General features: G+C 46.2%; 1 protein-coding gene across 1 annotated transcript; it reads right to left on the bottom strand.

Annotated features, from left to right (window-relative positions):
* Nucleotides 1-39,244: 39,244 nt before the first annotated feature.
* On the bottom strand, nucleotides 39,245-39,886 carry LOC123169293 (uncharacterized). Its single transcript, XM_044587132.1, has one exon. The coding sequence runs from the start codon at nucleotides 39,832-39,834 to the stop codon at nucleotides 39,523-39,525; it is 312 nt and encodes a 103-aa protein (XP_044443067.1). The 5' UTR covers nucleotides 39,835-39,886; the 3' UTR covers nucleotides 39,245-39,522.
* Between the last annotated feature and the right edge of the window lie 32,203 nt (nucleotides 39,887-72,089).

Genomic DNA, 72,089 nt, shown 5'->3' with positions numbered 1-72,089 from the left:
CTCACAGAGTAAACAGTGGGTGTTCACATCTGAACCAATTCCGGTGGGTCTCCCCAATTAAAGAAAGAACCTGACGGTGCCTTTGTGCGCTGAACGCCCGTGCCTCTCCGTCTATATCGATATCGGAATCATTCGGAACTCAAACACACGGGAAAGTGACTCTATATTATACGGTAGCATGCCTTTTAGCGCTTCACGCCCGTGCCTGTGACCCTTAACACTGCCACGAACGTCCACGCCATCGTCAGTGCACAAGTCATCGTCCGCGGCTATATTCACTTCACGTCCGTGCTTCTAATAAAAGAGGCGCGACGTAACTCAGTACAGAACCGTGGCTTTTACAAACAAGTAACTTACGCTTTTAAACAACTCGACTCTCGAGTCTCACAAAGTAAACAGCTAGCGTTAACATCTAAACCCATTCTGCTTCCTTTCCATGATAAACGTACGGACGTGACTATGCGAAAGACGAAACCATTCCCCCATGGGATTCACCTGCGTACGTGCCTATTTTTCTCAACGAGTCAACGGAAACATTTCGAACACAAATACAGGCGAACGTGACTCTATGTAAAACCACAACATGAATCTGTGGGATGCAAGCCCGTGTCTGTGACCCGAAACACTTCAAGACAGAAAAGCCACGAACGTACGCGCCTTCATCAGTACACAAGTCATTACAATACTAGGTTCACAACCGTGGATGCAGAGACTTCACGTCCTGTGCATCATAAGTAATGGCGCCTAATTACAACGATACTCGAAACCAAAATACATTTTGTTAGCAAGGTAGCTGACAGCGAAATTTCACAAGACAAGGTAAGAAACTCCACTCCACTGCTTAACAACACCAGACGCACACAACAGCCAGGGACGCTGCTGTATACCTAGTCCCCACCGACCTTGTTGCTGGTTTACTCCCGGCACAGTTCACCAATCTCCTTCTTCAGCGCCTTCATATTCTCGTCATGTCGCTTCATAGCTGCGGCTGATTCCTGCAACGACCGGATATGCTCTCTAAGGAGATTTCTCGTCTCAGCCGTAATTTCTACGATCCTGGCATTCGCCTTCTCCAAATCTTCCTTTGTTTCCTCGCAAAGCTTCTTCCACGCGTAGGTGATCTCCAGCAGCTGCTCGTACGTTTTGTCAGCCTTTGGAATTGAAACCAAAGTATTCATCTCATCGACCAGGTTATTGAGAGTAACTAACAAGGACCTCACAGCACTTGCCGTCGCCGCCCCGCTCACCATTCCCTTCTCATTCGAGCCACAGCCGCTCCCCAATTCTACAGGGGGGGACTTCTGTTCAAGACCATGACGCAGACTAACCCTACCTCCAACTGACTGTAAATCAGTATCAGCAAGACACACCCGCATCAAATTAGGAGTCAGCTGACCACAATAATTCATGTTTCACAAACTAAATCAAAGCAGCCGAAAGAAAGAAAAAACGAATGAAGGAGAAGCAGAAATAGGGTGAACTTACAGACGAGGAACCCTCGCGAGCCGGGATCTCCTCCCGCGACAGGACACGGCGGTCCGGAGTAGTCTCCTTCTGCCCAGCCATGGCGGAGATAGTCAGTGAATAGTGATGAGCAACAGGAGTGGAAGGTCTGGCGGTGGACGAAGGGAGGAGTAGAATGTGGCTAGGGTTTCGAGACCCCGTCCTGCTTAAATAGCCGGAGCCTGGCCTTGGGCGACGAGCCAAAGCGGCGTCATCGGAGGAGACGCCCGTCGGATCATTAGGTTTCTGGAGCGGCGCCACGTGGCGTTCACTCCCGAATACGACGAGACGCCCATCGAACCGTTGCGTTTCCGCGATAAACACACGAATGTGACTCTTGGTAAAGCATAACCATGCCTCTTCGCGCTGCACGGACGTGCCTGCCGTTGTGAATGGTTCAACGGAATCATTTGGAACACGGAAACAACATAACGTGACTCTTCACAATACCACGCCGTCACTTCCTGGGACCCACCATCGTGCAAAGAATACACCACAGCAACTTCTCCCGAACAAGCCATTCCGTGCCTCACCGAGTAAACAGTGAGTGTTCACACCTGAACCCTTTCCGCTCGGTTTCCGCAATTAAAGAAACGAACGTGACTGTGAGTAAGACCAAACGGTGCCTTTCCGCTGGGTTTCCATCTGATCGAGTCAACGGAATTATTCGGAACGCAAACACAGACAAGCGTGACTCTATATAATACCACACCATGCCCGTACCTCTCCCATCTAATCGAGTCCACGCCTCTATCGAGTAATATACGAAACATCAAGAAAGAAGCGTGACTGTGCTTTTGAAAACAAGGAAACAAACTTTTAAAAACAGCATCTCTCACATAGGCCATTCGGTGCCTCACAGATTCAACAGTAAGTGTTGGCGTCTCAACCCATTCCGCTAGGTTAAAGAAACGAACGTGACTGTGCGTAATGCAAAGTTATGCCTCTGTGGGTTCACCGGCCATGCATCTCCTTCTGATCGAGTCGACGGAAGCACTCGGAACAGAAACACAGGGGAACGTGACTCTATATCATACGGCACCATGCCTCTTAGCGCTTCACGCCCGTGCCTGTGAGCCTTAACATTACCACGAACGTCCACGCCATTGTCAGTACACAACTCATGTCGCTGGCTGGTACAGAACCGCGGTTGTATTCACTTCACCCCCGTGCATCTACTAAAAGAAGCGCGATGCAACTCTGTACAGAACCGTGGCTTTTAAAAACAAGGAACTTACGCTTTTAAACAACTCGACTCTCGAATCGGCCACTCACAAAGTAAACAGCTAGCGTTAACATCTAAACCCATTCTGCTTTCTTTCCATGATAAACGTACGAACGTGACTATGCGAAAGACGAAACCATGCCCACATGGGATTCACCTGCGTACGTGCCTATTTTTCTGAACGAGTCAACGGAATCATTTCGAACACAAATACAGGCGAACGTGACTCTATATAAAACCACACCATGAATTTGTGGGGTGCAAGCCCGTGTCCGTGACCCGAAACACTGCAACACACAAAAGCCACGAACGTACACGCCTACATCAGTACGCAAGTCATTACAATACTAGGTTCACAACCGTGGCTGCAGAGACTTCACGTCCCGTGCATCATAAGTAACGGCGCCTAATTACAATGATACTCGAAACCAAAATACATTTTGTTAGCAAGGTAGCTGACACCGAAATTTCACAAGACAAGGTAACAAACTCCATTCCACTGCTTAACAACAACAGACGCACACAACAGCCAGGGACGTTGCTATATATCTAGTCCCCACCGACCTTCTTGCTGGTTTGCTCCCGGCGCAGTTCATCAATCTCCTCCTTCAGCGCCTTCGTAATCTTGTCATGTTGCTTCACAGCTGTGGCCGATTCCTGCAACGACCGGGTGTGCTCTTCAAGGAGATTGCTCCTCACAGCCGTAATTTCTACGATCGTGGCATTGGCCTTCTCCAAATCTTCTCTTGTTTCCTGGTAGAACTGCTGCCACTCGTAGGTGACCTCCAGCAACTCCTTGTACGTTCTGTCAACCTTTGCAAGTGAAACCAAGACATTCATCCCATTGACCAGGTTAATGAGAGTAGCTCCAACTGACTGTAAATCAGTATCAGCAAGACACACCCACATCAAATTAGGAGTCAGCTGACCATAATAATTCATGTTTCACAAACTAAATCAAAGCAGCCGAAAGAAACAAAAAAGGATGAAGGAGAAGCAGAAACAGGGTGAACTTACAGACGAGGAACCCTCACGAGCCGGGATCTCCTCCCGCGACAGGGCACGGCGGTCCGGAGTAGTCTCCTTCTGCCCAGCCATGGCGGAGATGGTCAGTGAATAGAGATGAGCAAGAGAATGGAAGGCCTGGCGGTGGACGAAGGGAGGAGTAGAATGTGGCTAGGGTTTTGAGACCCCGTCCATCCGCCTTAAATAGCCGGAGCCTGGCCTCGGGCGACGAGCCAGAGCGGCGTCGCCGAAGGAGACGCCCGTCGGACCATTAGGTTTCTGGAGCGGCGCCACGTGGCGTTCACTCCCGAGGTATGAAGAGACGCCCGTCGAACCGTTGGGTTTCCGCGATAAATGCACGGATGTGACTCTTGGTAAATCATAACCATGCCTCTTCGCGCTGCACGGATATGCCTGCCGTTGCGAACGGTTCAACGGAATCATTTGGAACACGAAAACAACATAACGTGACTCTTCACAATACCACGCCGTCACTTCCTAGGACCCACCACCGTGCAAAGAATACACCACAGCAGCTTCTCTCGAACAAGTCATTCCGTGCCTCATCGAGTAAACAGTGAGTGTTCACACTTGAACCCTTTCCGCTGGGTTTTGGCAATTAAAGAAATGAACGTGACTGTGAGTAAGACCAAACGATGCCTTTCCGCTGGGTTTCCATCTGATCGAGTCAACGGAATTATTCGGAATGCAAACACAGACGAGCGTGACTCTATATAACACCACACCATGCCCGTGCCTCTCCATCTAATCGAGTCCACGCCTTTATCGAGTAATATACGAAACATCAAGAAAGAATCGTGACTGTGCTTTTGAAAACAAGGAAACAAGCTTTTAACAACAGAGTCAATAGTAAGTGTTGGCGTCTCAACCCATTACGCTGGGTTAAAGAAACGAACGTGACTGTGCGTAATGAAAAGCTATGCCTCACCGGCCGTGCCTCTCCTTCTGATAGAGTCTGACGGAAGCACTCGGAACAAAAACACAGGGGAGCGTGACTCCATATTATACTGCAACATGCCTCTTAGGGCTTCATGCCCGTGCCTGTGACCCTTAACAGTACCACGAACGTCCACGCCATTGTCAGTACACAACTCATGTCGCTGCCTGGTACAGAACTGCGGCTGTATTCACTTCACGACCAACGCTAACAAGCGACATCCATGCCCAGAGCCTACTCATCTACATGTACCAACGAACGAAACAACACGACGACAATGCAACGCATAAATGCTTTACAGATTCATGTAAGTACAAAAGGCCACATGCCCCAACGCAACGAAAAACACACGCTTCAAGCTCTCTGCCTACACTCCAGCAACGTTCTTGATCGGCTGGTGGGCGAGCGCATCCTCAATCTGCTTCTTCGTCGCCTCATGACCTTCCTTCACAGCAGCATACGAATCCTCAACCAGGCTCTTGTACTTGACGAGGACCTCAGCCTTCTCATCCATAAGCTGCTCCACTTCGCCCGACAGCTTCTGCACCAACACATGGCTCTGCTCATACAGATTCTTCCAGCGGGCGGCCTCCTGATCCTTCTGGTGGAGCTCTTGGAGAAGCTTCTCATTCTCACACAGAGATCGAAATATGTGACTAGTGGACTTCTCCACAGAGGCATTGCTCTGCTGCACCAACTTCTCCAGGCGAGCAATGAACTGCTGCTTCTTAATTAGCTCATCGAGCACGTCGTCGCTGGCTAAGGAATTCGTTACTGCCATCTTGCCGAGATCGTCTCCATGGCGAATGCGCTTGTGGGAGGATTCGCCTCCATGCGAGAGATCGTTGGACACCTCAGCAACGGGGCAGGATATCCCTGCCTCCGCTACAGCGTAGCGGCGGCACCTCTCCCTTCTTTCCACGGCTTTGGTCCTTGCTGCGTGGTTGCTTGAACACCCAGAACCCCTCTTACCTGCCATGGCGCAAGCAAGGAGCTACCAGCTAGAAAGAGGTGCCTGTCTCTGGAGAATTGTGGACGTGGAGTGTTCCATGAGTAGGTACCTTTTTATAACACATGCACACCGGTCAGACTGTCAAATAGAGTAACCGACGCCTCGAATTCTCACAATCTCTCTTAAATACCTCGAACTCTGCACGCCTGGGAAACACAAGTACTATCATTTCGTCTCCCCGTGCATTCGTCCACACTACAACCACTCAACTTCTTTCAAATGGTCCGTATATATTCAATAAAAAACATCTCAAACATAGTTAACTTACTGTGTACGTCTGCCTGTATTCCAGAGAAATTACTGTCGAATTCATACTATTATCCATTGCCTTTTTTTTGAAATGACATTTATATCAAAATCTTACTATATCCGCAATTAACTTGCACGCTTCTTGAGGTGACACCTTAGTGAAAACGTCTGTAACACACGCAGGCACGAACGTGACGCTCTTTAATAACAAACAGTGCCTCCCTGGAACGCACCATCGCGACTCTCCACAAAAAAGGAACGAGTTGACAAGGAAAACATTTCCATACAAAGCGTCAGTAGTCTGCCTGTTGCATTAGCAACACAGTGCCAACTCAGCTTCACTTCCACGCACCTCACAGTGACTCGCCAGAGAAAATGCATGTAACACACGCGTGGACAAACGTGACTCTGGCTAATAACAATACTTTCCCCCGCCGTTTTCACGTCCATTCCTCTCCAAGAGAACGAGCGAGCGGAATCATTTGGAAATACCAAAAGCATACAACCGTGGTAACTTGACTCTGACCAATGCGTTAATATGCTTCCCATGAGTTCATGTCCATGCCTCTCCAAATGAACTGGCGAGCGGAATCATTTGGAACACAAAGAACCATGAACGTAACTCTGAGTAACGCCAAGCCATGCCCCTGTGGATCACACAAAAACACTAAAATCAAAAAAATGCTAACATCCCACCGACTAACAGTTAAGATGGCAAGCAAAAAACAAGCTCATGGAAGTATACAGAAACTTTCACCAATCTTGATGTCCAAACGGACAGTCGAAGATTCGAGACGCTTCGCCATTTCCATAGGAGCGTGAGCGCTGGTGGCCTCACTTCCATGCGCCTCATCATGGAACGTCATAGAAAACGTCTGTAACACGCGCAGGCACGAACGTGACTCTGGGTAACACCAAACCATGCCCACATGGATGTCACCACACTAAAATAAAAAAACGCTCCCGCAGTTGAGCAAGCAAGGAAAAAAACAAGCCCATCGAAGCCCACAGAAAGTTACACCAATCTTGATGTGAAACCGGACGGTCAAAGATTCGCGACGGTTGGACCATTTCCCTCTCTCTCTCCACTCCTTTCTTCCTTTTGCTTTCGCACCGAAAATCTCGAACACTTCACCAGTTCCCCTCTCTCGAACACCCTCCTCTCTCCTTCTGCCCGCATTGTCCAATCCAGCAGACCAACCAAATATCCAAATCGCGTTCGCCTCACCCACCAGCCGCCATCCACTTCGAGATACAGACAGTCAGTGGGTGCCCGCGAAAGCATCAAAAACCTCTCCCGGTGGCAGCGGCGACTGACGGCGACGACCCCTGCTTGCGGCGGAGCTACCAACAAAGAGCAAGGAGAAAAAGCAGCCGATGGATGCAACGAATCCCTCACAAGCAATCGAAGGTAAAAAATATATTAATCCATTACATTCCATTACCACAGTTCGATCAAAGCGATTTTCCCCCTTTTTGACGGACATGAACCCTAACCGCCACACAAAACCGCGTTTCCAAAAAGTCTGTTTAGACTTTTCTAGCAAAATTGAAATAAGGTAGACACGCGTGCAATAGGATGCTACCACTATCCGCCACAGAAATCTGCTCGCAAGATATGGCAAAGATGGATTTCTGCGAGGTAATCGTCGAAAGTATTAAGGAAGGGGCCAAGATATGGCAGAAGCACAGGTTGTTGCCTCAGGAAGAAAAGAACAAAAAGCATCTCAATGGTTTAGCAAAGGGACCAGTAATAATGTACCTCGACTCCCTGCTGCTGTCGACCGACACAATAGAAATGCGCAAGATTGCAAAGACAATGGACAAGACATCATTACCGCGAGCAAACCACCTAAAAGAGAGTGACCTAAAGAAAATAGCTAGAGCAGACATGAAAAGGGATGGAAAAGCACGACCAGATGACTATGAATTTGGCAAGATAAAGGTATAGCCCTATTGAATATATATGCATTATCCCTTATAAAAACGGTTTCCAGTCTAACCAATTCCATTCTGCCGAAACAATGCAGACATGGAAAGGAACAACAGAGAGGATCTTCTATGCCAGCACAGCAACACCTTCGTATTCAATACAGATGATACCAGCACAACAATAGGAGCACCAGCAGACGACCAAGCTACTACCACCTCCAACCAAGCGCCAGGGCGAAGCACATGTCTGCATGAGTGGAAGCAAGGAACCATTCACAGGCACCAGCACAGGATCATATGAAATATTCGGAAGATTAGAACAAACGTTGAAACAAGTACTCGACGAAACAAAACAGATACCGGGAATAAAGACCAGGGCTGGACCCCAATACAGCGAACAAGAGAAGGAATTAGATGAAAACATGAAGAACTCAGTGGTACAACAAACAACGGCCCTGATTGATTCTCTCGAACAACTTAGAAAATTTTAGGACATTGTTTGCAGAGTGAGCTTACCAGAAGAGACGACGCTGAAGTTGCAGGATGGAGCAGACGCATGAGCCACAGCTGCACTTGGACATGGCAACCACACGAAAGAAGTCGCAGCCACAACAGAACCAGGAGCGAGGAGAAAAAGGAAGAAGGAAGAACAAGACCAACAAAACAAATACATCATCCATGTGACTCGAAAGCGATCCTTTCAAACTTGAACTTAAAAAATCTGTCTTCGATTCTGTTAGGGACACAGCAAGAGAACACCACCGAAACATAAAGGCCAACAGCAGCATGTCGTCAAGAACACTGAGCAAGAGGATGGAAGCAATAGAACAAGCAACCCAACAAAGGATGATGCTCCCTCAAGAGCGTCAACAGGAGCAGTACAAGAGACGATCAGGATTGGAGGCAGCAAAGACGTGAGTATAAAAAATCAGTCTCTTCTTTCTAAAAAGTCTCTTCTCTCTAAACTAGAAACGGTCTTGAGTTAACTGACAAATCTGCAACAAAATATACACTCAGCCGGACAAGTATCATATCAACGCTCCCGCAAACGAGGCATGGGCTGATCTAGCATCGACCGTTAACAGCACGGCACAAAAACAAGAAGAAAACAACAAAGAAGAGGTAAAACTTCCAAACCCACTTTGCCCAAATACCGTCAACTCATGTTGTTTCATCTATCAGGTATTACAAGCACAGCAAAGAGAAGAGGATGCCCATGCAAAACAGAAAGTTGATATAGAAGAGCTCTTCAGCACAAGAGCATTTCAGATGACCGATACAGGGGAGAAAGCCTCAGACACTGCACCTGGTGACACACACAAGGCTGGTATACAAAGCAAGGAAAAAGTGAACGCACAAACGGATATCCCAACCACCGGCGCAAAGGTAAAATTCAACAAGAACCATTTTTCCAAAATTTATAAGAAATGTACTGCCCAGCACAACCTGTCACAGTAATACAAGAATTACAAGCAATGAATCATGCTTTTCCTTTTTCATGAAACGCAGGAAACAAATGAGGACTGTCATGCCGAAGAACATCAAGGAGTACAAACAGAACAAACCAAAAAACAAGGGCAAATGGCGACTAAAATGGTACCCAGTACGCCGACCAAAGAGCAGTCTTCACGCGACAAACACAATCGAGAAGACATGCCACTAGCATCGAAGACCAACGAGGTAAAGCTACACGCACCTGCTCCTACAACGTTAAAAGAAAAAAGTTATGCATGCACAGATGAAGTCCAAACTTTATTTACATTTTTTGATTGAACAGAAGAAAGAAACAAATGAAGCAGAAGATGTGCCTCGAGAAGCGATAGAAAGTGCTGCTACCGCTTGACAATGTACAAATACTCCAGAAGACAGAGAAGAAGTGACAGGAACGGCAAAAGAGAGATTGAATTAGAGGTCAAGCTACAAAACCTCTTTCTATAGCATATAAAAAAATGCACCCACCAGAAAGAAACACAGACACATTTTAATTACTTTTTGCGTTCCGACAGATGCAAGAAACAGAGGAGAGCACCAATATTCAAGACCAACAAACACAACAACATAAGGGAATGGAACAAGCAGAAGATGTTATTCCAACAACGGACAGCGTAACCGCCATAGACCAAGCCAGAAAACCTTCGTTTCCCGAGCAAGAAATAACAGGGATGCCAATGTCGACGCAAAAGACTGAAAAGGTGAAGTGAGATAACCTGCTTTTAAGGAAATTAGATATTTGAGTGAACAAAGACACAAATGCAATCTCATTTACCTACCTCTATGTCTCAACAGCCACAAGAAAAAAACGACGACACCACGGATGAACAAAACGAAAAAGATCCAGAGGAGCTCCAAAAACCTCCACTCAAAGAAGAAAAGCTCGAAGAGGCAGCACCGGCAGAATCGACTGAAAAGGTGAAGCTACAAAAAAAGTTCAAAGACACACTAAACATTTGAGTATTTTTCTTAGGGCACGCACACTAAACTACAATGAAAATAACGAGCATATTTAATTATTTTTTAACCATGCTTTTGCACGATAACGCAGAAACCTCAACAAGACACGCACACAGACACAAGCAAAGAAGCAAAGGGCCACGGTGCATTGGAAGACCATGCAGCAAACATTCCAGAGAGAAAGTCAGACAACAACAAGAAAAAGGCCGCACCATCAGACAAGAAACATTGTGCTGTAAAAGATGTTGCCGCCACAAACACGACGGTAAGCCAGGACGGCACTCAAACAGAACGTGAACCATTGATCATACAAAACCTGGCCGTCGAACAAGGCACAAAAGATGAATGGATCGAACGCCTGTACAACAACGTCATGATAGCGAATAAGGACAAAGGGTAAGTTCATGTTACCACCAACGAATTATATTCTTCCAATGATTTTCTCCCTTAAACATTTTACATGTATACCTGTAAATATATAAATATATATATATATATATGTTGCAGACACGAGATTTTTATAAATACAGAGACGTCAACAGTAACGGTGAGCCTCATGGCAGAAAACTTCAAGTCTGGAAAGGCAGTGCGCATCGAAACCATGGCAGTCATGCTACAGATGTTGAAAAAGCAATTCAGGGGCACAAAGAGAAAGATTCTATCAACATACAACACCGTAAGTAAACCTCAACTTTCAACAATGAATATCACTCTATCGATCAATCAACCTTTCTGTACAATTGAACTTACAAATCTCTTTTACGCACATGTGACAAAAAAAGCAGGCATCAATACGCATGGCCAACCACGAAGATCCATTGGAATTCAAAAATAAAGACGAAGCACACGTTAGAGACAAGACAATGCCTAAAAGGCTTAAAAGATTCCTTGATCTGGAAGAAGGAGAGCAACTACAAGATTTCGACATAGTAAGCACATCTCATGTTACGGATAAGAAATACAATCTTGGCACTACAATTCCGTCTAACGATCAACAAATCATGACTAAATCCAAGAAGGATCCCTTATTTATTTATTTTGCATTTTGCAGTTCTTTCTACCAGTTTGCATAGGCGGGCCTGTTCGAGAAGGAGTTGTGGGCCACTACTTCGTTGTTACAATAAACATGAAAAAAGAGTGCTTTGAACTCCTTGACTCTTTACCATATGAATATCAAGGCACAATGGATTACTTCAACACAGTAACAAGCAGAGTAAAGAGGATATGGAATCAAGTAAGCAAATTGCTCCAGCTGTCTCCAAGTAGTATTGACCATTTCGAAAAGGTCAAAATGCAGGTGCCACTTCAGGGAGGAACGTAAGCACTACAAACCTTTCTCCTTTTCCTTACTCACTATAACAATTAAATTATTAATGCAATCCATAAAAAACATAGGACGTTAGGACAACTTCACCTAAACTGCCCAACCATCTTTGGACAACGACAATAACCAATCATCCTTCTACCTGCAGACTCGACTGTGCGTTCTATATGTTCATGAATGCAAAGCACTACACCGACGGTGGAGAAACAGTGTACCTAACAGAAGAACAAGTCCCGGAGTTGAGGAAGAAAATTCTCTATCAAATAATCAGCCAATACAGAGATACGGCCGCACTGTCATTAATCAACTACACCAAAGGTTTCTCTTTCTAAAGACAACAAAGTAAAATTCTACTTATATAATTTTCAGAGACACACCAATAATTTTTTATTTTTTATTTTAACAGATATGCTGAACTCTGAGGTCGATATCAAAGACAGTGAAATGTAACGAATACATTGTGACATAATTCAAGAAGAGATTCCTCCAACTCCCGAGCACATTGGGACGAGCGCTCAAGAGATACAAGTTATTGACATTAATGACACAAGCAGCGATGAGGAGAAAGAACATTATCATGTGAGCAGCAAGGATACCACCAAAGCGTCTGAAGAAGCACTCATGGAAGAACAAGCCCAGACAGATGCTGGTTTACAGAGGGAACAACACGCGCAGCCAGACACTGATTTACAAAAAGAAGACGAACGGAAAGATCCACCGATAGAACCAGACAGACCACCCCCCCATAAAAAGACAGAAGACATAACAGGCTCTACTTTAGAAGGTGATAACAGGACAAAGAGCATACCAACTAGCCAACAAGAGCTTTCCAAACAGAACAAGAACCCTGTTGACGAAGATCGCAAACCAGGAACATCACCCGAGGTGAAACATTCACAAGAAGAAAAGAAGCAGAAAGAGAAGGATTTAACAGAAAAGATACTTGAACAGAGGAAACGCGATGCTGCAATCTCAGTAGAACCGAGCATCAAAAACAACAGCACACAAAAGGAATCACCAACACCTAGGCAGCCTAACGAGCAGGCGCAGTTAGGTCACGACAAGAAAAAGGCAAGGCATCTTGCAAGAGTACACACAAGATCCCCAAAACCCTCAACGATTCAATCATCAGAGATCTGCTCAACAAACATAATCTCAATTAAGAGGCCATTCAAACGACCAAGCAAGGAACCTGGGAAAGTCAAGGTTGCATCCCTTGTTCCAGGCGATTTCATTTACAGAGAAAAGGCCATACAACTCTATAGATATCTGATGAGCCGACAAGGACAGAGAGAATGCGCAGGGTAAGCAGATTCTCCTAGTTCCATGGAAACAATTACAGAGAGCTACAGATTCTCTAACATCCAACTAACAATTCACTCACCTACTTCCAAACCCTCCTTGCAGACAAGTGCTATATAAATATAAAAGCTAAAACCGAGAAGACTGTGTTTCAGCAAAATCCCTCATGGAACAAGCAGGAAAAGAAGAAACACGGATGGAGGGCTCCATGCTAAACGCATTACTGGAGGAATGGAAAGAATAAGAACAATTCAACCCAGATGACACAACTGTACTCCCTGCAGGTTTCGCAAATGTATGCATACCTCACCCACAAAAACACCACCGCCATTACTACGATAGAATATTTAACTAAAACCACACACTCTCTTTCTTGAAGGTGCTGCTCGGTCTCAATTATGATAACAGAGAGCTATCAGAATTCAACGAGGACGAAGCACTAAAAGGATTTGAACTCCTCGTGGGAGGTAAAGACATCCTCCATTCGAAGATGGTAAGTTCAGTATTATTACTTAGCACATGACCTATTCTCTTTGAGCTTCAACGATAAAATGAAATTCAATTTTTACATCAACAATGATCTCCTCTCCTAACGTAGATCATGATACCTCATCAAACAAACAACCACTACACGCTCTATGTACTGAACAAGTACAGAGATAGCATCGACATCCTTGACTCACTGAACTACGTAAACTACGCTGATTTGTCTTGGAGTCAACACCACGTGCATCGAGAAGAACTGGTACGTACTTTTTGTACATTGATTTCCTCTTTTCCTCATGATAGTATGATACTCTTACTTTCCTCAATGCCGCACCCAAACAACAAAACCATAATGCAATAACAGATGAGAAGGATGTCCGTGCTGATGAACAAGCACCACGGACTAAAACACAAGAACGAACCAGACTGGGAAAGGATAGCAGAAAGGCCTCACAGGGTCTGCACACCAAAGCAAGAAGGAACACAATGCGGTCACTTCACGGCCCAATTTGCGAAATACTATAATGGGAAAGAACTGGTCAAGGACAGAGAGGATTTTCATGTAAGTTACCACTACATACACGTCAAATAACTTGATTTCTTTATTACCGTAATTAGTTTATTAACAATTGTGAACAACACGTAACTATAAACCATACATTTTCACATGCCTGCAGCCCAGCAAGGTCGATGCCGAATGGAAACCGGAGTACGTATACACACTCATATTCGGTAAAACCAACCAAATAAAGGACCATCAACTTCCTGGAAAACTCAAAGATTACAAACCAGAGACTACAAACCTTTTTTCACCCATGAAAGGTAATATAACTATTTTCATTTTTACCATCAGTCAACATTACTAGAGCTTCAAATATTTCTTTTAGAAACAACAGCCATAATTTTTTATCTGCTTTGACAGAGCGAGACGAAAAAAACCAGCATCAATCAGAGAGCAGCAAGAAATACCCGCAACACCGGCATTCGTTTCTACACGTGGATAAGGCAAACGAGCTCTACAACATAGTCATGAGTGACACATGGCAGGATGAATTCAAAAGGTAACTTGGTTCCTTTTACACCTCAAATTAGTTAAAGTTAGGCAGCAATCACACAAATCAGAAAGGAAACTGGAAAGAACCTTAAATTCCTGTTTATCAGCTTACTTAGTTAATGACTTTCTCAACAAAAATTCTTCTACTGCCCTGTATGTAAGCAGAAAAGTAGTATTCTCGAGAGATCAACCACAGAGCAAAAGCACAACTCTTACTGGATCAAAGCTAAAGGAAATATTTGGGCCTGCAAACAAGAAAAAACGTCAAGGAATGGAAAAGAAGGTGCTCGATGAGTTAGCAGAAGCATGGGAAAGCAGCAACCAAACTATACACAAAAGACATAGACTATTATTAGGCCCAAGCTTTGCAGAGGTAAATTTTGAAAAAAAAATCACAGTGATCATATAAACTCATCTTTTTCGAACTATTGTTTAATCTCTTGGTAACGATCTATTTTTTCTAACTCGTTTTTATCATTTTTTATTTGTTGCCTGCAGCACATTCTGGGTTTAAAGGATAAAAGAAAATCTATGAAGGACTTCAGAGATGATTTCACACGAGAAAAGGATGTCCTGGTTCCTTTGTTCCTTCAGAAATGTCAATCAGAGAAGCTCAAAACAGCAAAAATGGTAATAGTGTTTTCCATACAACAAAATAAAAATAAGCATTTCAAACAGAATACTATATTCTAAACTCTCCTCTAACAATAAAACTTTTGTGCCACAGGTATTCATGCCATTTGAAAAGGAAGACCGATACACACTACTGGTGCTCGACAGATATAGAAGGAAGCTTCAAATCATCGAACCTGAAGAAACCTCTCTTGAAGATTGAAGAAGCAAGAATACCTGGAAAATCAACGTGATCGACACGTGCATGATGGCAAACTAATTAAGCAGATTGCTAACATGGAAAACAACGAAGCCATCAAAGAAAAGGAGCATAACAAATACCACAACCATAAAGACAAACTGGTAAGAATTGTAAATAACGCCATCTTTCAGTTTTACAAATTACACTACATGTCTCTCTAAAACAAAAACAAAATGCAATTCCCAGGTTCCCGGGTTTAAAGAAGTATACGAAATATTACTGGGTGAAAAATTCGAAAAGGAAAAGACTAGATGGGATGTTGAATTTTTACAGGGCGTTCCAAAGGTGAACAAAGGTGAAACCCCGTTTGTTGTTCTAAGGTTCGCGCATCTCTTTGATGGCAACCACTTCGTCGAAGAGATAGATAATTTTGACGTAAGTTTTCGCTTAAAACTCGCAATAAATCTGCTAGATATCATACACCTGCATGACCTAATACTGATGTGGTTTTTCTCCTTTTTTTCACTGAACTTTTTATAAGATGGCACGGAACAATGGAAAGCACAACAACTATGCAAGCTACTATTTAGCTATCAGAATACAATCGAACCCAGCAAAAAGGCGATGAGATTAGAAAGATCTACGACGACATCACGGAATAAAAAGTTGTTGATAAGCAAACGAGCCTACACTACTACAAAAACAGCTATAGCCAATATGGACACTAATGGCGCATTGTGCATGTGGTGCGTCATTACTAAATAGTAATGGCGCACCATGTGTTGGTGCGCCGTTAGTGTGCAAATACTAATGGCGCACCACATCCACGGTGCGCATTAGTAAAAAAATATTTTTTTCAAAACTAGTTAAACTAGAATAGTGCGCCATTACTAGTTAAACTAGTAATGGCGCACCACTCCCACGGTGCGCCATTAGTAATTATGTTTCAAAAAAATTCAAATTTTTTTTTATTTTTTTTAAACTACTAATGGCGCATCGTGGGAGTAGTGCGCCATTACTAGTTGAACTAGTAATGGCGCACCACTCCCACGGTGCGCCATTAGTAATTTGGCCCAAACATTCCCCCGAATGCACCCCCCCCCCCCCCCGTGGACCGCCTTTTCAGTTTCAAAAAAATAAAAGAAAATAAGATTCCCATGTGATATGTGGTCTAGTTGTTAGCAACATTTACAAACATGAATTTTCGACTTTTTTGCAAAATCTCTCGAGAATTTGTAAAATGGGCATAACTTTTGCATACGAACTCGGATGAAAAAGTTTTTTATATGAAAAATCATCTACTCGAAAAGTTACATCCGAATTTAACTGGGGGAACCCGTTAAACATTTTCAAAATCCTCAAAAACCTAACAGAAAAAAGATACGGGGCTTTTAAGATCTGGAGAGGCAAAAAAATTCAAAAAAATTCAAACTTACTAATGGCCCACCTGCCCATGGTGCGCCATTACTATCTTCCCGCCTTCAAAATTCAAAATAAATCAAAAAAATAAAAAAAAAGTTAGTAATGGCGCACCTACCCACGGTGCGCCATTACTATGCCGTATATATGGCTGGGCGTGGTCCTCTCCTCCTTACGTCTTCATTCTTCTCCTCCACTCCACCTCTCCTCCACTCCATCTCCTCTCCTCCACTCCATCTCCCCTTCTCTCCTCCACCATACTACCCTCCTCCTCTCCGGCGACCTCCTCCTCCTCCTCTCCGGTGACCTCCTGCTCCTCCTCTCCGATGACCTCCTCCTCCCCTCCCCTCACGGTTTCTCCTCCCTCCTCTCCGGTGATCTCCTCCTCCCTCCTCTCCGGTGATCTCCTCCAACCTCCTCTCCGGTGAGCTCCTCCTCCCTCCTCTCCTCCCCTCCCCTCCCCTCACGGTTTCTCCTTCCTCCTCTCCGGTGCTCCGATGAACTCCTCTCCGGCGACCTCCTCCTCCTCCTCTCCGGTGACCTCGGCCCTCCTCTCCGGCGAACTCCTCTCCGGCAAAAGAACACGGCAAAGAACGTACAAGATACAAAAACAAGAACAAAATTTGAAAAAATTTCGTGCAAAAAAAGAGCAAAAAAACGAGCAAAAAAATCGTGATCCAGATCCAAATTCAAAAATAGCAATGGCGCACGGTGGGGGTTAGACGGTGCGCCACTACTATTTTCCCGCCTTCTAAATTCAAATATACTAATGGCGCACCATGGCCTATACTAATGGCTCACCAGTGGTGCGCCATTAGTAAAAAATACTAGTGGCGTGGTACTAGTGGCGCACCAGTAGTGCGCCATTAGTAGGCAAAACTGGTGCGTCACTAGTAGGCCTTTTCCTAGTAGAGCTAGCTCCATCGAAACATCAAAATACGGTTTAACCGCACATCATACTGTAATAATGAAGCAACTGACTATTTTTATTGATGTAGTTCCTTGATTCTTCAGTAACCAAGCATTCGAACACAAGCCGGTGCCCCTAGACACATCACAACTATCAATCCAGGCGGTTGATGGCCATGTCCCATAAAGCCCCAAGTCCGTCCCTAGACAAAAAGCCGAGTTTTGCACTATCCAAAATCAACTTGTCTAAAAAATTGAAGTACCGTACACACGACATTTAATAGAAACGCTAATGCTTCCCGCTACGGAATTTCACCACACGATATGTGCTTAAAAGTACTACACCTGCAACATCACTAACTATAATACCTCAAATGATTCAAATACTGCGAACATACTGAGAGCTCAAACTTGGTAATTACACCAGATTTTTTATGCCCGTTGTCCCTTGATTGATTGTAACTATTTTCAAGTTAAGTGCCTCATGTCCGTCACTGCAGTCTTTTTACTTCAGTGCCTCCTGTACCAGAATCCGTGCCTCCTGTACCAGAATTCGTGCCTCCTGTACATTCAAAGCCCTGCCTCATGTGCGTACACCCACGTGCCTCACGTGTCACTCGCCCAGACTCTTACGTGCCCCGTAATGCCACACCTCACGTGACTTCACGAACGTGGTTCTGTAACCGAGTAGTCGGACCCATGCCTCTGCCGCCACACGTTTGTGCATCCAGAGAGTGCACACCCGTGACTTGAGAAAACACACGTACGTGCCTGTTGTGGATTCACCTTTTCTGCCTTCCGTGCCTGAACCAACGTGCCTCACATGCCTAACGTAACATGCGTCGTGACTCTTACATGGTCCCAGTGCCACGCCCGCGTCGCTCCTAAAACTTCACAGCCATGCCTTTTAACCGAGCATTCTAAAACATGCCTCTCCCAACGCACTCTTGTACTACATCCACAGGGTTGATACCCGTGCCTCGAGAAGCAGCATGTCCGTGTTGCGTTGGCTTCATTTCCGTGCCTCCGCTGCTTACATCCATGCGCCTCACGCGACACTGGCCTCCTGTGCCTGCGTCGACGTGCCTGTAGAACCTGCACTTCCATGCCTCGTGTGCCTGCAACCACATGCCTGTAGAGAGGCTCCACTTCAGCACTACCACGTGACTTCACAAACAACGGTGCCTTCATTTCTGTGCCTACACATACCTGCACCCACGTGCCTCACGTGTCACTCGCCCAGACTCTTACGTGCCCCGTAATGCCACACCTCACGTGACTTCACCAACGTGGTTCTGTAACCGAGTAGTCGGACCAATGCCTCTCCCGCCACACGTTTGTGCATCCAGAGAGTGCACACCCATGACTTGAGAAAACACACGTACGTGCCTGTTGTGGATTCACCTTTTCTGCCTTCCGTGCCTGAACCAACGTGCCTCACGTGCCTAACGTAACATGCGCCATGACTCTTACATGGTCCCAGTGCCACGCCCGCGTCGCTCCTGAAACTTCACAGCCATGCCTTTTAACCGAGCATTCTAACACATGCCTATCCCAACGCACTCTGGTACTACATCCACAGGGTTGATACCCGTGCCTCAAGAAGCAGCATGTCTCTGCCTATGATAGCTGCATTTCCGTGCCTCCGGTGCTTACATCAACGTGCCCCACGCGACACTAACCTCCTGTGCCTGCGTCAACGTGCCTGTAGAACCTGCACTTCCGTGCCTCGTGTGCCTGCATCCACATGCCTGTAGAGAGGCTCCACTTCAGCACTGCCACGTGACTTCACAAACGTGGTGCCTTCATTTCTGTGCCTACACGTACCTGCACCCACGTGTCTCACGTGTCACTCGCCCAGACTCTTACGTGCGCCGTAATGCCTCACCTCACGTAACTTCACGAACGTGGTTCTGTAACCGAGTAGTCGGACCCATGCCTCTGCCGCCACACGTTTGTGCATCCAGAGAGTGCACACCCGTGACTTGAGAAAACACACGTACGTGCCTGTTGTGGATTCACCTTTTCTGCCTTCCGTGCCTGAACCAACGTGCCTCACGTGCCTAACGTAACATGCGCCGTGACTCTTACATGGTCCCAGTGCCACGCCCGCGTCTCTCCTGAAACTTCACAACCATGCCTTTTAACCGAGCATTCTAACACATGCCTCTCCCAACGCACTCTTGTACTACATCCACAGGGTTGATACCCGTGCCTCAAGAAGCAGCATGTCCGTGCCTGTGATAGCTGCATTTCTGTGCCTCCGGTGCTTACATCAACGTGCTCCACGCGACACTGACCTCATGTGCCTGCGTCAACGTGCCTGTAGAACCTGCACTTCCGTGCCTCATGTGCCTGCATCCACATGCCTGTAGTGAGGCTCCACTTCAGCACTACCACGTGACTTCACAAACGTGGTGCCTTCATTTCTGTGCCTACACGTACCTGCACCTACGTGCCTCACGTGTCACTCGCCCAGACTCTTACGTGCCCCGTAATGCCACACCTCACGTGACTTCACCAACATGGTTCTGTAACCGAGTAGTCGGACCCATGCCTGTGCCGCCACACATTTGTGCATCCAGAGAGTTCACACCCATGACTTGAGAAAATACACGTACGTGCCTGTTGTGGATTCACCTTTTCTGCCTTCCGTGCCTGAACCAACGTGCCTCACGTGCCTAACGTAACATGCGCCGTGACTCTTACATGGTCCCAGTGCCACGCCCGCGTCGCTCCTGAAACTTCACAACCATGCCTCTTTCATAGAGCATTCTAAAACATGCCTCTCCCAACGCACTCTTGTACTACATCCACAGGGTTGATACCCGTGCCTCAAGAAGCAGCATGTCTCTGCCTATGATAGCTGCATTTCCGTGCCTCCGGTGCTTACATCAACGTGCCCCACGCGACACTGACCTCCTGTGCCTGCGTCAACGTGCCTGTAGAACCTGCACTTCCGTGCCTCGTGTGCCTGCATCCACATGCCTGTAGAGAGGCTCCACTTCAGCACTACCACGTGACTTCACAAACGTGGTGCCTTCATTTCTGTGCCTACACGTACCTGCACCCACGTGTCTCACGTGTCACTCGCCCAGACTCTTACGTGCCTCGTAATGCCACACCTCACGTGACTTCACGAACGTGGTTCTATAACCGAGTAGTCGGACCCATGCCTCTGCCGCCACACGTTTGTGCATCCAGAGAGTGCACACCCATGACTTGAGAAAACACACGTACGTGCCTGTTGTGGATTCACCTTTTCTGCCTTCCGTGCCTGAACCAACGTGCCTCACGTGCCTAACGTAACATGCGCCGTGACTCTTACATGGTCCCAGTGCCACGCCCGCGTCGCTCCTGAAACTTCACAGCCATGCCTTTTAACCGAGCATTCTAACACATGCCTATCCCAACGCACTCTGGTACTACATCCACAGGGTTGATACCCGTGCCTCAAGAAGCATCATGTCTCTGCCTGTGATAGCTGCATTTCCGTGCCTCCGGTGCTTACATCAACGTGCCCCACGTGACATTGGCTTGTCCCGTGGTTCTCTACGTGCCTGTAGAACCCACACTTCCGTGCCTCCTGTGCCTGCATCCACGTGCCTGTAGAACCTGCACTTATGTGCCTCGTGTGCCTGCATCCACATGCCTGTAGAGAGGCTCCACTTCAGCACTAACAGTCTCAACACTAAAAAAATACTATAGCACACAATAAAACCCAAGTCAAGCATAACGAATCTTGATGCCCAAACGGACGGTTGAAGATTAGAGACGGTTCGATGGTTTCCATCTCTCCCTCCCTCTTTTACTTGCTTGCTTCCCCTTCCGCAAAGTAAATCTCGAAACCTTCATCACTCCCGCACGCTCTCCTCCTTCCTTCTGCACACAAACACAAACTCGAAATTGAGTTCACCTCACCGGACAACCTCCACCGCGTTCGCCAACCACACTCAAATCCGACATACAAACAGCCACACTCTGCCCGCGACAACACCAATAACCCCGCCGACTGCGGCAACCGACGGTGAGGACTTCAACAGCGGCGGCGGAAATCACAACAAAAAAGGAGCAACGACACAATAAGCGGATGGAAGAGAAGAACACCGCACAAGTAACTGAAGGTAATTATCATTCTCTCCCACTCCATTCCACCGGGTAGATCGTAGTGATTTTTCCACCTCCAGCAACAGCAACCCTAGCCACCGCTACCAAGGAGTTTTCTAATAACCTAAATCAATTTGCCTAACAAATTGAACTAGCGCAGAGATGAGATTTAATAGAAATGCTACTGCTCTCCGCCCTGGGATTTTCGCCATACGATTGTGCTCAAAGGTAAAAAAAAACTTGAAACATCAGTAACTAGAATACGTCGATGGATCCAAACCCCGCAAGCATCCTGAGAGGCCAAAACTGATAACCGTACGAGATTTTCTACATCCCTTGTCCCGTCAATGTAACCGTTTTTCAAATTAAGTGCCTCTGGTGTGAAATACCGTAAACAAAGAATAGGTGTACCCTGTGCTTCTAGGGTAAAACAACCCGTGCCTCTCTATCCATGCAAATTTGTTTCACACCACGCAGGTTTTTTCCTGTGACACTCGACTCTGCTTCTAACACCTGCCCATTTTTTATGTAGCAATGACAAATCCTCACGAAGAAGCTAAAACCCAGCAAAATACTGACAAAACCCTGCTGAAGAGCATGCAATCCAGCAAGCTCCTGTCAAAGGTTTGAGCAAAAAGTCTCCACTGTCCATCCACAAAGAACTATATTGAGATATTAATAACTCAACTGCTATCCTTGACAACAATAACTTAACTATGTCTACAAATAAAACTACCTGCCACTTTTTATATATTTCTTTATAGAAAACATTAAAAATGTTCGCACACTATCTTATTTTTAATTCAAAAACAGTTTAACTTACCCAATAAATATTGAACTATCATTGATGATATTCCTCCCATTATGAAATATCACCTGCAGAGTGCATTTTTGTCTCAGAAAATGCTTCACCCTAACTTCACTACCCCAGCTGCACTCATAACCATAATTAATATTTTCTTCCATCCCCTGATTAGCTCAATCAGTAACAATAGTAATAACCTATCTTAACCCAAGAAAAGAAAAGTAAAAATACCCTTTGGGAGTTTCACATTCCTTATGCATAATCATGGAAGATATATATTTTAAATGTGAATCAATTATTTTCGGACAAAAAGAACATCCTTTTTTGTTACCTGGTCATTATACAGGACACGAAGACAGTGATATTCAAAGCGCAGAAACAGGCAGCATCTCTCCTCATTCATCAAAAAAGGACACAGAACAAAACATGAGGAACAAACCACTTGCGGAAGAAATGATAACTTACACCAGGCTCAACAAGATTAAACATCTAGCAACAAGCAAAAAAAGAGAAAATCAGATACAAGCACTATTTTTACTCCTAGAGCAAAAAAGCAAAAGCAAAAGGACAATGCTGAAAACATCGTCGACACTAGTACCTTGTAGCATCAGCCATTACCTCTAATGGTACTCTCGCCAACAGCACCAACCGCCACGAAGAAACAAGGTGAACGCAACAAGAAAAACAAACGACAAAGGGTAGAAAAAGAACAAGACGATACAAACAGCAAAGATTCAGATACCAATGATGACGACGATGACAGGGAACATGATGCAGATTTCATTCCTACAGACGGCGATGTTTCCGAAGAGCATGACAGCGACGCAGAACATGACGACGATGTAAAAACACACTTATGTACTAATTTTGAATACCACTATTAAGCACTCAGGATCTAACGTTCCTTTCTAATGAAACCCTTTATTTTTGTCTTCTGAAACAGAACAAATCAGGACAGAAGGACAAACGAAGAACAGCAAGAAACAAACGAAGAGAAATGCCAAATCAAGGCAGGGGCAGCATTCGCTCATGCCAAGAAAGCATGGAATTTACTTAAAGACCGTCACAAGCAAGATATTAGGACGGCAGGATTTGGCAGCATAGAGAACTGCAAAATAACGGGCTCCATCTGCAGACCACTTGCAGCACACATCTACGACAACCTGGACACAGAAAGCATGACAATAACCTTCGGTGATGGTACCGAAGACAAGAAACTCAAGATTACCAAGGAAGCTATACACAAGGTGTTTGGATACCCAAACGGCACGGAAAAGTCAGCACCAAGGCCAGCGAAGAGCCCAACTTCAATGAAAGAACTGATGTCAGGCCTTGGCTTCAAACATACAGATTTGAAGCCAAAAGAACTGTTCACGAAGCTAGAAAAATTGGTGAAACTAGATGACGAACAGTCAAACAGGAAATCAGTTAAAATATTTTTCCTTATTTTTTTCCACAACGTTGTCTGCGGGTCAAGCGCCGCTATCTTCGCCCGACAAGCTATAATGGTAGAGGACATGGACTATCCAGAGATGGCAAAGATGGATTTCTGCGAGGTAATCGTCAAATGTATTACGGAAGGAGCCAAGATATGGCAGAAGCACAGAAATTTGCCTCCGGAAGAAAAGAACAAAAAGCATGTCAATGGTTTGGCACAGGGGCCAGTAATCATGTACCTCGACTCCCTGTTGCTGCCAACCGACACAAAAGAAATGCGGAAGATTGCAAAGACAATGGACAAGACCTCATTACCACGAGCAAACCATCTCAAAGAGAGTGACCTAGCAAAAATAGCTAGAGCAGACATGAAAAGGGACGGAAAAGCACGACCAGATGACTATGAATTTGGCAAAATACAGGTATAGCTATATTGTACATAAATCTGTCCTTCCCTTTTTGAAAACGGTTTCCATTCTAATCAACTACATTCCACCAAAACGATGCAGACATGGAAAGGAACAGCAGAGAGGATCTTCTATGCCAACACAGCATCAACTTCGTCTTCAATTCGCCAGATAGCAGGAGAACATCGCAAACAACAGCAACACCAGAACATGACCAAACTGCTACCACCTCCACCCAAACACCGGCGCAAACCACGTGTCGGCACCAGTGGAAGCAGGGAACCAAACAAAAGCATCAGCACAGGAGCAGAAGAAAGATTCCAAAGGATAAACAAATTGTTGGAAAAAGTACTCCATGAAGCAGAACAGATACCCGCAGTAACCACCAGGGCTGAACACCAATGCAACGAAAAGGAAAAGATATTGGATGAAAAAAACAAGAACCTAGTCGTGCAACAAACAATTGCCCTGATGGATTCATTAGAACAACTCAGACAATTTCAGGACATAGTTTGCACAAGGTACCTGACAGACAACGCGACCCTGCAGACACTAGAGCAAGCAGATCCAGCAGCCTCAAGTAGACTAGCCGATGCCAACCGCACGAATGAAATCGTAGCCACAACAGAACCAAGAGAAAGGAGAAAAAAAGAAAGAAGAAGAAGACGAAGAGAGGAAGAGAAGAACAAAATCAAGGGACATAGGCATTGACAAGAACAAGATAAAGCGGCAAAAACAGGTAAGTAAATAGTAATGCATGGTGCCATACGCACCCTAAAGCAAACCCCTGTTTTCATACCTCAACTGAAAAGAACTGCCTCAATGCTTTCAGGAACGTACCAATAGCACGCCAGGCCAAGATGAACTCCAACAGCAGGATGGTGTCAACAACCCCAAAAACACGAATGAACGCAACAAACAAAGCAACCTCACAACAGACAATGCTACAACAACAACTACCCCAACACAAGCACAAGATACGATCGACGTCAGAACCTGTGAAGAGGTCAGTATGAACATCCATTTTTCCTTTCAAAACTGGATAGAGTTATAAGTTAACTGACAAACCTCCAACAAAATATAGGCTCAGCTGAAGAACAATCAAGTCAGCAGCCCCGCCAACCAAATGCAAGAGCCTAACCCACAATCAACCGTTAGCATAACAAACGACAAAGAAGAAGAAAGCAACAAAGAGGAGGTAAACTTCCATAGCCCACTATTACCCACACCGAAAACTCATAAATGGCAGGAAAGAAAGTGAACCGCAAACTCATATTGTTTGATCTCCAGGTATCACAAGCACTGCAAGACCAAGAGACAACCCGTGTTGAAATTGAACCCCATAGTGAACCTCAAACAGACGAAGGCGTCATAGAACAGGAACTTTGTGTACAAGAGATTTCCAGCGCCACAACATTGCAGATCACCATCACGAGTACAAAGGAGAAAGCGCAAGACATCCCAGCCGATGAGAAACAAGAGACTGTTATACCTGACAAAGAAACAGTAGATGCAGGCACAAATAACCCAGTCATCAACACGGAGGTAAAAATTCAACAACAACAACCACTTTTCGAAATATTTTTATGATGTCTGAACTACCTAATACACCCCGCCACGGCAATACAAAGATTATAAGGGATGTCTCACCCTTTTCTTTGAACAAATGCAGGAAACAAACGAGTACGCTGATCTCGAAGATCAAGAACTTCAAACAACAACATCTGAAGAGGTGAGGTTACAAAGCTCAGACACAAATGAAGTTCAATCTATAATTTCATTTTTATTAAACAGGAAGAGGAAGCAAGCAAAAGCACTGGCATAGACATTCAACAAGAAAAACTAGAGGACAACACGAGACAAGGAGAAGCCGTAGTACAAGCAGTAGACAGTCCTGCAACTCCAGAGATAGAGGTCTTATAAAAAAATTGTAACTGAATAGTCAGAAATGCACCCATTTCTTAAAAAAAAAATTGTTGGTGCAGGCACAAGAAGCTCAAGAAACCATCAACAATCAAGACCATCAAACACAACCAGAGGAGCCCAATGAAGAACCCGAACATGTTCTTCAAACGATAGACAATAATGCCACTGAAGACCAAGCCACAAAAAATTCACTCACCAAACAACAGGTACCAGAGACAGCGGCAGCGTCAACGACTGAAAAGGTAAACTTACGAAACCTACAACTATGAAATTATAAAATTGTTGCGTGCACAATCAAATAAACTCCAACCTACCACATTTGTATTCACTCCAATGGACTCTCATTTTGCCGCCTCTATGTTTGAACAGCTGCAAGAAAAAAACAAGGTCAGTGACGATGAACAGCAAAATAAAGAGCAAGAGAAGGACCCAAAACCAACACTGAACGAAGAATCAGCAGTAACAACAACAAATACAGAGGTGAAAACACATAAACCTCTTCATGAACTTATAGTTCAAAAACACGCATTTGACATTTCACTACTTTCCTGCATAGCAGAGAGAGGAGACCAATGAGCAAAAGGAGGACACTGAAGAAGGGCAACATGTTCTTCAAAAGGCAGCCATCAACGTAACAGAAGACCAAGCCCAAAAATATTCACTCACCGAAAAACACGCAGCAAAGACGGCAGCAGCAACAATGACTGAAAAGGTAAAGTTACATACGTTGATCCTATCAAAGTATAAAATAGCTATGTGGAACCTCAAATGCACTGCCACTTAGCAACCTGTGTGTTTCAAAAGCTACAAGACAAAAACGACGGTGGCGGCGATGAACTACAAAAGAAAGAAGAAGAAGATGCCCAAAAACCTCCACTCAACGAAGAACAAGCACAACATTCAGCGGCAACGATTGAGGAGGTAAAGTTACATAAGTTGATTCTACGAAAATATAAAGTAGTTCCATGAGAACTAAAATGCACTCAAACTTAGCCACCTTTATGATTGAACAGCTGCAAGACAAAAACCATGACAGTGACGATGAACACCAAAACAAAGAACATGAGGATACCAAAGAAACTACACTCGACGAAGAACGGGTGGAACAGTCAGAATCACCAACGACAGCTCAACAGGTGAAGTTGCACAAAATATTTCCACAAAATTACACGACTTAATCACAATCATAATAGCTCAAACAACGCACCAAACGCTTCGCTGTTTTCCCATAACAGCTGCTATAATTGAAATAAAGTAGCAAGTTAAATTATTTCAATGCTTTTTCAATGATAACGCAGAAACACGAAGAAGGCGACCACGGAGATACAAGCAATGAAGCAGACACACACATTGTTCCAGAGAAAGAAACAGAAACCATCGAAGAAAACCCTACACCGTCGTACGATGCCAATTCCCCTGGCAGAGAGGTCAGTGCCAACCAGGTCGAGACTGAAAAACAAGACGGAAAAGACCACCAGCAAGACACAGACGACTCAAATGAGGATGCAGCAAAAACTGAACAAAAGGGTACAATGCAAAAAGAAGAACATAACATGCCGCAAGAAGCAGAAGGAGAACAAGAAAGGAACAACACTGGACAGGACATATCTTCTAGCATCGAAGCAGGCAAGACAATAGAAACTTAATTGCTATCTTGTGATCTTGTGACTTGGAATTATTTACATTAAATTCAAAATCATCGCAGGCACAATGGAGAAAGGGGACAAAGATAGTGATTCCGTCAACAAAGCCATCGAAGACCTGTACAACGTTGTATGCAAGCCATGGACACAGAGAGAAATGTAAGTTCATGCAACTAACACAAAACACATTATTACACACGATCATTTTGACTGTATCATGTGTAAACTAAAACATTTTTCTAAATATACTTTGCAGGGATGAGCTTTTCATTACAACGAACAAGTTTGATGTCAATCTAGGCCATGTCGCCGAAAGCTTCAAGGTCGGTAAATCAGTACGCACCGAAGCAATCGAGCCCATGCTAACAATCTTGAGAAAACAACTAAATGGCACAGGGAGAAAGATTCTGTCGTTAAGCAACACTGTAAGTAAAGATCACGGCAAAAGAATCACGTTTAAAACAATATATATGACTTTATAAAGAGATAAACTTCCCCTATAACTGAACTGACAAATTCCCTTTGTGTATCTGTGACAAAACAAGCAGCACTCGATAAAGGAAGCCGACGACGAAGATCCAATGTGCTACAGAAATAATGATCAAGAACACATTAGAAAAAAATTACTACCTGCCAGGCTTACATCATTTTTCAACATGCAAGAAGAAGAAAAACTGCAAGATTATAACATGGTAAGCAGATCAGCTTGCGTATATGTTATGCAAAAGTTCTCTTTTTATTTTATGTTTCTAAATATAAGAAGATTTCCAAATATTTTCTTTTTATTTTTTGTTTTGCAGTTCCTTCTACCATGTTCGTTGCGCGGGTTTGAACAAGACGAAAATACAAGTCATTACTTCACCATTACAGTTAACATGCAAAAACAGCGCTTTGAACTCCTTGACTCTTCAACTGCATATCCAGGCACAATAGAATTCTTCAACAATGTAACCAGCAAATTAATGAAAATATGGAAGCACGTAAGCACAGAGCTACAGCTTTCACAAAAAAGCATCGACCATTTCAAAAGGGTCAAACTGCAGGTGCCACTTCAAGGAGAAGACACGTAAGCACTTCCAACATTTCACCTCTTTCTTTTTTTCAATGCAAGATTCACTACTACAATTACTGAAATAATCATGTTCTTTCGTCTTTTCAATGCAACAATTACCACTACCATTGCTCCAACACTTCTCTTCTTTCCGTTTCTTGAATGCAACAATCTTACTAGTACCATTCCTCTACATGCAGAATGGACTGCGCATTCTATATGTACATGAACCTGAAGCACTACTCCAATGATGGAACAGCAGCAACCTTAGAGCCAGAACAAGTACCAGAGTTGAGGAAAAAAATTCTATATCAACTAATCAGTCAACACAGAGGGAATACCAAACTGTCATTAATCAAGTGTACAACAGGTTAGTCTTTTCAGAAACTAATCCTTACAATTTTGTCACACTAGAAGAAGTAATATTCTTTTTTTAATTATTATTTTTTGATTCTAACAGATATGCTGAAGTATGAAGTCGATATGGGAGACAAAGAAATGCAACAGACAGAATGTTGCGTACTAGAAGAGTTTCCGCCAAATCCCGAGCCAAAAGAACATATTATGCATGCGACAACCACAAAAGAGCATGAAGTTATTGATATATCCAGTAAACACAAAGAGGTTATGGATGTCAGCAGACACGCCGTCGCCCAAGAATCTTGCACAGACCACGAAGAAAAGGATCCACCAGTAGAACCAGATCAACCACCACCAGACGACAAGATACCACACCATGCTGAAGAGCAAACGGACGAGCAAAATATCAACAGCAATACCCCGAGCACAGAGCAACTTGAACAAACAGGCACTGATTTAAAAGAGGATGGCACAAGCAACGACGTACCAAATACACAAGAACAGGTTTCCGAGCAGAAGAAACAACATGTTCTTCTTCAAGAAGAAACAGGCTCGACAAGCAATCAGCAAGGCACCTCCAGCACCATCTCTCTAGAGTTCCTAAAACCCAAAACAATGGAAAAGCACGACGAAGTTGATGAATTTCTTTCAAGCCTTAACCCGCTCCAACTAGAGGAATACAACGAGCATGTAAAGATGGGCGTTGAATTCGATGTAATCAAAACATGGCTGAATGACCATGAAAGCTATGAATTCAACAAAGATCCCACACTGTATCTGACAATCTTGCAGCAAGAATCAGGAGAACATTCAATGCCTCAATCATCTGAGAACAGCTCAGACAAGAAAATCTCGGTCAAGAAGAGACCGGTAAAGCCTTCAAGAAGGCTGCATGGAAAAATTCCTACTTTTGTCCCAGGAGATTTCAAATTTATGAACAAAGCCAGAGCACTTCATGAATACCTATTCAGCAAAGAAGGACAGGACGAATGCGGAGAGTAAGTACTTTCTCTTGTCACAACAAAAAAACAAAGAAATGTTGCCCCTTTTTAAACCAACCTAACTAATGTATAAACTTTTTCTGCTTGCAGTCTAAACGTATATATTAGCTCGAAGCGACCCGATTGGATTACAGGAAAACAAATAATGGAACAGCTACGGAAAGGAGATGATGGACAGATGGAGGGATCCATCGCAAACGCATTGTTCGAAGAATGGACAGTGCAGCAACAATACAACACAACCGATAAAGCCATACTTCCCGCAGAATTTGCAAACGTATGAAGTCCAATTTGACAAAAAACACTTGCATCATTTCAGTGATTACAAAGATTGTACTAAAAAGTAGAAAAAAATTTGGTCGCAGATCGTGCTCGGTGTTAAAATTGGAGAAAAAGGAGGACTAGCAGAATTCAATGAGGACGAAGCATTGAAACAGTTTGCACCCCTTGTAACAGGGAAGGAACTTTTAAAGAAAAAGCTGGTAAGTTAATAGAAATATACAAACATAATTCATTTTTCCTACAGATTGCACATTTACATGTCATTTAATTCTCCTGACAAGAATGAACTTTAACTCACTCTGTCTCCAAACACCGCAGATTATGATACCTCACAACACAGCTAAACACTACACACTGTACGTGCTCAACAAGTACACGAGCTCCATCGACATACTTGACTCACTGAATTACAGAGACGGAGACGGAAAGAATACATGGAAAACACACCATAAGGATCACCCAGAACTGGTACGTCAATTCAACCTTGTTTTCTAATTGGTTTTCCAATTCCTGCATTCCCTTGTTTAATGCCAAAACCCAACAATAACACCAAACCGTAATCACAGATTAAAAGGATGCACGCACTCATGAAGAAGCATTACGGCGAAGCGGAGCTACGAGCCAACGGCGAACCGAACTGGTCGAGGATAGCAGAAACACCTAACAGAGTTTGCGTGCCAAAACAGCAGGGTACCCAATGCGGACACTTCATGGTTCAATTTGCAAAATACTGGAATGGCATTGATCTCATAAAAGATGATGAGGATTTCGATGTAAGTGAATAGTACGAGAGCAACAATTTTAATTTTTACAAGCAGCACTACTTGAATACTTCAATTATCTCATGAAAGAAAAATAAAAGAATATCCAATGACCTCCATGCAGCAAAGCAACGTAGATGCCGAGTGGAAACCAGAGTTCCTTTTTACAGCCATATTTGGTGAAACAAACCAAGTAAAGTGCGAGAAACTACCTGGAAGAATCAAATAATTCAAACCAGAAACTTCAAAGTTCTTTTCCACCAACAAAGGTAAGAAAATCATTTCTACTTATCTTTTTTTGTAATAACCTACCCATCCACGGTTCACCAATGTCTTTCGTATCAAGAGCTTACATATTACATATCTGCTTCCGCTGACAGAAACAGATGAAACTAAAAGGGAAAAAAGACGAAGCACCAGTCCATACCCAAAACATTCTCATTGCTTCCAACACACAACGGAGGCGTCCGACCTCTTCCATCTAGTCATGAGCGACAGCTGGCAGGAAGAATACAAAAAGTGAGTTGTTTTCTATTGCACCTCAAAAATAGTTGGACAGAGGCCAAAACTAATGTAAAAATCTGTTTCTCACTGACCGTGACCTCCAAAATTATTTAATCTCCCTGTCGCAGCAAAACTATATTTAGGCGCATCCGCAGGGACAATGAAAGCACGCAACTTACTGGAGCCCAACTGAAGGCAGTATTTGGTCCAAGACCAGCACAGACGATCATACCACATCATATGGAAAAGAGGGTCCTCGATGACATAGCAGAAATCTGGGAAAGCAGACAAGATTCAAAACAGAGTGACAGAGTAATATTAGGCCCAAACTTTGCAGAGGTAAACTTTTAAAAAGCAAAATCTTGTCTATATTGCAACACCTACTCTTTTTATATTGTTACACAGCTCTTTTTTCTAAAAGTTTTTTTCATCGTAATTATTGTTTGCAGCATATATTGGATTTAAAGGAACACAAAACTACTATTAAAAAATTTAAAAATGAATTGCAAAAAAGAAAGAATCAGCTGGTTCCCATGTATCTCAAGGAAAATCAACGGAAAAAGCTCTCAACAGCAAACATGGTAACAACCCTTTCCTCCATGACAAAATCTCAAAATATGCGTTCTATTAAATTACTTTATATTAAACTGTCATCTAAGCAACAACTTTTTTGTACGCAGATATTCGTTCCAATGGAGAAGCATGACCGCTATGTACTATATGTGCTGGACAAATACAAACACAAAGTTCACATTATTGATCCTCGAGAAACGACTCCAGAGGAATTTGAGAAAGAAAAGATAGACATGGATAAATTGGATCTAAAAGAAGCATCTCGAGTTCTTCAGGAAAATGAAGATGCTAAAAAAGAAAGAGAAAGACAGTTTCAGGAATATCATGTTCATAAGTCGGCAATCGTAAGCATTTATACATAACAATTTTTTCAGTTTTACAAGTTGCAATATTAAAACAATTAATTACAAAATGCAATATTCCCAGGTACCTAGGTTTAAAGAAGTCTTCAACACCATACTAGGACAAACAATGAATGCCAAGGGTACAAGATGGCAGATTCATACCGTGCAAGATGTTCCAGTGGTAGAAAAGGGAGAATCAACATTTGCTGTTTTAAAGCTTGCATTCCTCTACAATGGTGAAAAGTTTGTCGAAGACCTGGAAGATTTGACAGTAAGTTTATATAGATTTACTTATAAACAACTTATATGCACAAACTCTAATAATATACTTCCCTTCTCGGCAAAATTTCACAGGATGAGGTCGAAGACTGGAGGGCAGAGGCAATGTACATTCTCTTAAGTAGCGAGATGAATCAAGTCAAAGCTAGTGAAATGGGTGACGAGATTAGCAAGATCTTGAGCAAAAATGAAGACTAAAACTTTTGATTTAGCCCGCGAGGCTAATTCTATCTAGACGTGACAAAAAAGTTTATCAATAACTCACATTTCTATGTAATGTAGTTAGAAATTGCGTGTTCATGTTGAAAAGAGAACTATTTCGACAACAGTGCCTCTTACATCATCAGAGAGTGCCAGTAAACTATAAACAACAATGCCTCTTCTTATTTGTACGACAGCAGTGACTCCCAAAACGAACCCTTACGCATGACTCTGGAAACCACCCTCCCGTGCCTCCAGAGGCGACATGGCCTTGTGCCACCAAACCCTGGGTCACCATGCCTCCGGGCAATATCCACACACACATACCCTTACGCGTGACTCTGGAGACCACCCTCCCGTGCCTCCAGAGGTTACATGGCCTTGTGCCACCAAAGCCTGGGTCACCATGCATCCGGGCAATATCCACACACAAATACCAAGAACGCCTCAACCGTGGCTAGCTCCTACGCACACGTGACTTCACATGCTTCAAACCCGTGCCTCTGAGGCAACATACCAATGACTTCACGTGACTTCACATGCTTCAAACCCGTGCCTCCGGAGGCAACATACCAATGCCTTCGTAGTATACACACATGTGAATGCACGCACAAACCTAGCTCATAAGCAGACGTGACTGCACATGCTTCAAACCCATGCCTTTCGAAACAAAGCAGCTTGCCTTTTGCACAACCTGCTATATAAAAATTAAACAAGCAGGTTCCCTCGCGCCAGACGCGCCATGCCACACCACGACGTACAACGTGCCGCACGAACCAGCACGCCGCACGACCAACACACACTTCGACCTATGCCCCCCTTCAAGATGTTTATGAAAATTGAACGAGCCGAAGGCGAGCCGGAGGTTCCCTCGCGCCGGAGGCGCCGTGCAACACCACGACGTACAACGCGCCACACGAACCAGCACGCCGCACGACCAACACACACTTCGACCTATGCCCCCCCTTCAAGATGTTTATGAAAATTGAACGAGCCGAAGGTGAGCCGGAGCTTCCCTCGCGCCGGAGGCGCCGTGCCACACCACGACGTACAACGCGTCGCACGAACCAGCACGCCGCACGACCAACACACACTTCGACCTATGCCCCCCTTCAAGATGTTTATGAAAATTGAACGAGCCGAAGGCGCGCCGGAGGCGCCGTGCCACACCACGACGTACAACGCGCCGCACGAACCAGCACGCCGCACGACCAACACACACTTCGACCTATGCCCCCCCTTCAAGATGTTTATGAAAATTAAACGAGCCGGAAGCGCTTTTCTTCAATTTAGTAAAGTTATTATACATCCGTGCCTTTCCTAGTGTTCACTTGTGCCTATAAAGAAGTCACACGATTGAATGATTCTGGAGACTGCTGTTTTACATTAAAAAGTTGCTTTTTTCTTTACTTGAAAGGTCACATTTGATAGTGTTGGTAGTCCCCGCTCGTAACTACCCCATAAATCTCCATTACCCGGAAATATAATGGGAACAAAAAGGGAAACGGGAAAGGGAAACAGGGACCAACCGCGCGAGCTGGTATTTTTTTTGTGTTTTCGCGCGGAAAAGGAAAACGGAAAATTCTGATAGTTCGAGGGTCAAACTGCAAAACACACCAAACCACAAACCGGAAAGGGAAAACCGGGAACCAACCGCGCAACTGGTTTTCCCTTGCGGGAGCGCTCCGCTCGCGACACTTGTCACGCGCGGAGCACTCCCGAACCGCTCGTTACGAGCGCTCCGAAGGAGCGCTCGTTAACTAGTTGCTCCCGTAGCAAAGCTCCTTTGCTTCCGCCTCCCTTTTGTAAGCACCGACGCAATCCAAACTTGGAACCAAAACCGAGTATTTTTTTCCTACATTGTACAGGGCCTAATTGGCGCCTTTAGCCCCAGCGCGAAGCGTTCCAGGCCCATAGCAATCGCTCGCGCGCTTCGCGCCTTGCTGGCGCATTGAATAGTTCACAGTGAGATTTGACTACTGACATGGACTTTTAGAACTCATGAATTAGAAGAAAAAATAGCGGGTCAAAAAAGGGTCAACGGTTTTAAATTTTCTAATAATTTTTTAAGAATTTGGTCATTTGGAAAACTTTTTGAATTATAAAAAGTGCATAAATTTCCAAAAGTCACGATTTTTCTAAAAATCACAATTTTGAAAAATTTGATGAATTCAAAAAATGTTCATAAAAATTGAAAAAATTCAATGGTTGAAAAGGTTCATAATTTGAAAAAAGGGCCGCAAAATTTTTATTTTACAAATTTGAAAATAAAATCAGAAAATAAATATAGAAAAATTGTAAAATTTGGAAAAAGTTCACAAATTGCAAAATAGTTTTGAAATTGAAAAAAGGGGGGAAAGATAGAAAAATTAAAAAGGAAAAGGAAAAACCGGAGAAAAACAAGTGAAAACAAAAACAAATAAAAGAAAGGACTGTGCTAACTTCCGGACGTACGGAATTTAGCAACAGATCCGGACGAATATTATACATGCATGCATGCAACGCCCACCTGCGCTCTCTATAATCACATTGAGCTGCTCACGTGTATTTGTAATAGTCAATCCCATGCAACCATGCAGCCATGCATATAGAAAAAAATTAATGACAGCATCAAATATTCTCTTCAATCTTCGAATTCAAAATGTTTTGTAGCTCAAACCGTCGCTCCATTTGAAAAACTGTTTTCACATAAAATATTCGTCACGACGAGACCTTCGAAACAAGATCCGATGATGGTATGTTTTGACGACTTGTTTTTCAGATCAAAAGTTACCAGCCCTAGGCTAAATAAGTTATCACCTCTGTGGCACGTCAGTTACCATCCTGTTTACATAAAAATTACCGGGACATAAAAAAATGGCTCCTCCAACATTCTCTCCACATGCAAATGCACTAGAGCATGGGAAAGCACATGTCATTGTAGATTCTCGCTATTTTAAAATATTTTAGGAGAGGACTAACTTCCGACTGATCGGACAGTAGTAACATATCTGAACGGTGCTAGTTTGCATGCATGCAAACCTGCAAAGGCCACAACCCCACGTGAAGTTCCCAGTCCCTCGTGCATGCATGTGTAGAAAAACCGAAATGATGATGTCATCAAAAAATTCTTAACAATGCGAAAATTCAAAAATGTTTTGTAGCTCAAAGTCGCTCTGATTGAAAAACCGTTTTGATATAAAAAAATCCGTCATAATGAGAGCCTCGAAATTAGATCTCATGTTGGTATGTTATGATGACCTTTTTGGGATCAAAAGTTACCATTAATGGGCTAAGTAATTTATCACGAATGTGCTACATATGTTACCATGTCGATATTACCAGGGCATAAACATGGTTTCTCTAACCTCCTTATCAGCTCAGGTTAAGGTTACTGTGGTGTTTGTGTGTGAGTTATCACGTATACAATGTATATAGTACCAAACTATTTACACAAATGTTATCGGGATATGTTTTTAAACAACCCCCTCGCCAAAGTTATCAAGACCGGGGCACATAAGTTTTATCAGGTCTGCGATGTGTGAGTTACCATGCTATTCACACAAAAGTTATCGGGGGATATTTCATCAACCCCCCCCCCCCCCGCCACCAAAGTTATCAGGACCGTGACACATAAGTTATCAGGTCTGCGGTGTGTGAGTTACCATGCTATTCGCATAAAAGTTACTAGGGGATATTTCATCAACCACCCCTGCCCCCCACCGGCGGCAAAGTTACCAGGACCGGGTACATAAGTTATCAGGTTTGCGATGAGTGAGTTACTGTGCTATTAACATTAAAGTTATCGTGGTTACATTTTATCACCCCCTCGCAAAGTTGTCAGCACCGAGGCACATAGGTTATCAGGTCTACGATGTGTGAGTTACCATGCTATTCACGCAAAAGTTACCTGGGGGGTATTTCATCAACCCCTTCTCCCCATGCCAAAGTTATCAAGACCGAGGTACATAGGTTATCAGGTCTGCAATATGTGAGTTACCATGCTATTCGCATAAAAGTTATCGGGGGATATTTCATCAACCACCCATCCCCCCCCCCCCCCCCCCCGGGCCCCGCCAAAGTAATCAGGACCGGGGTACATAAGTTATCAGGTCTGTGATGTGTAAGTTATCATGCTATTCACAAGAAAGTTATCGGGAGTATATTTCATCAACCCCCCGCCTCCTTCGAGGTAGTGAAGGGAGCGGCCCCGCGCATTCTTGATCGCGGGCGGCAACTCCTCGTTGACGGTGAGATGGTGGCGGCGAGATGATGATGGTGGCGCGTGCATGCGACCGTACCGGCTCCTCCTTAACCCGACGTCCAATCTAGACGCCGCGGTGGTACGGGGGTGAGGCCGGCTCCTCCTTCATGTGGCGTCCGATCTGGACGCCGCGGTTGTGATGGGGTGAGGCCGGCTCCTCCATCATTGGACGGAGTGGAGATGCCGGCTCGTGCTTCGCAGAACGGAGTTACTGCAAAATTTACACATAATTTAATATGATATATTTTTCCACAATTTTTTTTTGTCACAAAAGTTATCTCATCTTTCGTGCGTAAGTTATAGAGTTGGTGGTGCGTATATTACCATTGTATTTAAACAAAATGTAACCGGGTGTATGTTACAACACCTTTTTTTACATGTCAAAAGTTAGCATGCTGTTTGTGCGTAAGTTATCATCTCTGTTGTGCGTAAATTATGATACTATTTATGCATAAGTTACCAATGAAAATCTTACGTAAACCAGAAAAATGCATTGGGTATTCATCAAATCAAAATAAAAGTCACTAAACACATGATTTAACAAACGCAAGAGATAGGTTATTGGGCCATGTAACAAACCAGCTGACTTGAGTTCAAACATACAAAAGACTACAAAAGACTCGTAATTAGGATCCACAATTTGTTGTATGGAGAAGCACGTTAACCATTTAGCTTGCATATTTTAAAGAGCTGAAGGTCATTTCGTTAGCCAACTACAAAGGAAAGAACGGTTGCTTAGCTCGGCTGAAGGATTAGCCTCTTCTCTAGATGGCCAGGAATCGAGTCCCAGCCAAGGCAATTAGTTTTTTTGTGATGCAAGGCCGCAAGCCTGTACGAGCGCTTCATCCAAAAAAAAAAACGGTTCAGCGACGCGGGAGGGAAAGAAAATCAGAAAATCGGGGAGTGGAGGGAACTCGATCGAACAGAATGGTTCGTGCCTGTGGCTAACGAGTAACGACCAGTCGATAGGAAATTAGCTTTTGCGTAAAAGAAAAACCGGTCCTTACATGGGCTGGCCCGTTAAGAATAGGGTTTGCGTCCTGGATCCCTCTCGTTAAAAAAAACAGATAATCCCAAAAACGTACTGCCATGAGACATGGAGTCGTCTTATCTGTCTCATGGCTGCTGGTTCATCCACTGGTCCAACCAATCAATGCTGCAGCGGTGAAATCGCCGCCCATCGGCGCGCCACCACCCCGTGGCCGTGGGACACCGTCTCTCTCACGCGAACAATCATGGTGGACGGTGGTGCCAATGCCAGTCACACGCACGCGCACACACACACCCTGCATCTGCGGCAGCAGCCAGCAGCAAAAGCGACGTCGCCAGCAATTATTTTACTATCACCAACCATTCTCGATCACTTTGATGCAATGCCAACCTCCGTCGGTGACTGGGTGATAAGTCCGCATTGGCATGCTAGTTTCAGAGCATATATATGAAGAGAGGATTCTGTAGAGCATCAGGAACATTTGAAACGCACGCAGGCACCAAGGTTTATATCGTGAAAACATTTTCACCACTTGGGTAGTGTTCCTGCAGCTCCACGAGTGGCCCAAATTCAATGGAGCCAAGTAGCGAATCTACTAGGGGCTTTAACAGGCTTAAGCCCCCCCTCCAGCTTTGCAAAATTAGTTTTTACTATTAGTTTAAAGGCCCAATCCAACCATTTGTTAGCCAAATACAACATATATTCGCATGACATAGGCAACCCAGCCCACCCTCCATTTTCTCTGTAGATTCGCCACTGAGTACAGCCATCATATATCATAATCCACCCCACATATGAACACAATCGCCTGCAGGGCCTAGCTAGTTGCGGCACGGTTGGGGGATAAATAAAGAACGAAACAAAATAGGGCGGCGCAATTCTCATGGCTACCACGCTAAGCTAGCTGCCTAGCTACTAGCTAGTGCTACATGCGAGCGGCTCGATCTCCAGCCAGCCGGCCGGCCTACTGCGGCCGCCGGGCGTCGGGGGAGGAGCCGAGCACGAAGCGCGAGGCGAAGGTGTAGTGGTGGCAGAGGTGGCCGGCGCCGGAGACATCGTCGTCCAGCGCGGAGCCGAAGCCGTCGCGGTCGAAGTTGCGCGCGTAGCTGAGCGGGTCGTACTGGCGGCACCGGGACGACACGGCCGTGGGAGCCGTCGTGCATACGAGCATCTTGCTCCGCCTCCGCACCAGCCGGGCCAGCGCCAGCCCCAACCCTGCCGGTCCCCGCCGGCCGCGGCACGACGTTGACGACGAGGCATTGCCCTGATCCCCCATCTCGATCGACCGCTGGAGAATGTATGTCTCTTGGGTGGTTGGTTGGACTCTTGGGGGCGTAGGTAAGAGATTCCGTGGTGTTTGGTGGTGCCGATTTATAGGAGTTGTCCAGCTGATCCGGCAGTGAGTGGAGTGCAGCGGGGTTGTGAGGAGTGGTGTGGTGGTGACTGGTGACGGCGGGGAGCGGTTTCGCGTCTCCCATGTGCCCCGGACGTACGAGCACGTATACAAAAGTACACTCTACTGGAGCGAGCGTAGAGTAGGTGTGTTTCTTTCTTGGTTTATTATTGTAGGATGATAAACTAATCAAAGTTGCTTCAACTACAAGGACAAGCCACGAGCCCCCTCTTTGCATCTACTCTACCTAGCCAATAGTAGTAGTCTAGTGAGCAAGTCTCGAGTGAGTTGCTTCTTCGTTTGCAAAAGAGAACTACGTCACTCATGAACCTAGTTAGTTAGTGCAGCTAACACCGATGATGATTAGGGAGCAGCAAGCTTGATGAGCACCAGGAATCAAGGGATGCTGTGTGCGAGCTGCAGGCAGGCCTCCAGCAAAGGGTCGATTAAGCATAACCTAACAAGAAAGGGTAGCCACGTACGGCCCGGTATGTTGTTGCTTCTTTGGCCCTACGTAGCTCGCTTCGCAGCTCATGGCTGCCTAGTCTGATGGGCTACGGCGGTGGTTGGCCGACTTGCTCCGGTTGCGAGGTGGAGGAGGCACTGCCGGGTGAAAGCTTCATCGACGATGACGGCTGCAGCCGCCATTTTTCCTTCTTGAAGGCGTCGAGTTTGGCATTGTTTCCATCCCCCCAAGCTCTCAGATCCCGAGAGAAATCTCCGACCCGGGGTTCCACGTGTTGAATGGTGTCGACGTCTCTACGCCGTTTCCTCTTTGGGGGCATCTTTTTGGTTTCTTCTGCTCCAGGTGGACTCGCCTCTTGCTGCTTCATCTCCAACTCGGCTTCGATACTGGCTGGCCATTGTCCTTGGCGACTCGAGTGGAGCTTGCTTGGACATCCTGTGGTGGCCTCGACGATACGCTGCCCTTCGACCTCGGCGGCAGTACACCGGTACTGCGCCCTTCTGTCTCGGTGGCGCGTTGCCTTCTCGGCTTCGCCGGCGGCACACCGGTGCCGCCGCTCGAACTCAGCTATCCTACGCTCTTCGTTCGCGCCAGTGATGCTTCTTGGTATGCTTCTACTTCGGTGTCTCCTTTCTGTCAGGGCTGTGCTTCATGGTGGCCCAGACGACGTTTGCGTGGACATCCTGGGGTGGCCTCGGCAGCACGCTGCCCTTTGACCTTGGCGGTGGTACACCGGTGCCGCGCCCCTTCAGTCTCGGTGGTGTGTTGCCTTTTGGCTTCACCGACGCACACCGGTGTAGCCGCACGAACTCGCCTATCTGACGCCCTTCATTCGTGCCAGTGATGTTCCATTGCGAGTTGTTGTTCTGGTGCCCGTATTTTTCTCCCTAGGCCTTGTTGTGGTTCATTGTCAGTGGTGGAACAAGCTGCTCAGCGGAGCTCGCTACGTGAGATGTCGGCCTCCAGGGGTTTCGGTTTGATTCTGTTGCCAACCTTCCCCTCCATTTTGTTTTTTCTTTCTTCTAGTTTTGGACTTTCTCTTGATGCCCTCCTCTGTAATTTTCTTTTGTGCCTTTGTGTTCTTACTTGTATCTGTACTGACTGCCAAGTCACCTTCGAGTTGGTTGATATATAACAAGCGGTGGGCATAATCTTGAAAAAATTAACCGACCGAACACGTGCAGTTCGTTTTTTTATGTTGTTCTTATTCTTCTGGGCTACCTAGTTTTTGAGTAGTGATCAACCGGACGCATGCAGTTCGATTAATAAGTTCATTATTGCTTCCCTTGTATGCTACTGCTGGCCTAGCTAGTTTTTGTCGTTGGAGAGAATAATCAAACTGTCGAGGGATAGGCACACAACGGTCGGAGACAGACAGCATAGGGCATGGCACTAAGAGAGCATGTACATCCGTGCGTCCTAAATCCGTCTCCAACGTTCAGACGGACAGCTCGGTCAGTAACCGATCATAAAATACGCATCCAAACGGGCTTCTCAAATGTGTCTCAAATGTCCAAGCTAATCGGCACCTCTCATATTTAGCACAAATCTAGGGCGGATATGGGGCGCCCGGACGCGTCCGCCACGTCAGACTCACGACGGGGTCCCACACGGAATTGTTGGAAACCCAGCGGTCCGACGAACGTCTCCTCCGGTGGATGGTTGGATTTACTGTAACTGTAAGATGCTCTAACTATAACGGTGCTCTAGTTTGTCTCTATACCTGGCGTTGTTCTAAAGCAGAAACTGGGGCGTGATAATTTCGGAAAAGAAAAACATACAACTGAGTAGCAGTTTAGCTAGAAGCAGAGGGACGCGGAGTATCTATGCGCGAGCTCATATGAGCCCGTTATCTGCGTTGGCTGAAGCATGGAGATATGTGCCAGTTCTAAATACGGGAGGGGTTGGCGAGTTAGTAAATGTCCACTGTCGCGAAATACGTAGATGGCAGGCGTGGGTGGTGGGCCGTAGTTTCACGGGCGGATAAACGTCCGTTTGTGGTTGACGAGTTGGGCCGTGGATCAGAACAGTAATTCGACATCTTAATTCGACGTCTAGTCCGTGGCCCCGAATGTGAGCTTTTCCGTTCGCTGGGCCCATGGTAGGAACCAACTGCGCGGTCTGGTGGCTTCGGCTAGGGTAAAGCTGACCTAATTATCGAAGGCCTGGTGGTGAGCGGCAGCGCCGACGGCGGAGGTGAGGGCGACAAGGATGGAGTTCCTGATGCAACCTGTAGACGGGTATGTACTCTAGATATGTGGCTTTCTTCTAGAGATTTGTAAACCGTAAATGTGGTGATTCTGAGCGGATTTGCGTGAGCGTCGGGCAGATCTAACTTCCTGGAGGAAGTTGGGGAGAGTTTGGTGCCGGCACCGGAGCGGGCGGATGCGCTCGATGTGAAGATGGTGGCGGCGCATGTGATGGAAGGACATCAGTTGGCGGTTGAGGTTCAGCCGGCAGCTACAGGGGAGGCGCAGATGTTGATGCTCAGTGAAGGAGCGCAGGACAGGAGGGACGTGTCTCCACCAAGCTCGGAGCTATCTACTGGGAAGATGAACCAACGAGCTCCTGGATGGAATAAGAGGTCAGTTCATGGCGTGCATATGTACTTTACTTGATGATGTGCCTCTGGGCTGAGCAAGACGATGATCGTTGTGTCATACCAGTAACTGAATATGTTGTTGCTATCGACTGGAATGAAATGGTTTAGGAAAATAGACGGTACTGAATTTTTTAGGAGGTTGGACTGAAGAAGGAACCTCATAACTGAATTAGTAGTTGCATATTGAGGCAGTTAACAGGGGCTTGATCATTTTGACGAGAAGTAGTGGCATATTTGGGTAACATCCTTTATTTGTGATTTGTATTTGTAGATTATTACAAGCAAGGCAGTGAGGTCTCTGCATTGTTTGGAAGTAGGAAATTCACCCATGTGTTTACATGATTCATTCGATGGGCAGTAGCTGTGAGTGAAAACAAAATATTGTAGTGATGCGGGTGTGAATTTGGGAGTAAGATCGGTTGATAAAAACATTCCCTAACAGGTTAGGTCCAATTGAGATAAGTAGAAAACATGGATGTCTCCCCTGTTTCTAGGACCTGGGCGACGTGACATGTATCGAGGTCTTTTTCTCTATGTAATACCTGTTTCTCTGGATAGTAATGAGAGTTTGCAAAGGGCATGTGTTCCCTGTTGTATGTTTTTGTGCTTGAGATGATGGAGGACTGAGTCTGTCAGTAGCATCTAATTATATTGAAGAATCTACCATGCTACAAGTCCCCTTTTTGCCGTGCATCGTTAGGAATTTGTATTACTCAGTCCCTTTTAGATGCTAACCACACTGCTACAAGTGGTGTCTGATCTTAAAGCAAACTTGATAAATGAAACTTGTACTGATAACGATTTTGTGGTCAGGCACATGTACCATGTTGTGCTGTCCTTTTAATTGTGATAGTTCGATCATGCTTTTTCCGTTTGACGTTTTTCCTGATTGAGGGCAAATACATGATGTGACTTGTTGCAGCTACGTGAATTTTAATTATGCTTGCATCAATAATAATGCACAATTTGTCGAAATGTGAATCATGCTATGTAACTGCAGGTTGAGGATCGGTGCCGCTGCACCAAGTCGGCCACCTTGCCCAAACCGTGTCACTGCATTTGAGAAGGCTGTTCGAAACTATGCTGAGAATCCAGGAGACAATGTGATCACACCGACTATTGGCACGACCTTTGATTCTGTAGGAGAGGCGTATGACTTTTACAATTTGTATTCATGGGAAAAGGGTTTGGTATCAGATATGGCAAGAGTCGGCTAAATGTAGAGAGGATTAAATGCATGCAAGAAATTGTCTGTGGTTGCTCGGTTAGTAGAAATTGTTTTCTGTATGCAGTGTTCAATTTCCTGGTGTTGCTGAAACCTGACGTTAACTGAATTTTGTGTTTTTGTGGTACATTTCCCCAGGGAAAAGCTGGGGTTGAGAATACAAGATCTTGCCGCTGCGAATGCCATGCTTTAATAAGGCTCCTACGAGCAGAAGATAATGGATGGTATATTGCAGAGCACAAGGATACTCACAACCACTCATTGTTGCCGAACTTTGGCGGGACACTACATTGGCCATCACACAAGCATATAGATGTATACACAAGAGATCTTGTGAAGCAGTTGCGGCAGAACAATGTCAATTTGTCTAAGGTGTATAGCATAATCGGAGGTTTCTTTGGATTGATGGAGAATGTCCCATTCACAAAAAGGTCTTTGCGTAGTCTTTGTGGTAGAATTAACCGAGACCACGCATAGGATGATGTGAAGAAGACAATGGATGTCTTTGCGGAGATTGGTGCGAAAGATCCGCACTTCACCTATAGGGTGGAAGCTGACAGTGACGGGAGAATTAGGAATTTGATGTGGGCAAGTGGGAACAGTAGGCTGCAGTACTCTTTCTTCGGGGATGTCATAACATTTGACACAACTTACAGAACAAACTTGTACGACATGCCTTTTGGATTGTTTGTTGGTGTGAACAACCACTTCCTGAGTGTGATTATGGCGGGTGTGCTTGTCCGTGATGAGACTGAGGATAGCTTTGTATGGGTTTTTTCTGAGTTCCTTCGTATGATGGGTGGCTCAGCACCAGTAACTATACTCACGGGTAGAAAAAAAGATTTTATCTAGTTTTTCGATATTCATCAATGGTAGTTATGAGGGAGCATTGATTAATTGATTTGCCACTACTTTGATTTCTTATATCAGACCAGAACCGTGCAATGGAGCTTGCTATCAGCAAGGTTATGCCGAATACAACTCACAGGTGGTGTAAATGGCATGTGTTGAAGAAAGCAAAAGAGTCACTTGGGCCGCTGTACACGAAGAAAAGTGAATTCAGGGCTGAATTTTACAAAGTGATAAACCACATGCTGACAGAAGATGAATTTGAGGAAGGTTGGGAGGTGCTGCTGGATAAATACAAGCTAAGAGGTCATGATTATATGACGCAGTTGTTTGAAATTCGTAAGAAATGGGCGAAGCCTACTTCAAGGGGGTATTTTGTGCGAAAATGACGAGCACACAGCGGAGTGAGAGCGCAAACCACATGCTCAAAAATTATGTGCCTCCTGGATGCCCAATGCACATGTTTGTCCAGAAATACATGAGACTTCAGTTCGATCGCGAATCAGAGGAGAATTATGAGGAGAAACGCACTCATATCATAAGTGCATAATTTAGTGGGGAAATTTTTGTACTAGTTATCAAGGTGTTACTAGCAAATAAAAACGGTTTAAATTTCCAATGTTTTGCCATTTTCCCAGGGGAAGCCGTCGATGAGGGCAAATCTTGTAGTGGAGAGGCATGCAAGCAAAACATACACACGAGCAATGTTTGAACAATTTGGGGAGATTTTGTATGAGTGTGGAGCTTATCAGGTGGATGAGATTGAGAAACACAAGACATACCTAGCAATACATAGCGAAGCAGAGAAAAGGGAAAAGTGGTGTAGAGTATCTTACAAGGTGACTATGATTGACGGTGGAGATGAGTTCGAGTGCGAGTGTGGGCAGTTTGCACATATGGGGCTTCTTTGCAGCCATGTTCTGAAGGTTAGTAGTTTTTTGAACTACTATGTGGATTGTTTTTGACCGGCGGGGTTTAATTTGAGTTTACTTAATTGATCATTTGATGCCTACATTTGGAGGGCGAGTCTAATATAGCTTTTGTTTTTGGCGTGGTCGGAACTAGGCGTGGGATATGTAATTTTGAAAATTGAGTAGGTTATGCCAGCAAGATGAAGATGAAAGTTGCGAGCTGAACCGTATGAATCTTGTCTTGTTCTTTCAGGTCCTGGACTTTATTCGAGCTAAGGAAATTCCGGCGAAGCATATAGTGAAGAGGTGGACAAAGGATGCCAGAGATGTTCTGCCTGCTCATCTAGCTCAGTACCAAAAAGACAGTATGCAGAACAATCCCTTCTCATACAGGCACTTCACCATGTATATGCATGCAATGGAATTAGTTAGGCTCTGAGACACCAGTGTTGACGCGTATAACCGTTTGATGGACCTGTTCAAGTCAAATTTGGCAATTATGCTCCCATTCGCAGAGATTAGAGATGGTCTAGGACTAGAGGATAGAATAGCAGATAAGGGCACAGTTGTGAATGAACGGAGCCATCCTGCTGTAGTTGCTGAACAGACAGACAATGAGGTGGGTTTTGCTGCAAACCTTCCGGAAAATGATTCCATGTCTAGGACAAGCAACCGGTTGGATGGACTGCTGGCTCCGGCAAAAATGAAAGAGATGGGGCGACCAACTACCAGCAGGGAGAAGGCTCCATATGAAGGTCTAAGCAAACGGACCAGATTTTGCACGATTTGTCGTAGACAAGGTCACAAGCGAACAACGTGCCCTGACCGTGGTGATTTACCAAAACAACCAAGGAAGCCTGCTAGGTGCAAGAACTGTGGTGTGGAAGGACACCGGCGGAACAATTGCAATAAAGCAATGGAACTAAGACTCGTTGTAGGTATGTGAAGAGTAAAAAAGGTCCGTGGCGCATTCTGAGTTAGGGTGTTACTTTGTCAAAGTGCTGATGCATTGCTTGTAACCGTTTACTTCATGTTTAGTTCAATTCTTGGATCTATGTCTATCTAAGTTCAGACTTGTTTCTGGCACACACACCTCATGGTTTTCCATGTGCTGCTGTCTGTATGAGTTGATCTAGTGTAGTACTGAAGTGGACAAGCTCCAGGCTGTAGCCGAATATCCGTGAATGTCTCTCTGTGGTTTTCTTGTATATTTAATATATGTCATGGGTTGTGGGATGTCATTTCGGTATTAAATAACATGTACTTGTCAATTTCAGTGGGTATGGAGGCCAAGTGTCATCACGCATGGCCCAGGTAAGGTGTTTGAAATTTGAACCGCCTGAGCGGGAAAGAGGTGCCTCTCCTGGTATATAAGATAGACAAAGGAGGAGGCTGAGGGACGGGTCCAGTGCAGCGGCGCCACCAGCATTGTTTGCCCTTGTTGGGAAGATGGAAGCTACAGCGACATCTACATACGGTTCTATTTTGACCGGTGTCAATCTGCCAGCAGATACGCATAGGAACCATGAGGTGTGTGCCTTCACTGCAAGACCAATCTCTTGATCAGATTAATTGCATCCAGTTGATAGTTACTTGAGCTTCTTCAATTGGTAAGCAGGTTCTTTCGAACGGAAGGGATTCTGAAGGGAGTGTGAACCAGGTAGTAGTCGACGACTCAATTGGGCCTGCGGAATCGGATATGACCAGTGGATCAATACAGGTGCGTGGTGTGTTGTGTGTGTGAACGCTCCTTGCTGATCTCATTGCTTCTTGCTGATTTCTCGTTTCTGATTCTTCTTGAGCAGAGTTGTGCCTTGGGTAGAGGTCCATACTTGGATGATGGATCTGACGATGAAGAACACGAAGTGGGAGGAAACGTTGGAGTGGAACCAGAAGCTGGTGGTGTCGAAGGGAGTGGTGACCACGATCCAGAAGGAGGCGCCTGGGGCCAGATTGTTGATGCCGAGGATTATGAGGACGGGGAAGGATCGGCAGCTCCACAGTATGAGATGGGTGAAGACGATGGGGAAGAAGAAGTGGTGAGCCCAACAGCGAAGCGTCAACGGCTTCGCTAGGCTAGCCACTGAGGATTCGAGTAGAGGAAAATTGCCTGTGTTTCTGTTTACGGGGTGCTTGTGGAGTATGTACAGTAGGAGCCGTTTAAAATAGTACAGTGGGATGTGTGCTTTGTTATTGTAAGACCATGGTGTGTGTTTTGTCAGCCGGTGATTAGCGTCGCAGATTGAGCACAAGTACTGAAAACCAATGTTGTATGGTGGTAGCTGTGTTTGAATCATATTAAATTTGCCTGAGGAGAGCTTGGGAACTGCATGGTGCATGTGCATGCGTCTGACCCGAGATGGGGCGCATGGTCAAAGGTGTTAGCTGTTCGTGGCCCTGTTGGAGACTGCAATCACTGCATGTGCATCCAGCGATCGCACACTACCGCAACTGCCCGTTTGTTCTGCCGGTGCTGCTTGGAGGAACCGCACGGACAGGGTGGTCTCGTAGCGTGGCCCCAGAGGAACATCCTCTGGGTTTGTCACTTGTGCAAAATGGATCGTCCTGATCGGGTCTTTGTTTCCAGTTGTATATACGTGTCAGGTGTCGGGGCTGGTCCCAAAACAGATAAATGGTGCTTGCCTGTGCACCCATTACTCAATTAGGATGCTCCATTCTAACTAGTGGGACCATGTGGATAAACTGGTACACGAATCGCGAACTGGTTTTTGAAAGATTACACGCGTGCACTTGCAGGCAGGAGTGAACGGTACAACGAAAATGTTGTACGCTCGTGTTCGGTGTGGACCGACCGACGTGCTAGCGGGTGTGGGCGGGAAAGTTCCCGCCGGTGTAACCCAAAATATCTAAGACTGTAGCACTTTGGGTGATAAAAAAAAGAGAGATTCGTATTTACCACTGTGGTGGTAAAAAGTTGTCAGGTGGCAGGCGGCCTCGGGTGAAACCGAAGAGACTATTAACTCTCTTGGGCTAGCTGTTGCTGTACTGCTCACTCCACTCCCCAACACCACACTCCTTCTCCCTCATAGTAGCCTGGGGGAGAACAAGGTCCGAGCTATCGCTGGGAAAGCGGCGCAGATCCTCTATCCGGCGGCATTGAAGGCGGCTCACAGGTGAGTAACGCGAGCGCATGCGCCGGCGACACATCTGCACCTCTCTCTCATCCATATTATGTTCTTCTTCCTTTGGGCGCTCATCTGTGACCTCTGCTGCTTGCTACGGAAATGTCTGTTTGACCGCAGGAGCTATATGGCGACCGATGACGATCCAGGGAGCCGGAAGCGGCGCAGATCGATCGATGAACCAGACAAGGCGGGAGGATCTAGCCAGAGAAAAAGGAACAAGCGCTGGGGGAGCTTGTCGATGGTGGTGTCAGCGAGCGGCTCGCCGGTGGTCGAGCTAAGAAGGCGGGCAACGTACTCGAGCATGTTCGCTACTCCGCCACTGCTGACCATCGGCCCCGTCTTCTACAGCGTCGCCATTCCCACTGGGCTAGCTAGCTTGCTCACTAACCGGTACGCCGGGACTGTAGATCGAAAATTCTACGCAACTCTGCTTTCCAGGGTCAACCCAAGAAACATGACATTTGTATTTTGGGACGATGAGGTGCGAAGAATCACGGTCCGGGATGCGGTTAGGATCTTTGGGGTGACTGGTAGAGGTAGATTAGTGGAGTTTGGGGCACCACCTCACAGATCTGACCTGATGGATAACATCAGGAGGTATCTACGCTTAGAGGGCACGGGGGCTGTTAGTGTGAAAGACTGCAGAGATGTCATTAGCAAGATAAACCCTTGCTGCATGACCAGAGAGGACACATTTGCTTTCATGGTTGCTGTCACCATAGTTGTGTGCCCCACGTTCATTGGTCCAAGGCAGTCCATGCATGTCATTCCTGAAGAAATTTTGCTTGTCGTGCAAGACCCAACACAGATTGGGTCATACAACTGGGGAGCCCATTTGTTGGAGATGGCTAGAAGGGCTGCAAGGAGGCTGCATGCGGACGTACTCGCCGGCATGGATGCTTCTATCCTGTGTGGCAATCCACTTTTCCTTAAAGTGAGTTGTTGGAATGCACCTTTCAATCATTGTGCATGTCCTTATGCTGTTGCCAACACTAAAAAGTACGACCTTTCTAACACTTTTTGTTTATTGTGCAGTGTTTCACTCTGGACTGGATAGACTTTGGGAATCATAACTTGTATCCAAGCTTTGGGCCAAGGATAGCAGCTTACACACATGACCAAGTTGCCAAGCTAATTAAGCTAATCAAGGCTAATCCTGCTGCTTATAGAGTAAGTACAACCTTTTGTAAATGGAAGGAGTGTGCGTGCAAATCTTCAGAGAAATGAAAACTACAGTACTAACTCTGACAGCTGTTGTTCTGATGCAGACAAGGCCTGATGGATACATTACTAATCTTCAGATGCAGTGGCATCCTTTGGTAGCAGGCAGCATTACTCTGGTGATAGCTTTCATCCTGAAATTTATGAAAGACTTCCTGTTATTTTAGTGCCCATTGCTGATTGTTATAAGCATCTAGGATAATGTAGAAGAGATTAGGAACTTTGAAGATGATGTAGCTGTGGATAGCGAATGTACCGTCGTGACCACAACATTGGCGGAATCAATACCTTTCGCACACAGTAAGTGCTTTAAAAAATTTAAGAAACAACCAGGAACTTGAATGTGGTGTGCCATTACGATCTTTATGGTGACTGATCGTGGCATTGTTGTTTTCTGATGCAGGTGGAGTACTTTGTGTTGAACATACTGTGATGTCAACACCACCTCCAATGGCGCCTTCAGCAACTACCCCACTTAGGCGGTCTACTCGGATAAGTGCAGCAGAGAAAGGCAAGAAGGCAGCAGTTATAGAATCTGAGATGGAGTCATCCGACAGTGATGAGAATGATGAGGAAATTCGTGAGCGTCGCTCCAGGAACGCTGCTCGTCACCTATGAAGACAAGGTTAGTGCCTCACGGGCTGACTACATTGTAGCAATTATATGTATGTAACCATGAGCAAGATGATACCTAACAACATTTCCAATAAAAACTCATAGATATGTTGGGGGTGGAGCTGAAGAAGGGATACGTCTGGGAGATGCTGGAGGTATGATTTTGGTATTGCTTTCACATATGTGAAAATGTAGTTTTGATGTCTGGTTTGACCGGGATGCCTAACTTGATAAAAACTGTAGGGCCTGCACGGCACGCCCGAGTAGCGAATCAAGGAAATGTGGGTTCAAGACAAAAAAGGGCTCGAACTGATGTTGTCGAGCGAACATCAGGTATTCCATGTCATGTGTGAAAAATAAGCACGTACGTAATTTATTTATTTTGGACACGTAAACAAAAAAGATAGGCCTGTTGGACTGTGCAGCTGCTGCTAGTGAAATGGACAGTGTTCTGCAAGAGATCACGGCAATGCAAGTTGAGGCAGTGACTGTGAAGGATGAGATTGACGTGCATTGCACTCAACAGCCTCGTGTTGTCGACATCGACGTGGAGTGTGCAATGCAGCTTCAGACCGAGCTGGTTCGCGAATGTAAGATGCTAAATTTTCAATATTTCAAATGTTTCAGCAGAATGAATTTTTGTATGTTGACTAAGCGACCAATGATGACTGCAGACGTGCTAGAGGAAACAACCGTTGATGCCAACCAGCACTTATCATTGGTTGCTCCAGGAGGAGTTTCGTATGGAGTTGACATTGATAGCCATCATGAGTCTGATTTTGAAATGTGGTCTGGACATGATCACGTAAATAAGGTGGACACTGACAAAAGGCTAAGGGAACAAGAAAAGCATGACGCAGAAGTGGCAAGGAAGATTCTGGAGGATGAAGGAAGGAAAGGAAAAGAGCGCCATGGGAAAGATGAGGAAGTTGCTAAGAAGATTCAGGAGGAGATTGATCAGGACGCAAGGGACCAAGTGGCTAATGATACTCATGTAGCAGAAATATACGAGAAGCTTTATGATCGCAACGGTGAGTAGAAACATAACATGTGAAAAATTAGACGGTCCATGAGAAAATGATTGGAACTGTATAGGGGTACTCATCCTTGCATGTTTCTGCTGCAGCTACTGACGAGCAAATCAAGATCGTGTCTTCTTGTGTGGGTTTTGCTGGTTCAATGGGGACAAGGGCGATGGCAGGGCGATCATCAGGTTCAGGTATGTGATCGAAAAAAATGATTCATAAGTACGCGCTGCAAACAAGACGTGCTGATGAGAACCTGACAAATATTTCTTCCTGTAGATGTAGTGGTTCAGACCAGCTTAGATGATTATTACTACTGTCGGAGTGGCGTATCCATGCACCGACAAAAAAGAGGTAAAAAAATCTAATTAAATCAGACAAGTGAAACGGAGAAAATTTGATACTTCTCTATCTAACATATGTTTGCGAAAATTGTGTTTGATTCTGCAGGGAGGAGGGCTGGCCCACAGAAGAAACGTAAGACAAGGAAATCAAGAAAGGCAGAGAGTAAGCACCGAAGAAGAGTTAAGTTCTCGAATGTTGTTCAGACAATTTGTCCAATGGACAGCTCTGAAACTGATGACAGCAGTTCTGACGACGGGAACGATGCTAGTGGTGAGGACAATGGGGAACCAGCTACACAGGGTACAGGTAAAATGTCAATTTTGCGATAATGTGCACTTCATTTTTGATGTGTTGAAAAATATGAGATGAAGATTACCTATATGAAAAATCTGCAGTTGTTGGCAACACTGTCAGTGGTGGCGTGGTACGGGCGCATGCTGCTGGTCCAGTTAGTGATGGCATAACTGAAGCTAATGTAGTGGATCCTATTGGTCCAGTACACGGCCATATGGCATAACTGAAGCTAATGTAGTGGATCCTATTGGTCCAGTACACGGCCATGCTGGTGAGTGGGCATGTTTACACGGGCGTTGAATTATTGATAACATTGGATCGGTTAATCTGAGTTGATCTGTTGGTGTGTCTTGTAGCTGGCGTGGACATAGGTCCTGATGATGAACCTGTCATTGTTGGCAGACTCCATAGGCATGATAGTATCCCTGGGGATACGATTGCAGGGAGAACTGGTGAGCTCTCATGCACATGAAAAATGAGAAAAGTAATTTTTTCATGCACCTTATTTCGTTTTCAATTATATAATACTTCACAAAAAAAGTGACAGTGACGGAAGTTGGGGGAAGCTCGACCCAGTTGCCACATCGGGTACAAAATTCTTACCAAGGTAAAACACAGGGTTCTGAGATTTACCTGAAGTATACAGCGAATACCATTGGTTCTATTTTCAAGTAGTGTAATAATATGTTCACATGTGACAGGAACGGATGGTTCAGCAGCTGCTCGGCACCACGGAGCAACAGGTGACCAGACGTTGTTTCCAATGATAAGTTTGGAGCTTAATACATTAGCTTGTCTGGTTGAGATTGGGAATTTATTTGCATGCTTACATGCAATGTTTCTGAAAATTTCAGTGCCGGTATCAGAGAGACTGTCAAGAAATCTGAGGTTGCCAGAGGGAATACTAAGGATTGAGGTTAAGGGTGAGATGGGTGAGAAGTTCCCTGGGAAATTCGGACTTAAGCATGATATACCCACTGCTCAGGACGTGCTGCGGTTCTACGACAAGATGGTGCACAGCACACGGAGTGATCGTGACAGGTGGGTAGTTGTTTTCTGATGACTACTTGCCATATTTGTCTATGCCATTTAGTACATGTGTCCAGACCTAATTGGGAATCTACACGCAGGAAATGGTTCAAACACCTGGTCATGTACCTCATTGTCCTGGGTGGGGATGATTTCATACATCAATTTGGGCCTGATGGTGAGCTGACAAAGCATGGGTGGATAGCATTTTCACGGATGCTTGTCGGTAAAGATGCTCGCATGTATGGCAAATGGAAAATAAGATGGAGGCATCTGTTCGACATTCGTTTTGTGGTAAATGGACCTAAAACTTCATAAGTCTGAGCATGAGTAGCTCGTGTGTATCAATAACTAACAGTATGGCTTGGCAGCAGGAATATCTGATGTACAGCTCTGATGACTTGAGCCCTAATGTACTTGACTATGAATTCATAGTGAGTATGCTGGATGAAGATTTTCTTGGATACAAGCTTCAATGGACCACGAAGGTACAGAAAATAAAAAGTCGAACGACATATAAGTTTCTTACAAAATGCATGCAGAAAAAATGAATGACTTGCCTTGCTGATTTTTGCTTCACTTTCTATTGTGCAGCTGTTTCTTCCTGTACCGATGATGGGGGGATTTTCCTTCTATGTTGTGGACATTGAAGAAAGAACACTTCTTGTCATGGATCCAGTTGAAACAAGCATCCACGATGATGAGATGTGTGTCAAACATGAGGTCATTGCAAACCTCGTCCTGCGCAGGCTCCGGAGGGTCCTTCGTGGACACTTCGCAGACTGGTACATACCTGAGGATGGTTGGAGTGTGCTTTATGCCTACTGCATGAATGAACCGTGTGAGATGTAAGTCATTCATCGAGAACAAGTCACAACCATAGAAAAAAGAGCAAACATGTGGCATTGTGTGACTGTTAATTCACATTTTTTTTACAGTGAGGACAGCTGGATCTACCTTGGGCATTACTGGAGGAACTACAATGGACTATATCTCCAGAGGCAAATTGGCGAGGTAAAAAGGGACATCATTTTATGAATGCATAAAATATGTTAGCATTGTATAGAAAGCATCGGAGATAGCAAGATGACTCATCATAAATCATTTACTGTTTCCCCCGCAGGACGAGCTGGCTTACCTTAAGAAGCAGTTTGCATATGAGGTGATTACGATGAGGGGCAACAGGGGTGACCTGCCAAGCTTCATGCTCAACGAAGTTCTGTTCTAATCAAGCACGGGGAGGCTATTTAACTACGTGTATATAATAAGCGTTAAGAACTGGTGGAGTACCATGGAAGATCTTTTGAATTAGATGCATGGCTGGGGTATGATAGATTAGCTCCTGCTCCACTTGCTGGCATTGGAGTGCTAAATGTCCCAGCACACATGGTTATGTTAGATTCTGGTGAAAACAGACTATGGTGCCTTTTGCGTCCGTCCCCTATGCGGATTTCCGGTGGGGGGCTGTGGTGTGTGGTCGGTAGTGCCTGAACATGGTTTACTTATCATGTCGTCTGTATTCGTGAAGATGTTTATGTACTTACGACTAGTACTGAAATTTGCCCCTGTCTGTACTTGTGTTGCCCTGATGTTCAGTCGTGTAATGACAAAGTTGGGGCGTATATGGTTGATGTGTAGTGCAGGTCTTTAATATGCAGTTGATGCAAATAAGCAAAAGGAGAACGAACGAGGGATGACTAAAGGCATCCATTTGGAGTGACAAAATGGTAGCATTCGGAAGTAGTAGATTTGCGCAGGCAGCTTCATTAACGGTATTGCCTTTCAGGAACTTAACAAATTTAAGGTGAATCGGAAAAAGATGGGATGTATGGTTAGGGGTTTTTAATACATTTTATGGCAGTGGTAGTGAATAAACTCATGCGACAAATCCATGCCAGATTGTGATTACTGTATTATAAAACATAAGGTTCGCTGTTGTATATGAACAAGGGGATTTAACAAAACATCTTCATTCCGTCCTACAGGGAGAATACTTTAGGTACTAATACAAATATATATATATATATGTTTTCTCCAAACGGGTAAAAGGACTTGTAAAACCCAACATGGTGCAATGTCGCGACAGGGGATATGTAACTAAGTTTCCATAAACAACATGCCACAAAATAAGTTGTTCAACCCAAGTCTCATACAATCCCCAATGATAACCGACACGGCGAAGACAGTGAAAAGTGGATAACATCCCGCGTGGCGATGGTTGGTGCCAGATTATGTGTTTAGTCGTCGAAGGCAGAGTCAGATGGCGCTAAAACAGTCCACAATGCTTTGTGAGCTAGCTTTGAGAAGTTACCCTGGATCTTCAAGCACTCGTGCAGGCAGTCCCTCTTGGTTTTGAAAACGTTTTGCTGTTAACAAAGATGTGTATGGTGTGTCAACCACATATTGCGGATTGATGTATCATTTTGGTCCAAACTTTAATGCTTATGGTTGTACTGCGCGGAATGAAAAGAAAATTTGGCTAGCAACAGTCTTCAACATACCTTCGTAAGTGGGATTTTCAGCTTGTCACCGTCGAACTGACGATAGATGTGTACGGCACACGCTCCTGATTCAGCACTAAAAAACATTGAGGGAACGATCAAACATTAGATTGTAAGTTTTGAATGGTTCTATCACACAAGTCGGTTGATTGCATATATATTGTGGAATTACTTACGCAGTGAAAATGACGTCCGTTGTAGGCTCATGCGTCATACGCCAATTCTCCTTCACTGCCGGCCATCCAGCATAGAATTCATGGAGGCATGCGAACAGTGCGTTGTGCAGTTTCCATGCCGTTGCTTCATCACGGTCCTTCCAGGGGGGACTTTCCAGAGCCTTGTGATAGAGCGGGTCGAGCAAATTGATAACTTTCATTTGCATGTCCCAGATAACAACCAACCACCCTTCGGGGCGCGGCACCGTGTGATGAACTGTGGGATAACAGAAGGATGTCAGCTACTGCTGTGCAATTGAGTCAATTTGCTGTGATGGAAAACATATGGTTCTCGACCAGAAAGGTACCATTTTTGACGAAGTTATGTCATACTTGAGATAATCAGAGGCTAACTGCCTCTGGATTGACACGGTGTGCAGAAAATCGCAGTCAGACAACACTAGTGTCTGCAAATGGCAGTATGAACGCATGATTGTCGGCTAGAAAAACCAGTTTAAATAGAAGGAAAACAAATTAGGAAGGTATTTAGCTTACTGGAAAATCCGGTTCAATTGGGTGCCTCCAGCTTAGGTAAGGACTTTCAATTTCAGCGTACGCATCAAGAGCGAAACGCCTAAACAATATTGACATCAATTCATGGCCTATAATGTTATTGCCAACAAGCTAGTCACGTAGAACAAAACCAGATATCCAAATGAATCTGGGGTCCTCGTGAACAAGAAATTTCCTGCATAAAAGAATAGGGATTCGTTATTGCTGGCATATTAACATTAACTGCTCACAATGTGATGACAGAAAAAAAAAGTTAAACTCATTACATTGGTGCATGGACATACCCAGCAAGCTCGGTGTCGGGAGCAGAAATGAGGTACTGCTCAATTAGCTCAGCAACACCAGCTTGTGGAGGACAAGGTACCACTCCCCTGACCCACGGATCAATTTGGAAGCCGGGGCGAGATACATATTTTCGGCCGGGAAGATCAGCACACCTCTCACCAAACACAGTTGTGCTGCCATCATTTGGGAGATCGATGTATAGTTCACTGATCGCTTGCATGTTTTGCTTGAAAAACTGGGTCACCGTTTGTAGAAATTGGCGAAGAGCAGAGCCCAACCGATTGTCCTCATTTGGGTAGGGTGAGTGTGCAATTTTTACCCGCTTGCTCGTGGAAGTATTGGCTACCATGGAACCCACGGCGTTGTCAATTCAACTAGTATAATTCAACAAAAATCGAAAAACGGGTGGGCGAGGTTACCTTCACATGGAGATAGGTTGAGTCGGTGGCCCTGAATGACATTTCTCGCTGGCGTTCTCATCACATTAACTGCTGGTGATGAGGGGGCGTAAATTATAGTACATACATGGAGAACGGAAAAATGGATGTGCTGAAGGAGGAGGTACCATTGGGAGCAGTGGGAGCTCTGGGTGGCACTCGTCATAGTCACGCGCTGCACAACATGTGCAGGTGCGGGGGCGGGCAGCATAAAGCTTGTCGGCAAACTTCATCATCTCGAGCTGGATGTGGCCACGTGCAGTTGTTAGGTGCGATATGCAGCGAGCATTGACTTCCTTCAGAAGAACAGTGGTTTCATCGTTGGCCTGAAGCATGAGATGGAGTCAGCAACAACAAACCTTGTGACTAATGTTGATGCATGTGAGCAGGAACCGGTACGGACGAACACATAAAAAATGACAACTAACCAGTTGCGGGTACTGCCTATGTAGGTAATTTGAGAAATCCATGGGCCCTAGTAGTCGTATAGTCGTCGGCGTCATTTCAGTAATGAGATTATGTTTTTGGGCTGAGGTAGGTGCGTCCCTCGCAGATGTCGCGCTAGCGGTAGCACCACAAGACAAGCTTGGCTGCATCGGAGAAAAAGTCGTATTTCTGGACTCTGACAGCTCGAGGACAGGATACTTTGATCGCTCGTAACACATAGTTGAGTGGTCGCGTAGCTTCAGAAAAGCCATGGAATTGTCATTAAAATAAAGGAGAATAACTTGCATGCATACAAAAATGGAAAATGGCATATAACAGAGACTCACCATAGCGCTGGCATAGGACGTGGTTCCCTTGCCAACATCAGTAGCCTGTGTTATCATATTGCAGACTGACTTTTGATCAAACTCCTTGACCCTGGGCAGAACAGAATGATGCTTGTTGAAGATTCCCAGATCGAGGTTGTCCAGAACGAAAATCTGTAAAAAATGAATGGAATACATTAGTTAGCCATAATTAAAGGTAAATATGGTTTAAATGATGCATGTGCTGAAACACTTGTGCTACCTGCAGGAAAAAATGGCATCCTACTAAGTTACTGACGGGGTTGCCTGAACGGATGTCATTCTTCAGCCTCTTAACCCCAGCTAGCATAGCTTGAATCACATACTCACACCAATTGAACTGGGATATCGTCTCGGTGTCAGCTAGAGCCCCCCAGAAATCGATAGTGGCATAATCATGCTTTGTGGTCGGTGCTAGAACATGGCCCATCACGAAAATAACAAAGGCAATTTGGAAGCAGTCCTTCTCTAGCTTGCTTGATGATTCAGATATGTCCCTCCTGAGGAAATCTTCCACTGCACGCAGGCTGTGAAGCCCCTTCTTGTCCATTCCCAATGCGGTCTTTATGAACTGAACCGCCTCCGGCTTGATGTGACCATCACGGCCCTTTATGTTGCGATGCCCGCACGGGATCCCAAAAACCTTGTGAACATCCTCTGGCCAGAATTTCAGTACCTTGTTAGCAGCCAGGACAATTGCACGGCGGCTAGTGCTGACCTTGCTCATTGTCCAAGCGCTGAATTTTAGGTTCAATGTCTGAAGCATCTGGAGGTCGAGCATGCCACCAAAACCAATACTTGTAACAAGAAACCGTTTGTACTCGTTGAATGACCGGATAACCTCAACCACGTGCTTGACAGACATACGAGATGTTGCTGCTGGACATGACTCTCGAAGAGCACTCTCTGCTGAATCATCACTTGGTAAGTCTGGAGGGATCTGTAGTTTCTCACCACACGGGTCCCCTCCGCAATTAGCTGCATCTGACATGTTTGTCCTGCAAACATTAACCTAAAAATTAAAATGGGAGCCGTGCAAAAGGAAACTCAGTCCAATATTCAGTAAAGAACATTTAGCTGATTCAAATGATCTTCTAGAACTTAGAATGGATAGTACTATAAATTGCGATTTAATAACTGAAGCCAGTACACTAATAGATCTGTATTAAGTAAAACAAACTAATAGTGAACAAATTGAGATGGTAATGGAATCAGATTTATCTCTGCAACCCAGTACATGAGTGGAGCTACGCATGGTATGGACAAAGCAGAGGAAAAAGTCTAGTCAGCTGACCTTACGAGCTCTTGGATCTTGAACAACAATGGGTCTAATAATCGAATAGATCCCACTAGGGACTTGCATGACTGACAGCGCATGACGGGGAAAAATGATGTGGATGAGGGCGGACCTGGATGAGAGGCCGATCTTGACGCCGATCAACGCTGCGGGCGAGGGGGGTGGCCGCCGAGCTGTTCGAAGGAGAGTCTTCCCGGTCGCTGGAGAAAGGAAGAAGAAGATCTGAATGAGAAGGAAAGAGAGAGAGATGACAAAGAGCTCAGCGGTGGGAGTGTACAGGAAAGTGGTCACGGGTTCGGCCGCAGTGGGCGGCAGCGTGAACAGCTGGCCCCGCTAAATAAAAAATAATATGGCTTCCATTGATGAGACTACACATGGGCAATTAAGAAAATAATGCGGGAGCTTGTCCCGCTTAAAATATAGACGACACGGGCCTTAAAAAATTGCACGTGACATTTTCATACAAAAGATGAACATGACCATAGGTGTCACCAAATATATAATAATTCATAGCCCTTGATTGCATTACAACAAAATGACAATGACCGTCACAGTGACCATAACAGCAAAAAAACAAAAGAGGCTCGTCCCAGTACAACGCAACGAACATAATAAATTCGTGGAACTAGTGGACTATGGACTTAACTAAACGCCCCATTACATGACTCATGGCAGGCAGCCTAAGCACTCTGCTGGAAGGTTAGGAACACCAGTGCGACGACGAGGATGAGGTTTGTTCCAGCCAACAGCAGCGCCGTGCGGTGGCTGTCGGCGGAGCAGCATGCATGAGCGGCGCGGGGAGGACTCTACTGCTGCACCTGCGCCTCCATGTGCACTTGTGCTGGCTGGATCTCTGGTTGCATGCGGTCTTCGATGTTGTCGCCCCGCCTGTACCTCTGCCGAAGTGGAGAGCCCGAGTGCCTAGCAATGGCGGCGTGAAGCGCGTAAGGCTGGCTGAGCCCAGCTCTGGTCAGCTCCGGCAGGTACGTGTCCGTAGATCTAATGAAGCCGCATAGTCCAGCCTGCATTCAATCGAAACTCAGGAACAGTGGATGAATCAATCGGAAAGATGATTGTTTTTCAGTACAAATGGGTGCTTACATCTTTCCTAACGCACTTGTAGAAGCGAGCTCCGGCGCGAGACATGTAGGTGACCACCTTGTCTTTGCAATCAGGGCAAGGGATCAGTGGAAGCACTCCCTCGTGCTGCGAGGAGGAAGAAGAAGACGCCATGGTCGCCGGTCTGTTCGCTACAACGGGAAGACAAGAGCATAAGCTTGCGGGGTAGGTGGGTGAATCTTCCAGAGCAAGCCGTTGGAAAAAACAGGGGGAAGGGGACGTCCGTTTGTGAGGTAACGTCTGATCCGTGGCTCACTTCGGTAGTGTGCATCTGAGCCATGTAACGGGAGGGGGCGGCGGGGGGGATGGCCGTTAAAATAAATGCGGTAGGTGGGTGGGCCCTATCCTCTGGAAAAGCATCCAATACAGCTGAGAATACACTGTGAAATACACACGCTGGAGCGAATCTTGGCGCTGAAGAATGGTCAGGATAACAGGTGCAGCTGAGCTCGGGCTCAGAATAGCACTTTCGGAAGCAGAGTCACATCCCTTCCTCGTCGGACAAAGTTGACCGGTCAGAGGGCATGCCCATGGCACTGGCAGCACATCATCTCCAGCCGCCGGGGAATATACATGCCGGGTCCATGCGGCCGCACGCACCGAATCATGAGAGCATCTCCAGTCTCCTCCCCAAGAAGCCTCCCCAAGTCACCTGGATGCCGGCAGGCAAAAAACGGCCCACTCAGGCACCCAGAGATCCGATTTTCGCCGATTTTGACGATATTTACGGCCGGCGCTCCCACCCCAGATCCAGCCCCCCGGGGGGCAGCTGGGGACGCCGGCAGTTGATTTTTCAACGCACAGGCCCACTGCCAGCCCCTCTCACCCCCCCCCCCCCCCTCTCCTCTCCTTTCTCTCTTTTCTCTCTCCTCTCCTTTCTCTCTTTTCTCTCTCCTTTCACCACCTACCGCAGCGCGCATGGACGGGGCGGGGCTCCGCTCGCGCCGCCTCCCCCGTAGCTCCGGCGGCCCAAAGCCTGCGGGGTCCGGCCCCCTCGCCCATGACTCGCGCCGGCCCCACGCGCCGCTGCGCCCCCGGCCGGCTCCGCCTCGCCTGGCCGCCTGTGCGTGGCCGGGGCAGAGCTCGCCAGCGCCCGCCTGCATGGCCGGGGGGGAGCTGCTCCTCGGGCGGCCGCGGACTGGATTCAGTGCCCGCGCCACGAGCTACACACCGGCGGGCGAGCACGGGCCGGCCAGCGGTGAGGCGGGGCGAGCGCGGCGGGGCGGGGCGCGCGCGGCCAGGGCGGGGCGGCCAGGAGCTCGGAGTCGTCGGACGACGGTCGTCCCCCGTCCATGCGTGGCTGCACGAGTAACACAGGGTGGCCTGGGCGCCGAGTCGCCGCTCTGGCTGGCGCTCAACCACGGCGGCCGCACCCACTCACTCCCCCGCTACTCCCGCGCGCCTGAGCCTCCTCGCCGTGCGCCTCGGACGGGACCGTGCCCTGCGCTCTGCAACGTCTTCTCCGGCGAGTCCGTCGACCGCAGCGCCAACCGGTGCCAGTGATGCGAAGCAGAGCAGCCCGGTGCCGTTGGCCATCTCGGGGCGTTGTACTTCTAGCACACCGCAGGCGCCGCGATGCCATGCCGGCGCTGGCTCTCCGGGTGCACGGGCCGCAACGTCCTTGCAGGGAGCGGGGCACGGGGCGACTCCTTCGTCAGTGTGATCGGCGGCTCGACGTCGGCCTCCAGCTGCTGGATGACTCCTCGAGCTCCTCCACTGACTGGAGGTCGTCGACACCGCCGCGGTCAAGATGCCACGACGCCGTCTACAACCTGCTCGACGAAATGCCGCGGCCTCCATGGAGCTCAACACTGCTCGTGGGGGTGCAACGAGTGGAAAATTTTACCCTCCCAGGCCAAACTTTTCACCGGCAGCCCCAAGCGGCGGAAAAAATGCTTTTTGGGGGGACCAACGGCTGGAGATGCTCTAAACATTCTCGGTCTCGTCAGATCAGCCATGCATGTGCAAACAGAAACAGTGGGAGCACACATGGTTTTAGGAGCCCCGTCACATGCGCGCACGCACATCACACCATCCGTCGTTGCTCATGGCTGACGACATACGGCCACTGAATTACCCTACTCCACATTCTCATCCCTCATCTGATCGATCCGGGTACTGTTTCAGACCCACACCAGGTTCTACAGATCTGGAGACAGGGAGGCGAACGTATTCCCCACACCACGTCATTTCCGGGATCCCGTCCACGTCGGCCAGCCCATTTGTCCTGGTCCAATATGTAAGTGAGCAGGGTGGCACGCATGCACCCCGTTGCTCCACCAGATCAGATCCTACGCCGTTGGCCGAATTTCATACTCCCTCTGTTCCAAATTACTTGTCGTGGTTTTAGTTCATTTGGAACGGAGGAAGTAGCTCATTTGAACTTACGTTGAAATTTATCTTTTGATGCATGATGATGTGGTGGGTAGCTAGGCACGTCCACCATTCCTGGTTTTGTGGCGCGTTTGATGCAAACCTTTTTCGGATTTTTGGACGTTGGCGCAAGCGCGGAAAATTCCTCAACCACATCTCTCTAGCCTATACTGGATGTGGTGGACATGATGAGCCTTGCCTCTTAGACATGGACTCGAGCAAAGCCGGAAATGAAGCCGATTGCATCTTTGTTGTTGTGGTTGAGCGACGGAAACATACTTACAATTACCTATAGAGTGTGTTTCGATGCTGCTCTGGCGAGCCCTACCAAATCACGGAGATGCCAAAAAAATTCGCACACTATCCAACCGCCCTTGTTCCATCCTTAAGTTGGCGAAAAACTAAACTGCAAAAGCGCATGCATTTTGGTCATGCCAAAAAATTGGTTCCCAACCAAACAGGTGGCCCGAGTTTGGTCAATGCTAATTTTTTGATGAGGCATCTATAGGCTCCAATCCAAACAGCCACTTAGCCCCTCTCATCATTACAATGCTATGGCAAGCAGACATGACTGTGAGTTATGGCGGAGATATACTAGTTACATAAGGTGAGCAGATGATGGCGAAATGACATAGTTTGGATGACATCGAAGTAAAGCGACGACAAAGATTGGGGTAGTTTTCACAAGAGGCAAATATATACGGAAGGCGGGGGAAGTTGACACCATGTCTTGTTACATGGCGAGAAGGAGAAAGGACAGTGATGCCTGCAGAGGAAGCAAGTGGGAGAGTGCAAAACACCATTAGGTTGATATGCCTTGCTACGTGAAAATTATTTGAGTACCACTGGCCCAAGACACATGTTCAGAAAATAAAATGACCATTTGATTAATATATTACAGGATTTTTTTCCCGTACAAATGAATCGTGCACCCAACTAGCACAAATAATTTAGGGCATTGGCGCGTCTTTAGAGCAACATTTGGAACACAACTTTCTTGATGATGTGTTACTTACCAAAAAGAAGACTATGGAACATATTTTTCAAAATGAATTTCACACTTCCCAAGTGGGCAGTTTCTTCTATATGATTTTTTTTGAGAAAGTTCTGTATTAAATTATTCATGTTCAAAGCTGAAAATGAAATTGAAGGCCACAAATTCAACTTCTTCCGTGGGCCAACTGTTAGGCCTATGTGTCCAATCTTCCATGCTACGGATCCTCGTCCCAGCCCATCTAGCGTCACCGATCGATATTTGCAACCCTAAAAAGATGAGCCCAGCCCATCTTGCCTCCGTTGGTTTGTTGTTGCGAAGTTGAAACTGTGGTGGCGGGGCCCTGGTGTTGTACAATGATGGGCAGCAGATGATTCATTCGATGATATTCTGCCACGCCAGCCATGCCTAGTTCTCCTTCGTGGTTCTTCGCCAGAGTTGGAGTTGCGCTGCCTGGTCGCCTGTGGCTAGGTTTGATGCGGACCTTCATGCATCTCCACACGGCCTCTTCGGTGTGGGTTGGGTTGACGAGGGACCGCCTTCGGTGCAGTCGGAGTCGTTTGCTCAGGGTTTAGGGATGAAGATGACGCCTCTAGGGAAGGAGTGATGACGATGACACGTGTGTGCTATCTCGACCAGACCCTCTTTGGGGTGGTGTGTGTGGGATCTTATCTGTGCTGCTTAGCCGTTGTGATGATTTTCGCCCGGTTCTCCATAATCAACCGGGCAACATGATTTTTTCGCTCGGTTTTCCTCAATTAACTGAGCAACTCTTTTTTTCTTAATGAATGCAGGGTAACTGCCATTTTTCCTAAAAGGTGACGAATTACCCTTCCCCGATGAAAGTATTTATAAGAGAAAAAATACGACATGACGAAAGGGAAAAAACAGGTTATGATGGTTTTTAAATAAAGGGCAGTACTCTGCGCCGGCGCACCGGCGGAACGTTTCGGCCGGTCAAACTAGAGCCGCTCGATCTGGACGAGCGAAACCATCAGATCTGCCCCGCATTTTCTATCGTCATCCTCCCCCACGGAAAAAAGAGGAGAAAAAAGCAAGCGCCGCCGCCGCTCGCGGGATCCCGCACGCTGGCTTGCGCTGCTCTCGCTTGGACCACCACTGCCCTTGCTCGTCGTCGGCGCTCGCAGCCTCGCTGCCGGCGGCGAATCAAAACACCACCCGCCTTCATCGCCGACACCGAAGCGAAAAATGCCGGTTCCAGCAAAATCAAAAGAAGCTGGTAGCAAATTTTTAGGATGGTTTCAGCAAAAACAAAACAAAAATAAAGGGGGTAACAAAAACTCCTGATGCTTCCAGGAAGACTGGTAATAGCAAAAACTCCGGTGGTAGCAAATGGCATCTCCGGTAGTAGCAAAAATCCGAGACGGTTGTAGCAAGAAAAAAAATTCATTGCCACCGTTGAGCAACACCGCTATGGGTGGATGTAGCAAAAAATGTCTTCAGTTCCAGCAAAATCAAAATATGGTTGTAGCAAAAAAAACAGGAAAAACAGAAGATGGATGTAGCAAAAATCGACAAACAACGGTAGTAACCAAAAATTAAAACGGTTGTAGCAAAATGGTTCATCGGTTGTAGCAAAAATCACCTGATAGCAAAAATTTGGGTGGGTGGGTGGTAGCAAAAACTAATGATGGTTCCAGTAAAAAAAAGTAGCTGGTTTCAGCAAAGCTGGATCGCCGCCGAAGCCGTCATAGCACGGCCGTCGCCGGTTCCAGCATTTGTGTGGCTGGTTGCAGCTCCGCGAGCCTATGATTGTAGCTCTGCCGAGCCGAGGTTGCATCATCTTCTGTTGGAGGTTGCCCTCTCCTGCGAGCGGAGCGGGGCGCGCATATCTTCGTCTGCAGCAAGCCATCTGCTGGGGAAGGCCGCGGCGAGTAGATGCTGCCCTCGCCAGAGCTGCACGCGGCGTGCTACTGGGGCAGAGCGCGAGTGGCGCGTGTTCGCGACCAGCAGATGCTGCTCTCGCCGGAGCTGCAAGCTGTGCGTGATTTATTTTGCCATGGATTTGTGTTATTTGGAGGAAGCACAGAGAAAGAGGAAGATAGATTGTGTTTGGGTTGGAAAAATGAGTGGAGGAGGGCGTCCCGTGGATGAGATAAGGGCAACGCAAAGCGGTGCGTGGGCCACCTGCTTTGAGCCCACTACGCGAGGAGACCGGCGCTGGCTTCGGCCGGTCAGCCAGTGTTAAACGTTTCCCAAAAGGTGATGAATTACCCTTCCCTGATGAAAGTATTTGCAAGAAAAAAAAATACAACATGGCGAAAGGGAAAAAACAACCTATTTGTATTTGGAGATGAGAGGTATCGATCCCCCTTCCTCTTATTAGCATACTTAAGCGCTCTACCATATATTAGTGAGCTGTTATTGCGAATTAACCTGCAAGTGCAAATACACATACATTTTTTTCTCTGGCTACCTTAATCATGTACGTGGAAGCGTGTGTGCAATCGCGTGGTCATGGACAGTTTGATGATCTGTAGGAGTTGAGCTGTTCAGAGACGTACGAATTGTGTTGTTTCTTTTCAGAAAATGACTGAAGGACATCAAAGGAGCCATCAAACTGACAAGTGTGGACCTGTTTCACATCAACACCAATGGGTGCTCCAGGAGCATGTAAACTTAGAGCAATTCCAACGCGTCGACCCATTGTGTTAGCGCGCGTCTGTTTGAATCGCGGCGGACAGAAAAGTCGGCCCGACTCAAATGGACGCGCTTCCGCTTTTCGTCCGTATTCGCGGCCCAATTTTGAGCCTCATTTGCGTCGATGCGGATACGAGACGGACGTGTGCGCCACGCGTCAACTACTCCCCCGGGCCCGCCAGTCGGTGGCAACTCGTCTACCATTTTCCTTCACTTTCCAAAAAACGCCCCCGTCCGCGCGTGCTCCCGGCCGCTCGCCATGGACGACGCCCTCGATGCCGCTGCCAAGGCGAAAGAAGTGGCTCTCGCTAGCATGATGATGGGGGTGGAGATCATGAAGGTGGACCTCAACACCGTGTCGCCGAGGAAGAGACCGTGGTTCGAGAAGATGCAAGGCGACATGCTCAAGTTCGACGACAAGTGATCTATGGCGGCGAGCGCCATCTCTTTTTTGTATGCCGACAAGTGTGCTGGCATGACCATGGCCGAGATGGCCTGGTCGAATTCCCGCCCCTTTTTGTGTGCTGGCAAGTGCGCCAGCATGAACTGTGTGGTGTTGTTTGGAGCTGGCATTGTATGCCGGCCGGCATGAGCTCTGGGCGATGTCATGGCCGCTGGCATGATTTATGGCCACGGGCCTTTTCAAATTTGTGCGCGGAAATGAAATGGGTTGCGGGCGTTGGGCACACTGCCGACCCAAATCATAAACAGGACAGACGTCAAGCGGGCGGCCGACCCAAACGGACAAAATCGCCGTCTGTTTCGGTCGGCGCGTTGGAGTTGCTCTTACGTGCTTGTGTGCGAACTCGGCGGCTGGATCAAGATCTAACGGTCATCTGAGCTAGGCTGTTGGATCAAGAGAAATAAAATCTAGGATTTCCTTATAACCGTATTCTGCAGGGTTTTTTTTCTGATGACTTGATGGCCTTATCACAAGGCTGCGTTCAAATTGCTCCCGCAGATCGTGGATCGTGCTACCCCTGTCGCAAGAAAACAAGTCAGCTATTTTGTCGAATTCCGAGCCGAATACAGTTTGGTCGCTAGGTAATAGTATAAATTTGCTCCCGCGGAGCTCCTATACAAGTTGGTCCTTTTTCATCATGGCAGATCATCATGGTGTCCGTGGGATCTTCTTGACCGCATCCTGCAACACCTCGAGCTCCCGGGAGCACTTGCCGTGTCAGCCGTCTGCACCTCATGGCGCTCCGCCGCGGCGGCTTCCGGCGTCCCTCGTTCCGGCATGCCATGGCTTGTGTCCTGCGATCCCGAGCGTCTCACGAGAACGGAAGGCAGCGAGTTCCAAAACGTCCTCGATCCCGGCAAGATGCACGTGGTTAGTCATCCCCAAGGCCGGCGTGAGTGCGTGACCTCACCTGATGCGGAGCCTCCCATGGCTGACTCATCGCCTCGGACGAGCTCTCCAATCTTCTGCTCTGCAATCCCTTCACGCTGGCCACGATCCCTCTCCCGCCTATCACTGATCTGGAAAGCGTCGACGGAGCCTACCACAACTATGGAGGCATTGCTGGTTATCGTTATGGTAATTTTGACAAGCTTATCACTCCTCCGGATTACATTGGCCGCTGGTTCTACCAGAAGGTGGTGTTGTCATGCGATCCATCTCCATCTCATGACAGTGGTGGCGAGGGTAGTGACTATATTGCCATGGCCATCTACGGCAATAATCAGATTTCTTTTGCGAGAGCAAGAGAGAACCGCTGGCAGCATGCCACGACGAGTCCTGTGAGATGGGCAAGGATTCATACGCCGATTGTGCCCACCACAACGGCAGATTCTACACGGTGACGATGCGTGGGGTGGTCGAGGCATGGGATCTTGACATAGGGCCGCCGCATCAACCAGGCAAACAGGCGATCATCGCCGACGGGGACGGAAGACACCGGAGGATTCTCACCCGGTTCCTGGTGTCCACCCCCTGGGGTGGTCTCCTGGAGATACGAACCCAGCGGCGCTCCGATCACCCCAGGAGGGTCATTGTTGAGGCGTTTGAGGTCGATGTCGAGGAGCGCAGGCTCGTCAGGCTGAGCTCCGCCACGGCCATCCGGGAGCACGCGGTGTTCGTCGGGTTGAGTGAATCCGTATGCTTGCGTGCCGAAGGGTGTCCGGGGGTAAGACCCAACCATGTCTACTTTGCCACGCCTTGGCTGACGCATGAAGAAAATTTTGGTCTCCAGGGCTGGAAAGGGGTAGTGATTTACGACTTGGAAAGCCAGACGTTCGATTCATGCATCTAAGCATGCTGTATTTTGTCCCCAGCAGGTTTGGTTCATTCCAAATATCTGAAAGACGACCATACATCTCGATCTCGCCAGGTTGTGGCTGTTCTGCTGAAACTATTAGTTATGTTTGCTCGGTTTTATCTTGGATATTGGTCTCGGCAAACATTACAGTGTTGTCAGTGACAGTATTCAGTTCATCTATTTTGTGGCCATGCCAGTGTCTCCATTTTACTCAGACATCATTCTCTGAAGTATGGGTGTACACGGAAAGAGAAAACAAATTATCATCTTCTAGAATCAAAATGTACACAACCATGATGGTGGTCGGACTTGCCTGCGTGCTTGTTAGTTTAATGTGTGTGTTTTTTTCGAAAAGGGGACTCCCCGGTCTCTGCATCAGAACGATGCCGGCCACCTTTATAAATAAGCAAATAGGTTCAACAAGGTCTTATAGTCTGAAACAAAAGTAACGGCAAGCTTAAAAAAAGCCACAACGCCAAAAACGCAAAAGCCAAGAGGCCTCAACCGGCTAGCATAACAAAGATAGGAAAACTAATCGCCTATCCTATTATATGACCGTCATCCAAACCGGTTGAAGATATCCCATGCTACCATCTCATACCGGACATATCCAGTAACCAAACGCTCCCTGGCCTCCGTTGGAGTGAGTAACGACCACATACGGATCAGCGCGGTGGCTCGAAATATAACCTGCAAAAAATGAATATTTGTTGTTCTGTTAAAAGCCAAATCATTTCTGCAGTTCCAAATTGCCCACAGTAAAGCACATACTCCTACGCGAATGTGTCTAGCTATTTCGGACTCTATCCCAACAAGCCACGTTCCATATAACGTACTGACAGAATTCGGAGGAGTAATGTTAAAGGCAATGTGCATCGTCTGCCACAAAACTTTGGCCAACGGGCAATAAAAAAAAGGTGTTTGATAGTTTCATCCCGATCACAAAAACTGCACCTAGTAGATCCTGTCCAGTTGCGCTTTACCAAGTTATCCTTTGTTAATATGACTTGTTTATGTACAAACCACATAAACACTTTAATTTTCAAAGGAACTTTGACTTTCCAAACATATTCGGAACTAGGAATGGCGCTAGAGTTGATGACATCGATATACATCGATTTAACTATGAACTCTCCAGACCTAGTAAGCTTCCAGCACAACTGATCGGGCTGTTGAGATAGTTGAACCTTCATCAGTCTACTCACTAAATGAAGCCACGCTTCCCATAGGTTGCCAACAAGCGTCCTCCTAAAATGAATATTAAGGGGGATGGACTGCAGTATCGTTGCAACATAAGCATCACGTCGTTGAACAATACTATATAAGGACGGATACTGAAGCGCTAGCGGCGTCTCTCCAAGCCAGGTATCCTCCCAGAAACGCGTGGTAGTGCCATTACCGATTATAAACTTTGCCCTATTGAAGAAGGCTGCTTTGACTCTCATGAGCCCCTTCCAAAAAGGCGAGTCCGTCGGTCTCACTGTCACCTGGGACAAAGTTTTGGACTGCAGATACTTACTTCGGAGAATCTATGCCCACGTGGCATCAGTCTCAACTGATAACTTATACAGCCACTTACTGAGAAGACATTTGTTTTTGACTTCAAGATTCTCAATGCCAAGGCCCCCCGGTCCTTTGGTCGACAGATGATATCTCATTTGGCGAGTATGTATTTTCTTTTTAGTTCATCGCTCTCCAGAAGAATCTGGATCGATAGAAGTCCAGCCTTTTCCTAAAACCAACTGGGACTTCGAAGAAAGACAAGAGAAACATAGGCACCGAATTAATAAGAATCAATCGGCCTCCGTATGACATGAGTTTGCCCTTCCAGCAACTCAGTTTCTTCTCAAACCGATCCTCGATACACTTCCATTCTCTGTTTGCCAGAAGAATAAGAACCAATCGGACTTTATCGTACGCTTTCTTCTGAAACAATAGACGTGTTGCAGAAACAAGCGCTTTGTCCCGGCCCCAACAGACATGTGCCAAGCACGGCGCCGCCCCCAACCACCGCAAAATCAGCCTCCGCGGACGTGGGAGGCCTCCATGGCACACCACATCACGTGCGAGATGGTGGGATCGGACGCCAATCTAGCTCACCGAGGACCCCTGCTTGGAGAACGGGCGTGGCCATCTTTCTCAGCTTCAAGCGTTGCCGGGGGGCTTCCGCCACGACCTGGATCTTCCACTTGGTTCACAAGTTCCCCGGTGGTGTTTCCTGAAACTCCATCGAGCAGATCCCATCAACAATCCTCGGTGAGATCCTGTTTCTGAAACAGTAGCTCTGTTCCACTCTGAAACATGAACACCTGTGTGAAAAAACAGAGCAATGAGCCTCCCAAATTTTAGTTGCACATTAGCCTCCACATTTCCTGAAACATTGATAATGGCTATGCAACAATTACTTTCTTGCAAAACCATCTAAGTGTTATTTTCGCCACAATTTTTTAATTTTGACTTCAACATTTTTTGCAACATAGATGATGTTGCGGGAGGACTTTTGCAAAGATGATGGTGTTGCGGATCTTTTTTCCGTCTTCACCTTTTTTGCAACATAGATGTTGTTGCGGGAGGATTGCAACATAAATAATGTTGCAGAATTTTTTTCACTGAAAAGATGATGTCGTTTGCGGTGTGAATCAAGAAATTTATGCAACAAAGTCATTGTTGCGGGAGGACTTTTGCAACAAAGCCATTGTTGCAAAAAATATAAAAAAGCATCCTGATTGGAGCAACGACGGAGGGCGAGAGCAGAGTGTGGAGCGGCCCAACTAGGCTGCTGGTGACCGGAGTGGAGCTCGGGCGTGCGTGCTTGAGCAGCAGCCATGGCTGCGAGTGGGCGTAAGGAGACGGAGAATATGTAAGGAAAGGATAAGAGGATAAGGACACGTGTTGGACATAGGAGGCGGCGGGCGCAGTGCGTGTTATCCGCCGACTGAACAATAGCATTTACCAAAAAGTAT

Source organism: Triticum aestivum, chromosome 7D (assembly GCF_018294505.1).
Source record: "Triticum aestivum cultivar Chinese Spring chromosome 7D, IWGSC CS RefSeq v2.1, whole genome shotgun sequence".
Lineage (NCBI taxonomy): Eukaryota > Viridiplantae > Streptophyta > Magnoliopsida > Poales > Poaceae > Triticum > Triticum aestivum.
This window is presented reverse-complemented; position numbering and strand designations above follow the sequence as displayed.

Bases quoted from the DNA above. Each gene is read 5' to 3' on its own strand.
- LOC123169293 (XM_044587132.1), bottom strand. From the start codon at position 39,834: ATGGGGGATCAGGGCAATGCCTCGTCGTCAACGTCGTGCCGCGGCCGG.